The sequence below is a fragment of the Lathyrus oleraceus genome, chromosome 6 (assembly GCF_024323335.1).
Source record: "Lathyrus oleraceus cultivar Zhongwan6 chromosome 6, CAAS_Psat_ZW6_1.0, whole genome shotgun sequence".
NCBI lineage: Eukaryota > Viridiplantae > Streptophyta > Magnoliopsida > Fabales > Fabaceae > Lathyrus > Lathyrus oleraceus.
In genome coordinates, this window is record NC_066584.1 from 33,433,920 (window position 1) to 33,506,008 (window position 72,089).

Sequence of the window (72,089 nt, forward strand, 5' to 3'; positions counted from 1 at the left end):
TTTTCGAGGTGGCGATTGAGGTCTCATTCATCTCAACTCTAAACTTTAATTCGTTCAAAATATTTTACTCTTTGTTCTCCCAATCTATTTAAACACCTTATCCACCACTCACTCCCCATAACCTCTATTTTCTTTTCAAACCTTCTCTGAAAATTCTTATTTTCTCTTCCAAACTTAACTAACCCTAAACCATAAAAATGGCTTCCAGAACTTTCATTGGTGATGAAAACTTGTTGTTCACCCTAAATGAAAAGTTTGTTGTCTTTGAAGAACTGAAGAAATTAGGGTTTGATCTTCAAACAACTATCTCTTTTCAACGATGGGACAACTAAATTGACATGTTCTATGGACTTATTTACCTGCTCTCGTCAAAGAACTATGGGTGAATGCATCCATTAAGAAAAACGGCCCGAATGCTTTTGAAATACAGTTTGATGTCTTTGGGTTCCCAATCATCATTACTCCACCACGTATTGTTAAAGAAATAAAGTGTGAAGATAATGGTTTTTGTGTTGAGCAGATCAAAAGCAACAACCCCTTCATCTCAAACATTCTTATGCGTATTTATGCTAACTATGAAAAGCTAACAAGTGCCTTTACTCTCACTCCCATGGCAAAAATATGACATCAATTGCTAGTGACAAATTTCCTGCCAAGAGAAGAGGATATGTAATTGCTTACTTTTGATGACAAACATCTAATGTACTTCCTACTAACAAGGGTTAAAGGTAGCATACCTCTCTCCATCTTCAACTTCATGAAGTCAAAGATCATGGCCTCTCGTGAGGAAATATCTTTCTTTATTCCTTATGGACGAGTTCTCTCAGGACTTTTCTCTCATGAAGGAATAGTTAAGAAGGTGCAAAAAGTTGGCTTGACTAATGCTCTTGTAACCTATCAGGGATTGAAGTTTGATGGAGTTAAAAGCGTTGATGGTCAAAGGTAGAAGTCCAAAAAGATTGCCTCTGGAGTTGGACCCTTTACTCATTAGTCTTTTTCCCTTCTTGTCACCACCAATTTCTCCTCTGAACTATCTTTTCTCATTTAGTTTTATCCTTTTCATTAAACATCTTGTAATTTTGACTGATTAGTTGAGTATTTCGTTTCCTTCTCAATCAATATTATTATTCTTATAGTCTTATCTATATTTTTTTATTGATGACAAATGGGGGAGAAGCTATATGATTTTGATCCATTTTGATCCTATGATAAATACCAAAAATTTAACAGTTTTGTTGGATAATTTATGAGTTTATAGTGCTTATTGAATTTTCTGCTAAATCAAATTTTTTCGTAAGTCTTAAACTCATGGGGAGATTGAAAACCTCACTTTGTGTACTTAAGTTAAAAAAAAATGAAAGTCTAAAATTCAGGGGGAGCTTACAAATCTAACTAAGATTTTTAGTTAATTTTTTATTAAGTCAAAATTGTTCATCAAAAGACTAGTATTTGTCATAATAAAAATGGGGAGATTGTTGAAACAAGTTTAGTTCTACATCTACAATCCATAAATTTTGATGATACAAAGTATAAAGAACAATTTTTTACACTATAAATTTCATATAGTATGTAGAATCTTAAAGATAAGGAAAGCAGATCGTGGACTCTAGATTTTGGACAAGAAATTTTGGACTCTGGACAAAGCAGACTCTGAATTTCGGACAGAAACCTATGAACTCTGGACAAAATAGACTTTGAATTCTAGATAAGATACTCTGGACACTGGACTTCAATAGATTCTAAAACAAGGTTGAAATATGAAGACGTGTTTAACTGATAGTCAACCATGTGGATAACCAAGTTAACGCTTCTGGAATAAACAATCCAGATTTACTCTGATAACCGAAGTCTCATTTTCACTATACTTTGAAGTTTAATTTTCAAGACTCTGAACTTTGATCAAGCTTCAAATTATCTCAAATATGAAGCCAATATTTTAGAGAATAATGTTGAAAGAATATTCTTGGGAATAGTGCATTCAAACGGCAAAATCAAATGTTTCCTTAAAAGGACAAATATGTTGGAATTATTAAGGAACGTACTACCAATGGATCTCCATAATTCACGACTCAATCTCGTACCATTATTAGAGATGTGAAATTGAAGAAGTTTTTAATTCTATCCTACAACGATACCATTCATAATCTATTTAAAAAGGGCAAAGAATTGTGAAGAACAAGAATAACAATGAAGTGAGTAGAAGAAGAATAACAATCGAGAGAAACAACAATTACAACACTCTCTACACTTAGAGCTTTTACTTGTATATTTTTGTAAGTATAAATTATGAAGTTCATTTTGTGTATATGCTTGTTTAGAAGCATTTTTGTAAGCACACATTCTTTATATTTTAACTTTGGTTAAATTCCTTGAGGGACTAGGTTTAGTATGTAGCCTTAAGAAGTCATTGACGGTTGGTTTTTGAGTTTTTCATTGAGGGACTAAGTTTACTCTGTAGCCTCGAGAAGTCATTGACAGTTGGTCTTTGAATTTGTAATCGGTTTGGTTAGTGGATTGAGATCATGTGAGAAGGCGAAATCACTATGACGAGTGGACTTGATTAGCTTAGATAACAGTGAACTAGTATAAAAAACCTGTGTATTTTCTATCATTATTGTTCTTGTTATTGGTTGGAAAAAAAGTTGTCATATCAGAAATCCAATTCAAACCACAATTTCTTTCTTGTGTTTCTTGAACCTTCAACCTTATGGTTTGACTTGTTGTAATCTGGTATATTTGGAAAGTCTGAAATATTGTTATCTTTAATGGAGTCACAAAATCAACAAAAGAAGTGGATGAGACGAGTATATTTATGTCTTGGAATTGTTTTTTGGATTTGGGAGAACTTTTGCATCTTCGGGGATTTCCTTCTGAACCCTATCCTCTACCTCCACCTATAGTGGATAAAGTGTTTGCCCTTATTCATTGTGTGATGGTTGATCTCTATCATGTTAGGATCTAATTTGTTGATGGTGGATATGGTTGTTTCGAGATTTAGTCTATGAGTAGATAAGTGGTTCTATAACAATTGCGATTTTGTTTCTGACTATTACACCTATTTGGGGCTTCATGTTTTTTTGTCTTTTTTTTTTGTATTCAAACACCTCCTGTGTTTTGTACTTATTTAGTAATTTAATTTTTTTATTAATATGTTTATTGCCATTAAAAAAATCATTCATATGTGATTTTGAAAAAATAATAATTATTAGTTGTAATTTGATATTTTTTTAATTGATATATTTATGACTTAAATAGTAATTTTCTTGATTTTAATCCTTAAAATCAAAATTCGTCCGCAAATTTTCTATGGATTTTCCTTTTGAATTTTTGTACTAAATTAAAATTTATAAATTTTCTGCGAACTTTCTTTCAAATTTTTCTACAAAGTTTTATTTTAGAAACTGAAAATCAAAATGATTTAAACATGAACTATTTCTTAAAAAATAAAAATTTAGGAACTAAAATCAAACACACTAATTTACATTGAAAAAAAAACTATTTAAATATATTTATTCTCAGTCATTCATTTGAAGAAAAAATAATTACGATTAAAGTCAAATCTTTAATTATTTAAAGATTGTAAATGATTGACGATTTACATTGACAATTATAAATTTTATATGTATTTTATTTAAACTATTCTGTTACAGTTTTATCATTGTTTATTCAATCAAATTACCAAAACTTTTTAAATGTTCACACAATAAAGTTATGCAACTTCTATTATTTTTTCTCATAAGATTTTTTAAAACGTTAATACAAATCAGATTGTTTGTTTAATAAAATATTTTACATCTCAAAAATAAAAAATAAAAATAATTATTAATTGTATAAAAACTAATCTATTTTTTAAAAGTTAAATATTCTAGTGATTTGAATTTTATTTATTTAAGTGAAATTGTATATTGAATCTGCAATACTGCAATCAGTTGTTCTTGTAGCTTCTGAGTTTTACTTACATGATTTATTTAGTCTTTATATATCAAAATATCATTTTCAAATTCACTTTAAGTTTTAATAAATGTTTAACTGGTCTAATTAACATTAATCACTTCTGATATAGTTGCTTGATTTGTGTTTTTTTATAATGCCTCTCCTAGAAAATTCGAAAATGCTGTTAATAATTGAATTTGACCATTATTATAGAGCAGAAAATAAGCACGGTCAGAAGAGTTTAGATTATCCTAATTACTATATTTGGCAATCGCACGAGGTTTTAGCATTATTCAATTATAAAAAAAGGGTTGAATTTTCTATCTTGAGGAGTATTATACTTTTGAATAGGGAGAATGCAAAACTAAAATACTCAATTAAAAATACAGCACAAAAGGTCAGCATTGGAATACCGTTTCAGGCCTGCAAAGTTTTTTTTATGCATACATTTGGCATGGTGTATTACATATTGCATCATAATAACTTGTTAAGTTGAAATTACTACATTTTATAAATATGAAGTTTGAATTGTTTAAATTATATATATATATATATATATATATATATATATATATATATATATATATATATATATATATATATATATATATATATATATATATATATATATATATATATATATATATATATATATATATAGATATATAGAGAGAGAGAGAGAGAGAGAGAGAGAGAGAGAGAGAGAGAGAGAGAGAGAGAGAGAGAGAGAGAGAGAGAGAGAGAGAGAGAGAGAGAGAGAGAGAGAGAGAGAGAGAGAGAGAGAGAGAGAGAGAGAGAGAGAGAGAGAGAGAGAGAGAGAGAGAGAGAGAGAGAGAGAGAGAGAGAGAGAGAGAGAGAGAGAGAGAGAGAGAGAGAGAGAGAGAGAGAGAGAGAGAGAGAGAGAGAGAGAGAGAGAGAGAGAGAGAGTCTTCAGATGAATCTTCTGTGAGATTTTCAACTTCATTCCTGCAAGCACATAGGTCCATAATTCATATCAATCTCTTAGAGCTAGTTTTAACCCATATAGGGTCTTCTTAAGCTTATAGACATGAAAATCGCATACATGGACACAAAAAACACATTTTAATGGGTTGATCTTAGGTCCATGTTTCTTCATCCTCTCAATGGACTGTTGAAGGTGGTCCAAATTACCACTTTCTGATGAGGATTTCATGACTATGGCGCGTATGTAAACTTGCATAAATGTTTCAATAAAGTCATGAAACATAGAGTTCGTGACCCTCTGATAGGTTTCCCCTATATTTTTTAGGCTAAAGGGCATTACCACCCATTCATACATGCTTAAGACCCAGGGCATCAAAACTCCATTTTGGACACATCTTCATATGTAGAAAAAAATCTAATTATAACTAGAATAACTGTCTAAAAGACTTAAATACTCAAAATCAGCTGCTGAATTGACTAACATTTCTGCTACAGGCATTGGGTATTCGTCTTTTGGAGTGACAACATTTAAATCTCTAAAGTCGATACAACCTTTGAGATTGCCATTATTTTTAATCATTGGGACAATATTTGCTAGCCATTCAACATACCTGACAGGTCTTATGAACCCGTTTTTGTGCAATCTTTCAACCTCTGCCTTGATCTTCGACATGACTTATGGCGCAAATCTCCTTGGGGTTTTCTTTACAAGACTCTTGTCAGGCTTAATTGGTAGTTTCAACTCCACCAAATCCCGACTAAGTCTAGGCATCTCGTCTGCAGTAAATGACAAATAAAATAAAGTGTTTCAATTAAGGAAACATAAACACAATAAAGGAAAAGGATGCAGACTCATACATGATTCTAACAAGCGGTTTTGCTATTTGACTTGGGTACTCCGGTTTTATAGAGAAATACATGAATTTTTGTGACCTTAATTACAATGTATGAGCCCATGATTTATACTACCCAACAGATAACCGTCTCCAAAAGTTTATTCCTTTAAAAAGGGACACGTATCAATAACATGCGCTTCAGTCTTCTGAAACATCTCCACGTTATCAAAACTTGTAAACCGCTGGAAACCATCATCCCACGTTCTTAACTTCTCAAATAATAATTGCCTGATTGTCAATGGTAGTTGATGAAAACCCTTAGTGCTGAGACAACTCTCTCAAGTCTTTTAGTTTCCAAAATCTTCTATGTCTTTGGCGTTTGTCAAACGCTTCGACCTCAACATGGTGTCAATTGATCAATTAGATTTGTTCCTGATATTCTTCCAAACCATGTTCAAGATCTTCTCTTGAGATTCTTCCAAACCATGTTTCAGCGTGCTAGTCGAAATGCTCCAGTTGACATATGTGTTCATGTTGACTTGTGTCAATAAATTCTAACACATAGCATTTTCCCAACACAACATTTAATTTACTTTTCTTCAACTAGAAGTTACATGATAATAGTTTGATAACGAGCACAAACTTCCACTGAAAAGGTGATATCAAGGCGACTTACTGTGAGGTGAAAAGGCTGCCAATCATGCTTTTATAGATACTTTGATCCACATTAATCCCTTGATCATCTTTTGTTATCTTGATGTGAGTTGCAACTAGTGTGTGTTTGTGTCGTTCACTTTCTAACCTAAACTTATTTACTATGTTCTTGGCATTTTTACTCTGAGATATAAATATTCCTTCTTTCATTTGCCTTACTTGGAATCCAAGGAAATAAGTTCACAAACTAAGCTTATATGGAATTCAAATTGCATCACTTGAACAAAATGTTCCACCATCTTGTTTGACATTACTCCAAATATGATATCATCCACATTGATTTGGGAAATCATCAGTTTTCCTCCTTATTTCTTAACAAAGTGGTGAGGAAATCAATGAGTCTTTAATACTAAGCTCTTGGAACTTGTTTTAAGCCATATAAAGCTTTCTTCATCTCGTAGACATGACTTGAAGCACTAGGATTTAGTAATCCTTTGGGTTGTTCAACATAAACTTCTTCATTCAAGAACCCATTCAGAAAAATAACTTTTGACATCCATTTGATACAACTTATTTTTTAGAAAACAAGAGATTCTTTGCATAAGTCTAATAGAATCAAGATGGACAACTAGAGAAAAGGTCTCACTAAAGTCAATACCCTCTATTTGAGTGTATCATTGAGCTACCAGGCGAGCTTTGTTTCTAGTTACATTCCCATTTTCATCTGACTTATTTTTGTAGATCTATTTGGTTCCCATGATGTTGAGTGAGTCAGGCCTGGGAACCAACTCCTACTCTTTGTTTCTTTCAAGATGAACAAGCTCCTCCTACATGGCATTTATCCAATATTCGTCTGTTAGTGCTTCTTTGACATTTTTGGCTTAACTTTAGAGATAAAGAACATGTTGGTAATCACATATTTTGATATGGTAATAATCTCATCATTTATATTTCCCATCACATTTTTAATAGGATGGTCCTTTTGGATTATGATAGAGGGACCTTTGTTTGTTTACCCTTCATCTTCATCTTCATCTTAAACTTTAGTCTCATAATTCTGCAAGATGTCATAATGTTTCTTTGATACTTTAGTCGTTCCATTTTGTTCATTTTTGTGTATGTAGTCTTCTTCTTTTTCACTCATCAAAGTTTGAGGAACGACATCTTTCACCATATTGATTGATTCCATGATGGTCTTTGACTGACTATTATACACACGATATGCCCTGTTGTTAATAGAATAACCCAAGATAATCCCTTGATCACTCTTATGATCCATCTTACACCTTTGCTCATAATCATTAAAATATAGCATACGCTGCTAAACACATGGAAGTATTTGACATTAGGTTTTCTCCCTTTCCATAATTGATAGTGAGTAACATTGGTGCCAGGACAGATGGTTACTTGATTATGGATATGACAAGTTGTGTTTAGTGATTCACCCCAAAAGAAATAAGGTAAATTCCTTGCTTGAAGCATGACTTTGGCCAACTTTTGTAGGGTTCTATTATTGCGTTCAACCACTCATTTTGTTGAGTAGTAATTGGTGCAGATAATTCATGAGTAATTCTTTCTGAAGAGAAATATTTAGAGAAGTTGTAAATTTAAAATTCTCTTTCATGATCACTTCGTATTCTTACAATCTTGCCAATCTCCTTTCCTTTTTCACACTGCAGTTGTTGAAACAATCTTTTAACTATCGCAAAAGTGTTTAATTTTTATCTAAGGAAACCAACCCAGGTGATTCTTGAGTAATCATCAACACAGACAAAGACATATCATCTTCCACCCAAGCTTTCAAATTCTAGGGGTCCCATGAGATCCATGTGAAGTAACTCCAGGACTTTTTATGTGGTAAGATGTTAGAGATTTTTGTGAGGCTTCTTGGTTTGTTTGTCTATATGAAACGAGTAAAATTGACATATAGATCCTGGTCACATAACTGAATGATACTAATAAGACTAGCAGTTAGTTTTTCAACTAAAAGAACATCTTCAAAATTTGGAAGGCCTGGATACACTAGTTTTCATTTTCCCACAATCTTTCCTTTAGCCCAATCACAAAATCTAGCATAGTTGTTAGTGTAGGGATTTACCTCCTTTAGGTAGTTCTTATCTCCCGTCATATGCCTAGAACATCCATTGTCAAAATACTAGTCTTCACGAGAGTATGCTCTTAGATGAGTGTGTGTAATATGACTTATAGCTACTTCCTTAACCTTTTAGACTTGTTGAGCATGATATTTTCTTGGTGTTAGTTGGTTGTTGTCTATGGGAATATAAGGGTCTACCATGCAATTTGTAGTAGTAAGGTTAAATGTTCCCAAAATTTCCACAGTAGTGACATCTTCAAAACGGTTTTTTGAAGGGACTTATGCATTGGTAATAAACTCGAGCAGGCTGCTTTGACATGTTATCTGACATTTGGAACTCATTTTTCTGTTCAGGGGGAAAATTTTATTATCTTCTTCATTTATATAACTATAGTCAAAGCCAACACCCTCATATCTCTAGCTATTTTCCCTACACCAAGTATTTCATCAAGAATATCATATACACAGTTAAGCATGTGGACTCACTTGGTTATGCCTTCCAGATTTGAGTTTAGAAGGGTGGCTTCTTCTTATAGGTCAGTAATGATATTTCTGAGATTAGATTTATCTTGAAGTTATATAGCTATATGAGACTTTCGTTCCTCACCAGACATGCATTCTTCTTCCCGTTTGACATATAGCAATCTATATGCTTTAGTAAAATCTTCATCTAACAGTTCTACATCGTTAGACTCATAATCATTTTGATATTTTGTTTTGTGACATAGGAAAACAGAGAAGGTAGTTACACTGTTAGCTTTTTCTTCATCATTTTCCTCTTCAGGATATTCATCAGAGAGTGTTGCATTATATCCCTTCTTTTTCTTCCTGAGATAGTTGGTACAATCTGCTTGAATGTGTCCAAACCCTTCACATTCATGGCAATGTATCCCCTTACCTTTATTAAGATTTTCTCATTCTTTGTTGTTGTACTAGGAGTTAAAGCCTCTCAAATTTTCAAGAACTTTGTCTTTGACATTTGTCATGACATTGTTTCTTGATCATCTGTCAAGTCTCCTCTTTACTTTTCCAAACCTTTTTGCAAATAATACAATAGAGTTGACAGATTCTCATTAGTATCTTTTGTATCTTGCTTCTTGTCATCTTATACATCAACTTTGAAAGCAATATATTTGCTTTTATTTTCAATTTTGTCATTGATAGACATTTAAAAGTTAACAATGAACCAATAAGTTCACCCACTTTGCTTTTATTTTCAATTTTGTCATTGATAGACCTTTATTCTTTTATTTTTCTAACTCTACTTTTCCCTTTGGTTGCTATCTTCTTCCTCATCTAAACTTTTTTTTTGTGGATGCGAGGTCAAGCTTGGATAACCTAAGGCTTCAATGAGAAACCTTAAGCATCAAAAGGTTCAAAAATAGTAACCAAGGTCTAGACTAAGATCAAACTCCTAAGAGTGGATGAAAAGTCAAAATGGTCCTCCTTTGACTTTTCAGGCTATTGGGGTTGACCAGATGACTGATATTATTTGACAGATAGAAAGATGAGGTGGTCAAAATTTGAGGTACCACACTCATGATAAAATTATGAAACTCACCAGTTTGAAAGATCATTAAACCCTATTACTAACACAACTGACCACACCCCAAAAGGACTTACGAAACTAAAGTTATGAGTGAAACATGATGACTAACGCAAGGCTGAAATTGAATACGTCTCTGGTATCAAAACCAACAAATTGATATTGTTATAGTGCCCCTTGACCCGATTTATCTACTTCAAAAGAAATATTATTGTGTTGGATATCAATGCAACTTACGACACCTTAAATCAACTTACAAAAATCAAGTTACGCCAGAAATAAGGCGATCAATCCCCTTCTATGTCTACCTGCGGATTTTCTACATTTTTCCCCCTATTGAACAAAGTCGAAACTCGTCTATTTCGCCTATTTGATTTCTCACCACACTAAAAACATATCGAATTTTGATATTTTGTGAAAAAGTTATGTTTTTCAGACATTTAGAAAACTTTGAAAAACAGATCAAGGTTTTGGAAATTGGAGAATACACATCGTAAGGTTTTTTGAAAAAAATTGGGAAACACGACCAATAAGGTCGCTCAAAAATTAAACAGAACCTCTTAAGAACTCTAAGGTATGAACACAACATATATGCACGATTCAACAACCATGATATCATAATCAACAACAAATAATATTAAATCAACAAACAATAGCACTACATTGACCCTAGAGGATTTATCTCAAATCTCCTTTGATTTTCAGAGCAACTCATATAAAGCAAGTCATTCATCAATGTTGCCAATAAGTTTTTGCCCAAATTTTATTTGGCCAAACAAATTTTAGATCATAAGATAATAAGAGAAAACACCTACAATATCATGGCGTTGATGGGAGGGTAAGGAACCATCACCATCCTGACTGCCTAAAATCACTCATCAATAAGGAAATATCCCTCATTAACTCGAAATTAAAGCTTTCTATCCAAACTTTCATGTTCCAATGATCGCTCTTTAACTCTGTGTATTCCAAACCTTCAGATTGGTCGCTTCCCAATCTTCTAATTTTTTTTCACGTTACCCTAGTTTTGTGTGTCCCTTTTAGAATTTATATTAAACTAAATATCTCAATTGAGCTTGACACCCCCTCACTTACACTCTCCTCTAACTCTGAATTTCTAACATGAAATCTCAATTTCTATTTATTCCAAAAAAAATATTTTCTAACTAAATGTCACACTTTTATTTTATTTAAATAAAAATTAAACTTAAATAATTATTTAATAAAAATCCATAAAAATATGAATTATCTCTGATAATTCCAATTACTCCAATTACTATAAAATAATTAAAATTATCTAATCACCTCTAATAATTTAATAAAATTTTATTGTTTTCACTCTCAAACTTTATATTCACAATCATGATTAAATTACTAAAATACCTATAAACCCCTCAAAACACCAAAGTAATACAAATAACACACATAAACACTCCAATAATTAAATAAAATATTTAATTAAAAGTTTGGGTGTTACACTAAACACGACCTACTCCCACTTTAGTATGATGCATGATGAATCAAACATACGTGAATTTCTCCAGAACCTTCTTCCTCTTTTGAAACACATTTACCTTGATGACCACATTAGGGTTTTCATAACATTTTACCATACATTCAGTTTGATTGCCGCAGCAGGGTTTCATAGTTGTTTTTATAAAACCTTCAACTCAATTGACACGTTAGGGATTTGCGATGATTTTACCAAACGTTAGACTCATGTCCTAAGGTTTTACCTTAAAATTATTTACTATTAAAAGTATTACTTTTACATATATGTGTCATGAAACTTTACTACAAGATTTGTTTTTGCATTAACTTTCTAATGCATCTGACCGCACCTAAATCGAATTTTTTAAACTCAAGATATGAAATTTTCAATAACTCCAAAACATGTAATCGATTACACATTTAGTGTAATCGATTACACTGTCGTTTTGTTTGAGATTTTATAGTTGCTGAAGGGGTGGTAATCAATTATAATTTTAGTATGATCGATTACACTATTATTCTGCTTGACTTTTTAGAGTTGTTGAAGGGTGTTAATCGATTACACCTTGAGTGTAATCGGTTACATTGTTCGAAATTTGACTTTTCCGCAATAATAATCACATATAAACCAAATCCAAACCCAATAAATAGTCTTGTCACGAAATTACATAATACAACACACAAAGACATCATTTAAACATAACTTGAACAAAAAATCAATTCATATTAACATATCTTCATCAAGGTAAATATGATATTAACATTCACACAAGTAATTTAGGGGAAACACGTCAAATTATCCAAATAACCTAAACTATTGATGATTTAAGGTAGAGATTCATAAACTAGGATTTATGAATCAGCAACTTGTAGGGAAATTCCCATAAGAATTATGATGAATTTGGGGTTCAAGAGAAACCCCGTTACTCTAAATGCTAAAATATCAATATTATAGAATAATCTCCCTCCTCCTTACCTTGTTATTGCATAAATTCCCCTGTAAAGCACTCAACGATGGCGGTAACTCTTTTTTTCATAATCTATATTGCGGTCTCTTTGGTGAATTTAAGTTTTCTCTTAGGTTTTTGGAGAAGAAAAGTTTCTTTGGAGAAGAGGAGAGTGGCTATGGTTTTTCTCTTTTTCTCGGAAAAATACTTATTTTTCTTTTGCTTCCCTTTTTTTATCTCTTTCTATTACTTTTCTGATCTATTTCTATCTTCTCTCCTTAAAATTTGTTTTTTATTTCTTTATTTCACTTCTTTCTCTCGTTGAAATAATAATAAAAATAATATTTTAATTATTTTTTTGGTGTTACAACCCTCGCCCTCGAATGATTGCACACTGTTCAATATGATCAAATGATCCCTTGTGTAAGACATTGGGTCATAAATGAACGTTTTAACCGGCCACACTCTATAAAGTTCAATACACGTTATTTCAGGTATTCTCTCATTCGTACACTCATACTACTTTCTCATTTATTCACTGACTTGAGTGTTGTAGTGTCAACTTTGTAGGCCTGAGTTAGTCTACCTTACCAGAACCTAATTTCACCACATTAGAACTTCGTTCTATTCGATATCCATTTATTTCTTGTTCTAATCTGGAACATTAACATTATGAGATTTCAGATTTTTTACGAAGGTGATCCGAAGTCGAAAATCTTCAAAATATGCTCGATAATGTACCATATAAGAAGCAAAAATATATACCTTTCATTTAAATTTGAGTTGATTTAGATTAACTTAAGAATTATACTTTATTTCATTTGCATATTTAATTAGTATTAGTTCAAATATCATTTTATTCAAATTTAAATTCAAAATTAAATTAAATTATTTAATTTAAAATAATAATAGCATTATAAATTAAATCATTTAGAATTTTATAAAATTTTATAAAAAATTTAAAAGTTACACCAAACATGGTGTTTTCACTGTTACTTTTTTGGGTTACATACTACTAAATCTAAGTAGTTTGTCTTGTTGTAAATATAGTTTAATTTAAATAATTAATATAATAAATATTTTAAAAATAATTATTCTAATTAATATAATGAAATTATTGTAGTATTTGATTATTATTCAATTTAATATTTGTGTGAAGGTAATGAGGAAGATGATTGACATGTTTTTTGGGGGTGTCCGACGACCACTCAATGTTGGATAGATGCAGGTTTGAACCATATTATTGCTCATAGATTGGGTTCTTTTATTGATGGAAAATTCATCCTTCTTAACATATATAACAAGGAAGATAGACATGTAACGAGGAGAGTTGCTGTTATAATTGTGTTATGTGGAATAATATGAATAATTGAATTTGGAACAATGAAATGGAGGATGCAAATAAGTTGGGTATGCAAGCTTTTCATACATGGTAAGATTGGTTTCAAGCCAAAAAATTATATTCTTCTCATAATGAATCTATTGAACATCCGTTGGTTTGGCAACCACCTAGTGTAGGGTGGTTGAAATGTAATGTTGATGTAAAATTTAATAAGAATAAGAGAATAACTAATAGGGACTGATGTTTAAGAGATAGTACTGAGAGGTTTATCAACGTCGGAATAGCTTGAGATTTTGGCCTCTTATCCGTAATAGAGGGAGAAGCGTTGGTCCTAAAGGAAGCAGTGCATGCAACCATCCATTTACAGTTGGATCATGTTATTTTTGAGAGTGATTCTCAATTGGTGGTGCAAGCGGTAGACAATAACTATGATGGTAGGTTTGAGTTTAGTTTAATTATCTCTTGTATTAAGAATATCATAGTTTCTCATTCCAACTTTGAGGTGAAGTTTGTTAAACGTCAAGCAAATTCCGTTGCTCGCATATTAGCTAAGGCGACCAATTCTTGGACTAGGCGTAGTGTTTTCAATTTGATTCCTCTTTGTATTTAACAACTTTTGATTAATGATATGAATTGAATTTGTCTGTGTAAAAAAAAAGGGCTAAAACTCAAAACTGAATAAATAAATAAATAAATAATAAGTTAATAATTATATTGATTAATACCAACAAAATCGGCACCCAAGTGCCCAAGGACATTTGAATTTGAATAAGATAAGTAATTTCTTCTATCTTAACCAGAGGTCTAGGGTTCGAGTCCAACCCTGAAGATCAACAATATTAGATTCTCCTGCAGAAGAATTTTAACACCAATTACAGTCCTAAAAAAAACCCAACAAAATCGACTAAGAATATAGATCTCACATCTCTTGAGGATAGTATTCATGAAGTCGAATTTCTTTGACCAAGTTCACTCCTAAATGTTATACATTTTTTACTAAACAAAAATCTATAATTAATCAGCAATGTTATCTTGACACCCCAATTTGACATCATTACCTATATCGTATACACTGTTCACCGTATTTATACGGTGAACAATGTTTTTCTTAAATGAAAAATATATTTATGAACAATGACGTGAATAGTGACATGAACACTGTCCGTGAACAATAACTTTTAGTTGTGAAACAAAATTGGTTAATAAAACGTAAAAAGTTGATTAATGAAATGATGAAGTTGATTAATAAACGCACAAACATTAAATATAATTTTTAGCAGGAAAACAAAGTTGGTTAAAAAGTAAAAAATTGACTAATGAAGTTATAAAGTTGGTTAATATACGCTTAAATATTAAAAATAATTTTTAGTAGTAAAACAAAGTTGGTTAGTAAGATATAAAATGTTGGTTAATGAAGTTATGAAGTTGGTTAATTCCCACACTTTTATATCGATAACATTTAATCCAAAAATAAATAAATAAAATTTTAATTTTTTTTAATATTATAATATTTCAAAGTTCACCGTATTAATGAACAATGAAATACTGTGTAGTGTAAATATTTGGTGTAAGAATATCATTTTTTGTAATTAATATAACAATTGTAATATTTGAAAAAAAATTCTTATAATTAATTTAAATAATAAATTTTTTGACAAAATATATTAGGGTTAAATATGTCCGGGATTCTCATAATTATGTCAACATTCAATTTTAATTTAATCCCTTTAAAATTTTCCTTCAAACAATAGTCATCTCAAACTTGTATGTCTCTAAAATTGGTATTTCCCGTTAATTTCCACTAACATAGGCTTACTTGACATTGTCAAATGTGTTTTTTTACACGTAAAACTTTTATTAAATTAATTATTTTTGTTTTATACTAGTTAAATCGTGGGACTTATAAACCTCCACTAAATGCCTTAATTTTTTTAGACATTTCATCAAACCGAAATCTTTCAAAATTTCATTTTGATCCTTCCACTTTGCTTTTCATAATCTCAAAGTTTCATTTTGATTCCATTAGCATGTGTTCAGTCGAAGCATCAAACTCCAACTGAAGGAGAACATATTGTTATTCTTGATGCTCGGAGAAACATGTTCTTGTGGACGGAATGATGAAGAATTGGTTACATTTATCTTTCAGCACTAGTAGGACCGTGCAATATTCAAACTCTTTAATTTTCTACACTTGCTGCATGCAATATTTTTGTTGTTGATATCATATTTCTTAGTAACTTGTTTGCTAATTATCTGCATGCAATACTTTTGTTGTAGATATTATATTTCTTTGTTAGTAATTTGTTTGCTAATTATCTGCATGCAATACATGAAATTATATTTGTCTTTTATTTATTGAAATTAAAAGGATTACTTTAGATTACTTTTATTCTTTTTATGGGAAGTTAATTAGACTTCTTCATTTTTAGTTAAATTTTTAAAGAGATCGATCATACACAGTTTTACACCATTATTGTGCACTTCATCTTCCATTTGATCTAGTAAAAACAATAATAAGAGCAGGTGCACTTCATCTTCCATTATTAGGGTTTCGTTTCCCATAGACATTAAAACATTATTACTTTGACATGTAGATAGACTCAAACCTTATACATTTCTCCCTTTCTTGCCGTTGCCAGTGAGATTTCATTCATAAGAAATACCTATGTTTCCGGCTTTAACCAAAGAAGAGAGGATCATTATAATAACTTTTGGTGTTTTTTTAATAATAATCTTGTAACTTTTGGTGTTTACAATTGAATTTTTTTTGAAAGATCGTTCAAAAACTATTTGATGAAATGTCTGAAATAATTTTAGCATTTAGAGGATAATCGGCATAATTTGACTAGTTTTTTAGAGTTAATTTTAAGTGACGAGATATGTCAACGTCCGATAAAGAAAATAGACGGCAGAGATTAATATTAAGAAAAAAAAACTAACGAGGACTATCTTTAAAGAAATCTGTTATAAGAATTAAAATTGAAGGTTCACTTATCATATTTAATTCAATATATTATACTTAATCCGAAATTGAACCAAATCATTGTTAATAATATTTATTAATTTTAATTTTGACTAATATTATTAAGAAAACAAAACTTTCATCTTTATTGAAATCTTGTATTTTGACCATATTTTTTTTGTCTATAAGACTAGAAACCAAAATCTCCTCAAAAGATACAAAGTATTATATTCTGAAATTCAACCAAATCATTGTTAATAATATTTCCTAATTTTTTTTTTTACTAATATTATTGAAAAAACAAAACTTTCCTCTTTATTGAAATTTTTTATTTTGACCATATTTTTTTGTCTACAAGACTAGAAACCAAAAATCTCCTCAAAAGATATAAAGTATTATGAAGAGACTTATTATCATATATGAAACTACCATCTAATAAACACATTGAAGATAAAAAAATTATTATTAAAATTAAGTTTTAGTTATACAAACTCTTTCCCCTGCTATTTTTACTGACTTAAAAATTTGTATTGAAAGGGATCACTAAAAACCCCTTTAAAATCCAATTAGAAAATTACCATCTTAGATGTTGTTAGACCTGTAGATTGATAAATACAAAAGATATTTATATAAACATTTTAAAGAAAAAGATTGGACCAAAATATTAATAAAAGAAGTAAATAAAAAAGTTATTTTGACTCAAACCCACTTAATGATTTATCATCTCTCTCTTCTCTCTCTTACCAAGTCACCTCATTTGGCATCTTGACTCCTTTATATATCTCCACTCTCCTCAACCTTTCACCCTTCCAATCTCTCTCTCTCTCTCTCTCATCAAATTCATTCTCTTCAACATGGCAGTGGAACTCATGGGGTTCCCAAAATTAGATGAACAAAAAGCTATCCAAGAGGCTGCATCAGAAGGTCTCAAAGGCATGGAACACCTGATCCTAACCCTTTCTCATCAACCAACTCAATTAAACACTCAACTCACCGACCTCACCGTTTCCAAGTTCAAAAAACTCATCTCTTTACTTAACCGAACCGGTCACGCCCGGTTCAGACGAGCCCCGGTTCAACCTCCACCGGTTCAACTTCAATCCACACTTTCTTCATCTTCTCTTCCTCCTCCTCCTCCTCAACCACAGACTTCTACGCCGAAGCAGTTTCCTTCTCCGCCACCGTCACTCTCACCGCCACTTGCACCGACACCAATTTCCATCCGTCACGCGCCCTCCACCTTCCCCCAACCGCAACATCACAGTCTCACGCTCGATTTCACCAAGCCGAACGACGTCGTTCTAAGCTCAAACGCGAAAAACTCCATCGTCGAACTTGAATTCTCCAAGGACACAGCAACTTTCAGCGTTTCCTCCACTTCCTCTTTCATGTCATCCGCCATCACCGGCGACGGTAGCGTCAACGGCAAACAAGGATCCTCGATCTTCCTCAATCCAGCGGCGACACCAGCTATCTCCGGAGGAAAACCGCCTCTCTCGTCAGCACCATCAAAAAAAAGATGCCACGATCACGGCGAACACTCCGACGATGTTTCCGGCTCAAACAAATGCCACTGTGTCAAACGAAGGTACTACACCACACCATACACCTTCGTAACCGCGTTTTACTCAATCATAACTTTTTTTTCTTGAACAAGCCGTTTTTTGTTTGACTAGTTTACTTTTTTAAAATATAAAAAAAGAAAGGAAGAAAAGGTTAGTACTAGTAGTAATTGTTTGTTAACGAATCACGTGACTTTGTCGTGTGAGTGGGGTAAGGCAGCATTTGGAGTCAACGATTTTGGTAGTGGTGTTGTTAACGCTTTAATGAGTAACAGTGTCCGTGAAAGTGACAAAACAACATAGGGTTCTGTTTTTGCTGTCTGAGAAAGAAAACACTAAGATAGAAATTCAAACTTTGTAGTAATAAAATATAAATATAAATATTAATAACAAAATTTTCAAATTTGATATTTTCAGGAAAAATAGGGTCAAGAGAACTGTGAGAGTACCGGCGATAAGTTCAAAGACAGCCGACATACCGCCGGACGAGTTCTCGTGGCGGAAATATGGGCAGAAACCGATTAAGGGTTCACCGTATCCAAGGTATGTACGCTTGATCTGATCTTGGCCGTTGATTATGATTCCTTTTATTCAACGCTTGTTTTCTAACGTTGATTTTTTTTCGTGTTGTTTTGATCAGAGGTTATTACAAGTGTAGTACAGTGAGAGGGTGTCCAGCGAGGAAACACGTGGAGCGTGCACCGGATGATCCAACGATGCTGATTGTAACGTACGAGGGGGAGCACAGACACGCGATTCAAGCCGCGATGCAGGAGAACGCAGCCGGGATTGTGGGTTTGGTATTCGAGTCAACGTAAAATGGGAGAGTGGAGGACTTTTATTTTTGTTTAGAAAATTATGAGTGGAAATTAAGGTGGGGGCTGCGTTGTAAATTTGGTTTATTATTTTATATTTAATTTAATATAGAGATGCACAATTGGAATATCAAGTTATTTATTTATTTATATTTTATATTGTATTATATATCTGCTCACCAAAGTCTTGCCAACCATGATTAATTATTTTCTATATTATTAAAAAAACTATGATTATTTATTATGACTTCGTGTTGGGGAGAGGTGGTATCCGAGGGAGGGTTATAGAAGTATATTTAATTCTTTATTTATATCTCATGGGGTAATACTTGAGGTAATTATTTATTAATTTAGTTGTCTGAGTTTAGTTGACAAAATGGGGCATATAATTATAAAGACTTGTATGTGTTTGAAACTGGTTTATTTTTTAAAATATTATTTTTAAAGGGTTTGATGTTTTCAAACACGTTGATAGAGTTTTTTTCTAATAATAAAATCAGTTAATATAACCTTTGAAGGCTACAACTCATCGTGGAAAATCAAACGATTGATAACATATTTTATGCGACAAATTGGTAGTTGGTGGAAGTGCCATACGATGCTTTCACATATTGGCACGCGAGATGGAAATGGGGGAAAATTATAAATCTAATTTATATTCGATCATATATTTACTTTTAAATTTCAATGAGATCATTTTAAAAGCACCATATGGTATTTTAAGCTGCCTAAGAATATATTTGATACAAAAAAAAGTGTACATGTTTAATGACTTAGATTTCACCTATTAAAGATAGAATATTTGACTTGTCGAGAATTCGAACACGCGTCTAAGAATAGAATTCGAACACGCATATAAGAAGAACATGTAATTTGTCACAAGTTCGAACACATATCTTGTTAGATGTAATTCATTTATAAGTTCATTTGGGTTTCATTTGAATTTGTATATGAGTTTAATTTCAGTTGCATTTAGTGCAGTATGACTTGGTTAGTATATAAATTAATAGTTAGTTACAGATTATAACAATTCTTCAATTTGAGAAAAGTTAGTTATAAAATCCTTCTCTCTCTTTCTCTCTCTCCTCATTCTTCATCTTCTTCAATTCTTATGCATTGTTAATGGAGGTTCAATGTTGAACTCCAACAATTAGTATCCAAAGCTCTGGTTCAATTCACAAGGAAACACGAGTGTGGTGAGGTGTGTGATTGATTTTGATTTTGAAATTCACGTTGAATTGAAGTTCAAAATCGAATAGAACCGCAAATCTTGATTCTCATGGTTTGAGAAACACGAGTGTTGGTGAGGACTGGGTGATTTGCACAAGAACGAAGATGGAGGATGGAAACGATAGCTTGAACACTAAGCTTCCAGTATTCGACAAATGCATGTGTTGTTTGGGGCTTAAGATGATCTTGATCTCGTCAATGACGTTTACACGTCGGTTGCAGAAAATGCAACAAAATTGCAAAGAATTGTGCAACGAGAAACGAGGAAGAAGGATCATAAAGTGTTGTTCTATATCCATTAGTGTGTGGAAACAAAGGTGTTTGAGAAAATTGTTGATTCGACGACGATGAAGGCGGCGTGTGATACATTAGTACGGTGTTATAATGGTGACAGATCAGTGAAAAAGGTCAGGCTACACTTCCTACGTAAGCAATATGTGAATATCAGCATGAAGAACAATGAGAAGGTACCTGATTACATTTCAAGAGTGATTGTGGTCACCAATGAGATGAAGTCTTATGGAGAAACACCATCTGAACAAGTAATCATTGAAAAGGTACTGAGATTGCTTACTCATCAGTTTGATTACATAGTTGTAGCCATATAACACTTTAAAGATACCAGCAACATGAAAATTGAAGAGCTTCATAGTAGTTTAGAGGAACAAGAGTTGCGTATGACTGAAAGAAACTATGAACAAGAGTTAGAACATACTCTAAAAGCTCATACTTTGAAAGCTTCTTCTGGCAAGAGGAACCTGAAGCAAGCATGGTTAGAGAACAAGAAGAAGTAATGCAGTGGTATTCAGAAGTCAGAACTTTCCAATTATGATAAGAAACATCAGAATGTTCATAAGAGACATGAGGAGTTTGGAAAGAGAAAGGTTTAGTGCTACAGTTGGAACAAGTTTGGCTATTTTGCTGTTGATTATTGGTCAAACAAGGTTAGTGATCAGTAAATTAACAAGTGTACTAATCTACCACTGTAGTAATAAGGGGAAATCCCAAGTATCGATCTCAAGGACTGGTTAATGATACAAAGTTCGGGTTTTAATTTAGTTAAACAAAAGACTTAGGGGTTTTGAATTGGTGTTTTTAGTAAATAAAAATAAATTGAAAAATAAAAGTAAACAAATCAGTTGAACGGATGAAAGTAATAAGAGTAGACATGCTAGGGAAAGTGTATGATAGGATTCGTTAACAATTCTAATCTAACTTTGTAATAACATAATTCATAATATTGATTATCGGTTCTTAAGCGTGTTTACTCCTAAGTCCTTAGTGAGTAAACCTTTAAACATTAAAATTAACTTTTATGTTCATAGTGAATTATAGATGAATTTAAGCATTACTTTATCAAGAACAATTTTGTTTCTATAGGGTATCCCTAGTCCTAGGTGATATCTACTACAGAATACTCTCAATTAAGCGTTAACAATGGCGGTCCAACCTAAATATTAACCATTCAAACTCAATTTGTCTGAAAGAGAAAGCATACAACACAAATTGCAACTAAATCAAATATCATCAAATCAAAGTCATTACAGGGTTAAAGATTAGAATTGTATCATAAATTCGAATCAGGGACACCCCCTAACATTAGGGGGTTTTGCTACTCATAACAGTAAAGAAAAACATCAAATAAAGTGTAGACATTATAGATCTATAGATGAAATAAGTCTTCAATCACGTAAAGCTCATGTAGATCTTGATCCATCCTTGAAAATCTGAGTTTTCCAGCCTGAAAATGTGTTCTCTGTACTAAAAATCTCCAACCCTTGGAAATTCGCGTTTTTCGACTAAACAGACAAATTTTGGGCTTTTTCAGATCTGGGTCGTGCCATAAGTGTATGGCCTCCACCTATACATGCATGGCTCAATTTTCCACTACACTATACGTGTATGACCTAGGGTAAGGCGTATGGCCCAGCTGGAGCCATACGTGTAAGGCTCTAATTGCGCGGAAGGGTTGTTGGCTGGCTGGCCTCATACACGTATGGGTAGAAGCATGAAAAATCCCCTTTCCCTGGTGATACATGTATCCTAGGAGGTCTGACTGAGTGACCATACGCATATGAGATCCCTCATATGCGTAAGGGCAAGAGATGTGCAAATTTCTCTCTTTTTTTCCTGCTCGTGCATTTTTGTCTGGTTTCTTCTCTTATCCAACTACTATCGATCTTTCAGAACTATAAACACATGAAACATTACCGCAAGCGCATAAAATATCTCACAATTATTAAAGCCTTAGCAGATCAAGATATGATAAAAACCTACTAAAATACGTTTAAACTACTGCCCAAACTCACAACAATTCACGTCATTTTGGCATTCAAATGACAATAAAACTAACACAAATGGTGTCGCTCAAGCAACTTTTAGAATAATAAAAATCATGTCACCACTCATCAATAAAATACAGATGTAAATACATACCTATGAGATCTTCCATGGTTCTCTTTCATTCCTACCTTTCGTTTGACCTGATCATCAATATCAAATTATATGTCACACCAACAATTGATGACATTGTTTCTCCTATCATTCATTTTCACACTCTCACCACTTCTCTCAGGTATGAATGAATATACACTCAAAATTCACAGTATGCATTACCATACCATAGGCTTGCATAAGCTCTCTTTCAATTACCAAATACATACTACACACAATTTTTGAGGTATTTTAAGGTTGCATTAGGGCTATGGATATGGTGGGATATTATATGGATAAGTAGCCTAATGGTTCAAAGTATTACAATAATTCTTTTCACCATGTTCATTCCAAAGTATCAATGTGGGAATCTCTTAAACATTGCTTTTTCTTTAGTTAGCTAACTTTGGAATTCTTAGTTTTTCTTGATTGTTGGTGTCCAACTGAGTTCTCCTTCCGGTGAGTGCTCATGTTTCTTTTTTTCTTTTTCTTTTTTCAGTTAAGCTGATTTTTTCAACTTTTCAACTTTTCTCTTCTTTTTTTTCTAGGTGCACTCACCTTTACAATGTTACACATCTACCCCAAACTTAAAGATTGTTATTCCAACAACAATCCCAAACTTAGAATGAAGCACAAATTCAACAATAATAAACAACAACTCTAAGCAAAGTAGGGAAGTGTTTGGGTCAGGGGCTCATGATATGGTGAAATTATAAACAATGAAGATACAGACTCAAAATGGGTTAACAAAGGATATAATCATAAATGGGATAGCTTGAAAGGCTCGGGGATAAAACAAATAATGTGCCTCAGTGTGTGTAATTATGCAATGGATATCAAAAAAGAGCAGACACAAGTTCTAGATGATAAAAACATACTTGAATACTCTCTCATGTGATGAAAATTGTGTTTGGCTTTTTTTGTTCTCGCCATGGTGGGAAGAGCTAACAGTGTCCATAATGTCTCTCATGTGATGTAACTTCACACTCTTTCACATTGATCTTGCACCCTTTATAGTATAACTTCTAGAAAACCATATAAAATCATTTTAGAGATATTATGATTGATTGATATGGACATGGATATGGTATCCAAACTTTATCTGGGTGATCTAAGTCAGTCACTCATGTTAATCAGCATTACTTAAATAACATAAACATAAAAATGAATTAACTGACATAAACCGTTATAATATTCAAATCGAAATTTTGGGCAATACATCATAACCAAAATAACTAAACATAAAAAGATACATCTCATTAGTGCCTCTATATTTGTCCATCATCTGTGTGTCATAGTTGATCATGGCATCGGGATCGCCATAATGCACAAAGGGTGAGATAGGGGACATATGTCCCTGCTGGTCCCTCTGTCCTGGATTCCTGAAGGGACTATGGGGCTACAGCGTAGTGGGCTGAGAGAAGGGAGACTGATGGTGGTGTTGTTGCTGTTGTACCAGTCCTCCAAGCTAGATTGGGGTCTCCATCCCAAGATACTGATATCATCCATAGAATGGTGTTGGAGGGTCTCCTGAAAATCTGTCTCTAAATCGCTGAGCAATAGCCCATGTATCCACCTGATCGGTGAAATAACGACCCAGAAGTCTAGTGTGCACATAGAAATCCTGTATATAGCAGAACATGGATATTTGGTCTCTGTGCACCAAAGAGTCCTCGCCAGCAAAAGGAATGTCAGATTCATATTGGGGTTGGGGTTTGTTGGGTACATTAGTCTCTATTGTATGCTCCCTTCTCTCTGGTGCCTCCTTAGCTGGTATTGTCCTCATGGGGTGTTCTGCAATCCACCCATCATCCAATGCTCATGTCGGGTTCACAATGCGACCATCTGTAAACTTTGGTACACCTAATTTCCTGCACAACAAAAGGATAGGAGTAGCATGTCCCAGAGACTTCTTAATCGCACTCTGGGTTCACAACACGTCGGGTCGACGTATAATACAAATCCAAAACTCTCATAGTAATGAGCTATGTACCACCCTGGTTAGTATTCATAGTGTGGTGCATAAAGTATGTCCACGCTTTTGAGACTGCATCCAGATCCACAACAACCAACTTCCTAGGAATAGGGTTAGAAGCAGGTTGCCAATCTCTTCCCTCAAGTGCCAAATGATCCAGCATCGCTCAGTATGGTCAGTCAGTCCTAAAGGACGTATTCATTAGTTTATACTCGTAATTCGGTTCCCCGAACTTCATCTTCAATAACTTGTTCATCATTTTCTAGTCATATTGGATCTGTTTCCCTCTGACCCAAGAAATCAACTCGGACTCTACAACAACATTCTCAGTGGGAGGTCTGCAGGCATTCACTTAAAATTTCAACACCAACTCCTTAGCCATTGGCTGGATCTGACTATTCAGATAAGTCAGTCAATGCTTCTTCAGGACAACATCTATGTCAAGGTGTTAGTCAGGGTGGAGGTTGAAAGCTCACTCCTCAATAATCTTCCTGCTCATCAAAGAAAAATACCTCTCTTTGTGCTTAGTAGAGATAAACCTGTTAGAATCATGAGATGAAGAAGAAGAGGTGGACATTTATTGTTGATTTGGGGAAGATCTAACATATAGCACAGATAAACTAGGGAGAAACAAGAAAAACTCAAAGAATTTGGTCAGAAAACATAGTGTAATGTATGGCTAAGGGTGGAAAATGTTAAGAATATATATATATATATATATATATATATATATATATATATATATATTACACACCATACGCGTGCAACCAAGGTCATACGCATATGACACAACTCATATGTGTATGGACGAGAGCACTTTCAGTGAAAATTTTGGACCATGTATCATACGCGTATGCTATCAAGTGACTGTTGCATACGTGTATCACCTGGCCATACGCGTATGGCCCAATTTTTTAAAATTATATGAGACCATTGGCATTCCTCATATGAGTATGGGGGCTTCCATACGCGTATAGGCAGAAACCCTGCAGAAAATGGCATGTGGGCATCCTTATATGCGTATGGGCTAGACCATACGCGTATGGGCAGAAGGCATATTTTTTCCTTTTTTTTCTTTTTAAATTCCCTTGTCTGTGAGAAAATTTTCCTTTCTGCTTTATTTTGCAACACACGGCTTTTTAACAGATAAAATCAACAAAACAAGAATGTAAATCACACAAATGGAATGAAAACTATTGTTACCTCATTTGGGTTGCCTCCCAAGCAACGCTTTTTAACGTCTATAGCTCGACGTATGACCAGTCTACGGTGCTCTAAGTTGAGCCCCTTCCACTAGGCCACTATCTTGCCCCTTGTGATAAGGCTTCAACCTTTGGCCATTGACCTTGAAGGTGTCTCCACTGGTGTTATTTTTCAACTCGACTTCCCCATGATGGAACACTTTGTGGACAATGAATGGACCAGACCATCTTGACTTAAGCTTTCCAAGGAATAACTTCAACCTATAATTGAAACAGAGAACCAATTATCCTTCTCAAAATTCATTTTTCTGAATCTTTCGATCATGCCATTTTTTTGTTTATTCTTTGTAAAGTTTGGCTTTCTAGTAAGCTTGGTTCCTAAACTCTTCCAACTCATGTAGCTGAAGGATTTTGGAATCACACGCTTTTGAGATATCATAGTTCAGGAATTTTGAGGCCCACAACATTTTGTGTTCCATCTCTAAAGGTAAATGCAAGCTTTTCCATAAACCAACTGAAAAGGAGATATACCTTAGGGTGTTTTGAACGCGTTTTTTCTTCCCATAATGCATCATCCAACTTTCTTGTCCAATCCTTCCAGGAGGCATTCACGGTCTTTTCCAGAATTTTCTTGATTTCCCTATTAGAGACTTCTACCTACCCATTTTTTTAGGATGGTATGGAGTGGCAATTTTATGCTTTATATTATATTTTCTCAGTAAGTTTTCCATAAGGTGATTCGGGAAATGTGTACCTTCATCACTTATCAGTGCCCATGGAACTCCAAACCTTGCAAAGATATTTGTTCTTAGAAACTTCACCATTACTTTAGCATCATTTGTGGGTAATGCCATAACTTCTACCCATTTAGACACATAGCCGACTGCCACCAAAATGTAATTCTTACTAAATAAGGATGGAAACCTTCCCATAAAATCTATTCCTCACACATCAAATTATTCCACCTCCAACATAGCATTATGGGGCATCTGATTCCTCTTTGAAATGTTACCTGTTCTCTGGCATTTGTCACATTTTGCACTATGAAGTGAGCATCTTTGAACAAAATGGGCCAATATAACCCTGATTGGAGAACTTTGGTTGTTGTCATATCTCCACTAAAGTGTCCTCCATATTCTAAATTGTGACAAGCCTTGATGATGTCCCTCTGCTCTATTTATGGGACACATCTTCAAATCAATCCATCTATCACATTCTTATAAAGGAATGGATCATCCTACAGATACAACCTACAATCACGTAAAAACTTTTTCTTTTTGTTATAGTCAAAATCATCATGTATAACTCCACCTACCAAATAGTTTGCATAATCTGCAAACCATGGAATAACGGTAATGGCCAAGATGCACTCATCAGCAAAGGAATCTTAAATATGGTGTGTCTCCTATATCTCCTCAACTGGGGACATGTTGGACAAGTGATCAGCAACAATGTTCTCACACCCCTTTTATCTCGGATTTCAAGATCAAACTTTTGAAGAAGTAGTATCCATCTCAAAAGTCTCGGTTTGATTCTTGTTTAGCAAACAAATGCTTTAAATTAGCATGGTCAGTATACACAATAACTTTTGATCTTAGTAAGTAAGACCTGAATTTGTCAAAAGCATAAAGAATAGCTAACAACTCCTTTTCAATAGTTGCATAATTCATCTGAGTAGGATTAAGAACATGACTAGCATAATATATCACATGCAAAAAAAAAAATCTCTTCTTTGTCCTAACACACCCCGACTGCAATATCACTTACTCACACTTGATCTCAAAAGGGAGAGACCAAATTGGGGCAATCACAATGAGTGCAGAAACCAACTTACTTTTTAAAGTCTCAAATGTCACCTTACACTCTTTGTCAAAAGTGAAAGGCTTGTATTTCACAAGAAAATTAGTTAATGGTTTAGAAATATTTGAAAAATATCTTATAAACCTGCGATAAAAACATGCATGTCCTAATAAACTCCTTATCCCATTTTCATTCACTATGGGGAAATTAGCAATTATCTCCACTTTTGCCTTTTAACTTCTATTCTCTTGTGGGAAATTTTATGACTTGACACTATACATTCTTGTACCATAAAATGGTATTTTCCCAATTCAAAATCAGGTTCATTTGCTGGCACCTTTCTAAGACAAGAGACAAGTTAGTTAAACAGTTATCAAAAGAAGAACCAAAAATAGAAAAATCATCAACGAACACTTCTATGTGCTTTTCAAGCATGTCAGCAAATATGGATGTCATATATCTCTAAAAAGTAGTAGGGGCACTACACAATCCAAACGGAATCCTTCTATAGGCAAAGATACCATAAAGGCGTATGAAAGTTGTGTTCTCTTGATCCTCGGGGGCTGCAACAATTTGATTGTACCCCGAGTATCCGCCTAGGAAACAATAGTACTAATGACCGTCGAGCCTCTCTAACATCTGATCAACAAAAGGGAAAGAAAAATGATCTTTCTTTGTTGAGGTGTTGAGCCTTCTGTAATCAATTCACATTATCCGGTCAATTACTATGAGAATGGGAATCAATTCATCTTTCTCATTCAGTATCACCGTTGTTCCTCCTTTCTTCGGCACCATATGTACTAGACTCACCTATGAATTGTCAGAAATAGGATAAATCAAACATGCATCCAATATTTTCACGACTTCCTTTCTCACTACCTATTTCATTGTTGGATTTATTCTTCTTTGGGGTTGTACCACTGGTTTGTGACCATCCTCCATCAGTATCCTATGCATGCATATTGTGGGGCTAATCCCTTTCAAGTCTCCAATGGTCAATCTCATAGCACTTTTTGCATTTATTCAGTACCTGTACCAATTTCTCTTTCTCTTTTTCTTGTAGCCTGGAACTTATTATTCCTGGATAATTCTTCTTAGAGTCTAAAAATACGTACTTCAGATTCTGAGGTAGTTGCTTCAACTCTCTACCTGTTTCAGATTCCTTTATGCTCTCAACCTTCAATGGGACTCTTAAATACTCCCACCGACGTGGTTTGGATCTTAGCGATTGAGGTTGTGCTTCCATCATGGCTAGAACTTCTTTCTCTTTTTCATCCTCGTTTTCCTTTATTTCGTGAGTTGACAAGATGAGAACTCTTTCCAAAGGCAATTTAGGGATTTGGCTCTAAACAGATTGAGCTACCACTGTGTCTAACACTTCAATTGTATTAGTTATTCCCGCACCATCTTTGTACTTCATAGAATTCCTAACATCAATTTTTAGCTCTTCATCGTAAAAACTTGAGGGTCATGGTCCTCTCCTCAATGTTTATCATGCATCTCCCTGTTTCTAAGAAAGGCCTTCCCAAAATTAGAGGGATCTCTTCATCTTCAGGTATCTCAAGAATAACAAAGTAAATAGGAAACACAAACTTTTCTATTTTCACTAGAACATCTTCCACTATGCAACATGGTCGCTTTATTGAGTGATCAGCAAACTGAAGTATCATTAGGGTATCGTAAACTTTACTTATTTCTATAGATGGACAAAAGCATAAAACTCACACTAGCCCCCAAATCAATAAGTGTCTTCTTGATTTTTCTATCCTCAATAGTCGTGGTATGGTGACAGAACCCCTATCTTTCTTTTTTACCGGAATTTTCATACCCTGCAAAGTAGCACTACAAGTTTCAGTTAATAGTATATGTTCAGTGTCAATTGTGCATTTCTTGGAGATGATATCTTTCATGAACTTGGCATATATTGGCATTTGCTCAAGTGCCTCAGAGAATGAGATATTGATTTCAATCATCTTAAAGATCTCTAAGAACTTCTAAAAAAATTCATGTTGATCCTTATTGTTTCTTGAAGGATATGAGAGTCTGATGGTTGGTTTTGACTCTTCTAGTTTTTCCTTATCAACCATTTTTTGTGTGAATTCTTCTTCCAAACTTTTCTAGTTATATTTAATTTCCATATCCACTTCCAGAAAATGGTATCCTTCCCCTGATTTATCCTCAGTGCTATCAGTTGACTTATCACTTCTAGTTATCACATCACTCATATTATTATGCTCTCTTGGATTTGTCATTATTGCACTAGGAATAAACCATTGTGCTTGAGTACCTGCTATTTGTTGTGTTATCTGACCCATCTAAACTTCCAGATTCTTAATAGAAGCTTTAGTGTTCCTTTGATTGTTTCTTGTCTCTTCTTGAAATTGGGAGTTTTGAGCGTTCGTCTTTTCAATGGCTAATTCCCAATCTGCTTTCTTAGGAACTTGTTGTTGATACTGCTGTTGGAACTGATTCTGGTAGTTTTATTAAGGTCGATATTGTTATTGGTTCTGATACTAAATAAGACCCTATTTTTGAACATTTCCTTGTTGATCCCTCCAGGAGAAGTTTGAGTGGTTCTTCCACCCTAGATTATAAGTATTAGAGTAGGGATTGTTCTGCTTTAGAAAATTCACTTCTTCAATTTGTTGCACAATTGCAACACAATGCATGGCATAATGAGGTCCACCACAAATTTCACAACTCACAACTTGAACTGGTTGAGCTTGAGCTACCTGTTGAGTACATATGTTCATTGCTTTGAGTCTTCTTTCAACTTATACGACTACTTGGTCTTCTATCTTTACACTCTGAGTAGCTAGTTTCAAATATATCCTTTCTTCTGGCTTACTTACACTCCTATCATACAACTCTAAATGGTCATTTGCAGCAATGGCTTCTATTATCTTCTTGATACCAATGGTTATTGTAAAGTTATATGATCCACCAACAGTTGTGCCAATCAAATGTTTGGTCTTCAACCTGAGGCCACTACAAACATTTGCATTTGTTCATTATGATCCAAGTTGTGAGTAGGACAAGCAACCAGTAATATCTTGAATATCTTGTATGCATCGCCCAATGATTCTCCCTCCTTCTGTTTAAAATTCATAATGTCATATCTTTTCATGAGAAAAAGAGAAAGAGGAAAATCCTCATTAAGAAAAATTGTTTCCATTTCTTCCCAAGTAGTGAAACTTCCAGCAGGAAGCGAATAAAACCATTATTCAGAATCTTCAGCTAAGGTGAACATAAACATTCTCAACTTTTTCACTTCTTTAGTGTGCCCATCTATATTCAAAGTAGTACGTAATAGTAAGAAACCTTTGTAGATGTTTATTTTCATATTCATTAATCTTTCCTGTAAAAGGTCTCTTCTTAAGTTATTGGATAGTGGTCGGGTGTAACTGAAAATTTGCCATATTTACCGGTTGGTTAATTATAGTCAGGCGACCACCTGGGGTATTTGCTCTCCCATAATCCCAAAGAAGTTTTTCTTTAGTATTATCAGCCACAGTTGATTCCTCTACTTCTCTGTATGAATTTGTATTTGATTGGACCAAGTTGTCTACCTTTTGCTTTACCAGCCTTGCTTGTCTAGCTTGTCTAATTTGAGCGTGGAATGTTATTTATGGTTCTGCGACAAAAGTAAAATCAGCTAAGGGCTTTCCTCGCATATAAATATTAGACATATATTAGTGGTAACAAAATAATAGTTATAAAAATAAAAATGGAAATTAAAAATTTTAGTTGCAAAGCAACATAGTTTTAACTAAAATAAAACTATTGTCATACCCCAAAATGTTCCCTCCCCTTTTCACCTTTATCTGACTTTTTCTCCATGGTTCATCTACATACTCATTGGCATAATAAGACATTAATTTACAATTGCATTTTTAAAAAAAAGTAAACACCATTGATGTAGCGGTAAATTCATGATCACTAAGCTATGGATAAGCTTAACATCAATAAAACCAGAGTCGTCACCGTGCGTTTATTATTTCCAAAGGAAAAGGGAAAAGTACGAACAAAACCCAAAGATAAGAAGTGTTCAAATCAAAACTAATAAAATGTCAGAGATTGCAGGTAAGGGGGTTGGTTACACAGAGGGAAGGTGTTAGCACCCAAAGTGTCCTAGGTACTCATAGGGGGCCCTTTTTTATGTGCGTATGTGTTTTTCGTATAAAAGATGTTTGAGAAAAATAGAGTGTGGGGGTGAGAAAAGAATTTATTGATTATATTTTGTGTTTGACAAGACCTTCGGACTTGTGCCTACGTACCAACATAAAAATGAGGGATCAAAACCTCGTAGTTCGTGGTAACAATTTCAAAGTTGGTGAACTTCTTTTAACAAACATTTAAATGAAAGGGCACAAAAGGGCTAAAAATTTGAGTGAAGTTGTTAATTCTTTTTGTCTTTTAAAATTTTAAGTCAATATGATTAAGTTTATTTACAAATTTGATTTAAGAAAAAGTTTGAAAATCCATTGGCATAAGGCCAAAGTTTGTATTTGAAATAAGGTCTAAGTTTGAAATCACAAGCAAAGAAATTTTTTGAAAAGGGGGAGAGATTTTGAAATTTAAGAAGTGGGAGAAGATGAAGAGGCTATCCTAAGAATAAAATTAAAAGTTAAGAGTTGAAAAGATCTGACCAGTGGGATGCAATCCAACAGACAAGAATGTCATATAGAAACTCATTTTCCCTTGGACTTTGAATCAAGCAATAATCAACAAGCAATTAGCAATATCAGACATCATGAAGATCAAGGCATCAAATAAAGATAGTCATATCCAAGCAAGCTACTCCATAGCTAGCAATCTTCTTTGTATTCCCATGTATCAGATGAATTATTCCTTGACCAACTTATAGCAAAGCATCAGACACAAGATCAAAATAACAATTAAGCACAAAGACAGAATAACAGATGAATTCAAACAAGATCCAAGGCTTGCATCAGATGAAAGCTTAGTTCACAATATCTTGATCTCAAAATGTTTGCATCGGCCAAATCCTTTTGCATAGGGAATGTTGCCTAATCCTAAGTCCAAAAGTTCAGATCAAGATCAACAGTCCACCAGATGTTTTTTAGGGTTTTTGTTGTTATTAGGTATTTTAAGGTCCTAAGACCACAACCAAGATCAAGACACACAAACAATATACAATCACAAGATATGGCTCAAATGAGCAAAGTGAAAATGACATAAACATAAACAAGTTAAATGAAATGTAAATGGCAAATGAATGATAAATGACTGAAATTTAAATTGCATAAAGTAAATGACTTGAGAGTAAAGCAATATTAACAAGAATTATTCAAATGTTAGTCAAGTGTTAGTGGTGTTTTTTAATTGTTTAAGTCATTCTTTGGAGAACACTCAACCCTTCATTCACAAGTGTAGATCCTTGAGCCAAGACATCTTCCATGAGAAGGGATCCAACTTGGATAATTCACAAGTATGCCACTAGCTCCCATGAAAGGAAAAAAGGTCAAGTTTCCAAACAATGCCATGAAAAAGGGGAGACTTACAATCTCACTTACTAGAATGCTATGTCTTGAGGGTCAAATTTAGCTCTATGTTAAGCAATCATAATTGAACTTATGTAGAAGTCACAACTATCTGAGGTCGGGCAACGAAAATTTAGGTGTTAATGCATGTTAGAGATTTGGTATGAACAACCAAACTCCTAAAACATACCATATACTAAAAGAAAAGATCAAAAGGGAGGGACCTATCTCACTCATACTTGTATTGGTTCATTTAACACAAGGTCATTGATGAACCAATTAGCCTTAAGACATTAGAGATTTCATTGGTCAATGAACGGAATGGGAACGAATAGGGATGAAGATGATGAGGGAGGGGAGTGAGAGAAACACAAATTGGTCACGGGAGGAATTTTATCAAATTAAAATCATTCATTCATTTTGGGAGATGAAATGTACATTTCATCAATCCCCTAAATCCAATGATTTTAATCCAACAAAAGTCAAATCAACCTTGACCAAGGCCCCAAATAAATAGCCAAACATCACAAGACCATAAAAATAGATCAACATAATTTTTACACATTTAATCAATTAAAAATCAAATTAAAAATGCATTAAAATACAATTTAATTTGGTCAAAACCTAAAACCTCTTCAAAACATCAAATAAATGGCCAAGAGATTTATCCTAGGTCAAACAAGGTCAAAGGACCTTAGACAAAAAAATTCATGATTTTTGAAAAGTTAGAAGTATTTTTAAATAATTAAAAATATGCACAAAAACATTTAATTTATAAAAAATATCAAAATTAATCCAAAAAATAATTTTAATTCAGAATATGAAAAAAAAAATATTTAAAGATTTTTGGTGAAAGTCTCATATTTTTTGGATTAAGAATGAAATTATTATGAATTAAACAAAATAAAAGGATTAAACATAAAATCAGAAATTAAAATAAAAATAGAAAAAACAAGGGTCATCAGATTTCCCTCATTAATTGAGGTGACAGATTTGATGGCCAAAACGCACGCTCTATCATGTACCACAGTCAATGTGTGTACACGCGTGGTAATCAGAAGCGAAGACAAGGATTATAACATGGGGAGAAGATCTGATGGTTCAGGACATTGGCAATATATCATCAGAGCTAGGGTTTCGGTCTTCTTCTACGGTGGACCTCACCGGATTGGTCAACCACCAACCACCATGGAAATGAAAAACAATGACATGGATTTAAAGAAAAAATGTTCAAGCGCTTGAATCTGACCTCAATTTTCTCCAATTTCAAGTATATCAAGCGATACATGGATTTGAATTTTGAGGATCATGAACTGAGTTGCTTCGATTTGACCTCAAAGCAACGCAATCTTGTTGCCTACATTGGTAGGACTTCAGCCAACCAAAATTCACAAAGAATAGTGAAGAATTGAGAGAGAATCGAAGAGATGAAAATTCTGAAAAATTACCTTTGAATGAGCTTCAACCTTGCTTGATCTTGCTTCCAATTGTCCTTGACTTGGCTTCAGAAGCTTGTAGGGGTGAATAGGATCAAAGAAAAGCTTGTACTCTTTGAGTTTCAATCTCAAAACAGAATAAGATTTGAAGCTCGATTTTCAAATGAAAACCTTCAAGATTATCCTTTAATGGTGAGAGTTTGGATTGCAGGTTCAAAGCTTGGACATGAGGTCCTCAATTTTGAGCCATGAGGGTTGTATTTATAGCCAATGCAATTCATTTCCACACACTTCCAAAATTTGCCAAATTTAACAATTTGACTTGCATGCTTGCATGGGCGTGTGATAGGTCCATCAAGTGATGTATTCAGGTCCAAAATTACTCGAGTTCAATGTTGAAATCATGCACGTGGCCATACATTTGATATTGGAAAGTGAAGGTGAAATTTATCCAAATGGACCTCTGAGAAGAACCCATGTGCAAGTCCTTTATTTTTTGGCCAAATAAGATGATCTCTGACTTTTTGAAAAGGCGAGATCAAGGGGAACAACCTTCATGTTGAACACTTTTCCATTTGAATCTTGGATCATGATGAATTTTGAGGTGGAAGTTTGAAAAATCAAACATATTTGGAAATTTTCTAAGTACCAAGTCAAATGTTCATTTCTTCCACCTTGAATAACTTTTGCTATGGACTTCAAATGGAAAATGTTCCTTCATAAAGGTTGTATATCTTTCAAACCTATTCAATTTTATCACAAATTTTACCTCATTTGGATTTGGCATGAAGGAGTTATGCATTTTAGAAGTTGAGGAAAATCACTTGTTCAATGGTAATGGTCCAAAATACATAAAAGTTTAAGAGGACATATTTAATTTAATTATGGAACTTGAATGGATTTCATATCATAAAAGTTGAGCAAGTTATGGTCCTTCGAAGTTAACCTTCTAACTAGGGTTCAGACAAAATGACCTATAATCTTTAATCATAAAAAATGATTTTCCAAGAAAAACTAGCTCTTGACTTAAACATGAAAGTTGTTTGGAATATAATAAGGAGTAACTTTTATCTTGGAATAATTTTCATATGATAAAAATTGTAGGAGATGGGGTCTAGGGAACCCCAATTTTGACTAGTTAACTTTCTCTGGTCAACCACCATGAACCATCTTGCAAACTTGACATTCTCTTGATATTTGGGACTCATTGAGGATAATATATGTATAAGATGATGTAATATGAAGTATAACTTGAAATGATTTGATCAACTTATGAAGAAACTTGCTAAGGAAGTCACACAAGATACCGAGATGAATTAGGGCTTCCAAGGCAAACAAGCTTCAAACTCTTGATGAATTCTTGATCAAAATGATATGTGAAGATCATGGGGATCCATATATAATGTCTAGAGTCAATGTGAACCATATCTTGATTGATCTCTTTGCACTGAGGGTCTTAAACCCTATATATGAGCTTGATAAGGTCTTGGTGAACACACACACTACCTACAAAAGAAGTAAAACCATACATTGACATAGTTTTGGCATTTTGGTTAGTAAATAATGAAAAACAAAGTATGCTACAATCTAATTTTCTTTGTGATCTCTCCCAATGAAAACCCAATGAATGAGGGGTAAGGAGGTTGCCAAGGTGTGATCCCAAAGTCAATGCATATGATGAGATAACATGAGGGATCTTAGAGTCAAAATTGGGATATTACAATTTATTCGAAGACCTTTGATATTTATGACTAACATGGAGCTAGGGTTTCCATGAGGGTCAAACTTATGGAATCTTGGTGGTACATTTAATTTGGGAAGCTTATCTCTTGGACTAAATCTCATGGAACCCTAGTTTTTGGACTATGGTTTTTTTGTTGTCTACTATGGATGGCATTATGGCATTGGATTTGATTTTTGATTGCAGGTTTGACTCGATCAAAGTCAACCATAAAAGGGTTGACTCTTGTTAACCTAATATCTTTTTGGGCTTGTTCAATACACTAATTCATTGAGTATTTGGTTTGGATTCAAATTAATTCAAGTTCCATTCAAGTTCATTCAAGTATAAGGTCAAATTTAAATGCAATTTTTTTAGAGGGAAACTATATTTCTTAAAGCATAAGTTATACAAGTTAATACAAAAGCCATTCCATTGCCAAAAGATATCCTTTTCATTACAACATCCAAAAAATTAAAGTCTAAACAAAATTACATCATTTTGACCTCTAGTTGATTTTCGATCAACTATTGACTTTTTGGTCAAACTGTTGATCAATGTCAACTATCTAATCCTAAACCCTAGTCCCTAATTTTTATTCATTTATAAGCCATTCCATCTTTATGCATCCAAGTCTTCAAAAATCCTCACAATACCATAACTTGCTCCATGCCTTGTTCCATACCAAGACCTTCACGAGCTTTGTTTCACATCAAGGCATTCTATACTAGCCTTGTAATTCATACACCATACATAGTTATAACTCATTCCTACATATCTACATTCACACACATATAAGCCATTGCATCCAAAGCATATAAAAACAAACATAACATGGCATGGACCTGCTTAATCCACATAACCTATGTGTAGTGCCATACAAGTCACAATATAGCTTCATGACTTATGTGCCATAACAGTTCATGGAAATGCATCCCAAGCATGATTCAGAGCCACATCAGAATTTCACATCAATACCAAGCATAACATGCACATCAATTCCACAACATCAATTCAATACATACACACATTGAGCAAACCAAACTAACTTATAACTAATTCATTAACTTTCAACACTAATTCCTAACATTTTAACTACCTTTAACTAATTCACCCCTCATTTACTAACTGTCACATAACCAATTAACTACATATGCATCAAAAATCCCCTTAATAGTTGAACATATTACTTCTAACTCATTAATCCTAAACCCATTCCCCAATTCACTACAGTACCTTAATAATCCAGTTCAACATGATTCACTAACATCACAATTGACTAATATTGAACCACTAAATGTCAGTAACTAACTAACAATTCTTAACTTCAGTTCATCTAAATCCATAACTGTTTCATTCTAACAGCCATAGCAGCCACATCAGCACAATAATAAACATTTCATCAACAAACTTACTAACACATGCCAACAATCTAACACCAATTTCACTAACATTTTCAGTTCAATTCCATGTAACAATCACTAACTGTAATAATAGTTCATTTTCATAGCAATATCAGTTTATAGCATCCAATATAGGTCAATTTGGCATGACATAACAATTCATTTAGCACAACCATTAACAAGATAACATAACTTGTTTCAATACATTCATTTTTTCTGAACTGTTTTTCATTAACCATAGCTTCCAATTGAACTAAACTAACATAATAGTTTACATAACCTCTAACAATCACATACAATTAGCATACATTCAATTACTCATTTCAGTTGTCATACATACAACTGCAAGTTGAATAGGAAAGTTATTCATTTTTACAACAACTAGTGACTTTTCAATTGATTTCAAGGTATCACAAACGTTAGCATATCATTCTAACATTCATCAAAACAACAATAATAACTAACACCTTCCAACAATTTGAATGTCAAATTCGAATTCTCCAACTGTCAGATAGATTAACTACTAATTTCCATCTAAAACTTCTAATGTTACTAATATTAACCGATTGAATTTCACTAACAGATCCAAGTAGCTAAACTAATTCAATAAATTTAATTCGATTCATCACCATTCATCATAAATAACCTAATTGGTTCCACTAACTAAATTCAAATTTAAATCCATTAACATGCCATAACAATCATATTTGATTTCAAAATAATTCAGTTAAAGTTCTACAATGTGCTTCACTAATTTCTTCATAACATAACTAACTCTAACTGTCACTTACTTAATTCAATAACTAACCTCCGATTCAGCCCAATTAACTAACTTTATTGCATAACTAACTCACTCATTCTAACATCAGTTTCACTATAACTAACTCATTAATATTAACTGCAACCTCCATAACTAACATTACAATTATCCTCTAACTGACTTTAACATAACTATTACAGAGTTAAGATTTAAACTAACTTCCTCTTCAACTAACTAACTCTCTAACTGTGCACTAACCTCTAAGTGCCCTGCCCTAAAACTCTGCTCGAGTTAGTTACATCATCATCCCCTATAAATCAGTTCATTCACTATTCAATTTAACAACAATCACGATCTTCAATCACATTCCGCTGAAAATGACATTCTCTTGATCCTCTCAACTGAATTCTCTCTGAGTCTCTCTGAATTATCTCAGCAACTCTACTTCATCACTCTCCTCTTACATATATTAAGTAAAAACGACACACAGAGCCACCAATTTCATCCTACAGAATAGGGACCTTCGAAGAAGAAGAAGAAAATCACGTCGTCATAGTTTGGGATTCTATTTGCTTACCTCATTGCAGAGCCTCTGGTGTTCTTGTTTCATCATCTTCTTCTTTAATTTATGTAACTCTGGGGCTAATCTCCGCCTTATAGGTGAGATTTCTTCTTTCTCTATTAATTTGCATTGACCTTGTTGCCACCATGTAGAATTAGGTACGAGGAATCAAAGCCCTGGAGTTTTAGGCTTTGATTCCTCCTTGGTATCGTTTAATTTTGGTTTTCACTACCTAGGGGTCATAGTTGTTTGGCTTCGATTTAGAGACTTAAGAGGTTTTTAGGAAAAACCAATGCTAGATTGAAGTAGAAGAGAGTGGGACGATATTTTTGGTGTTTGGTTTTCATGGAATGGTGGAGCCCTGTCGTCAGAAGTGATTTTCGGTGCGATGGGGTTTGTTCTCCGGTGAGGGATTTGAGAGGGACGTGAGCATGTGAAACAAGGAAATATGGGCATGGATTGAATCTGATGGCTTCCCCTCACTCTTGGAATTTCGCTTTGGGCTTCACAACTTTGGGCCCATGGCTTTGCTCATACACATCATGTTTACTTGTACACCTACCTCTAAACCATATACAACAACACAACTTTAGGCCTCCATGATTGGGCCCTTGCGCCAATTTCCAGGCCATACTCCCATTTAGGCCAATACACCACCCTGTCTTTAGTTTTTGTTCTCATTTTTAATCACTTGTTTCCTATTATTTTGGGCATTTTTTAAATACATTTTAACACATTTTAGTTCATTTTAATCCCTTTTCCACACATCTTAATTTTTTCTTGCAATACATTTTTAATACATCAAAATACATTTTATTTTGTTAATAAATCATTTTGAAAATACATTATACTACTTAAATTTTAATTAGAACTTAAGTAGATTTAGTCTTAGTGTTGATTCCATTTAATTCTCAATTAGTTTCTTTATTAGGGTTTTGCTTATCTTGATTCTTGATCAAATTAAAATCCATATGTTTGTGATTCAAGAGTCCAAAGCACCTAGTTGTGTGACTAGGTTAAATTGACATGAGTCCAAAGCAAAAAAAAAAATTGAAACCCTAAAAAACTAATCAAATCAAATCCTAAAAATCATAATACAATCAATCAATTAAAATTCCAAACCTAATTGTTAACCTACATAAACCTAAGGCTAAAACAGAAATGAGGGAGAGAAAAAAATCCTAAACCCTAAGTGATTGCAAACCGAACAAAACCCACCAAAGCTCTTGAATTTCGATACTTAGGGTTTTACACTGAAACACTAAGCATCTCAGCTTAGCCTCCATCTCCATTGGACCTGGCATACACAAAAGAAAAAGGAGAAAGAGTACGAAGAAGTGTTGACAAAATAAAAAGATTGAATTGAAAGAATTGTTACCTTACTAGAGAAAATTTCATCTCTGAAGGTTGGTAGCTTTGATCTTTTACCTTGATTATTGTTGAATGTTTGTGTTTGATGATTGATATCTACGTTTATTTCGTATTTTTGGATAGGCTTAAGGTTCAGTATAAGAGAATTTAGGGTTTTTTGGATATTTTTTTTGTTTAATATGATATTTGATGTTTGATTAAGGTTGGGAAGATCGTGATTTATAGTTAGGTTGTTGTTTGGGGTAATTCTATGTAATTTTAGGGTTAGTTTTGGGTAGGGTTAGGTTTGTCCAGAGGAAGAAGACGAAGATTTATCTTCTTTGGGATAAGGTTCTTCACGTTCGGGTTAGGGTTCTTCATTGTTAGGGTTAGGGTTCTACACAACCTAGTTAGGGTTCATCTGGGAAGCCTAAAGTTCCAAGGATTTGGGTTAGAGTTTATAGAGTATGAGGGTTATGGGGAAGGGTTGGTGAAGGTATGAAGTTTCCAGTTGAATGCCAATCTGAAACTAGAGAGGATGATGGTTGTAAGGGTAGTTTTAGGGTTTTGAGATGGTGGTCGAAGTTGGGGTTCAGATGGTAGTTTGAGAGAGAGTAGAGAGAGAAAGCATAAAGAGAGAAGGAGAATGCAAAAATGAAATGGATTGAAAGAAATTTGAATAAATACTCCCTCCGTGTTCCTTTCAGTATGCCCCAAGTGGTGCTCTATGGTGCCTTCAAATCAGTTGACTATCTCAGTCAACCGATGATCCTATGCACACAAGTACAACATGCTCCCTCTGTTGACTTACGTTTAAGGCCCTGTGATTATCTTACTTGGTTTAACTCACTGATCCAACGTCCCATATGGGGTTTGCATAAATCCATATGATCAATCCAATGCCCTAGATGAGAGTCAATTGTTAACTCTCTCCATGGACTCTCTGGCCAGTGAATGGGCTCAAAGGTCTATTGGGCTTGGTTCCCCTGCTTTCCATGCCCCATACTTTGCAAGCCTATTTCATTTTCAACTGAATTCATACCCCCAAATTGTTTTTACTTATTTTATGTATTTTATTTTTATTTTAATTTTCTTTAGGTTTAAATGGTTAATTAGGGTAATTATGATTAATTGTAAATTAGTTTAATTAGTCAATTAAATTAGTTTATAATTAAATAATTTATGATAAACATCTTTTTTATATATTTAATATAACAAAACCAAACAAATAAATAATTAACATTTCAGGTTTGATGATTAATTGGGATAATTCTAGGATATTTAGGAATTAATTTATTAGAATTAGCAAATAAATAAGTCTTAAATTAAAAAACAATGATATTAATAAATAACCTTTTTCTTTGATTTATTTTATATATCTTGTCGAGTGAAAAAGTTCAAAATAATAACTACGTCTATATAGCACAACAATTTGTTTTCTAAAGCAAGTTAAGAATACATTTTTTGTAATAAAAAAATCAAGTTGATTGGTTGGTGTCACACGTTACTAATCAACAAATCAATCTAAAATAAAACTCAACTCATTCAAATTTCATGTTCTCTGTCCTTATGCATTGAGATATTTTCAAAATAAACTTTTCTCTGCCCCGACGCGTTGAGAACTTTTCAAAATCTAAAGCCAGCAAACTCACAAGTATTTTCTAGACGAACTATGGTGCTCTGGTCCTTCATATTACGTAAGGGTACATAGGCACGAAGTTGTAACACTTTGGCAAGTACAAATAAAAAAAACTTTTCTTTGCTCTCCTTTCCTTGGTTAGTCCTTTTTTATTAAAACCATGAAAGTATTCTCTTAATAATAATTGAAATAATAAGTAATTAAGCAAAGAATAACTTAACTAAGCAAATGTCCCATAGTAACCCTAGAACTAGAGAAGACTCTCATTTATTATAATGGAACTGAGGGTGCCTAACACCTTCTCCTCGCTTAACTGACTCTCGAACCCTAGTGTTTCACCCTTAACTTTAGGTTTTATCATTATTTCTCTGTCCATTAGGAACAAATAAAGGATGGTGGTGACTCTGTAGTTTTCCAGTCGCGATAAAAAAACTTGGGGATTTCGAATTGGTGTTTTTGGTAAATAAAAATAAACTGACAAATAAAATTAAACAAAGTAGTTGAACGAATGAAAGTAATAAGTGTATACATGTTAGGGAATGTGTATGATAGGATTAACCATTCTAACTTGGCATTATAACAACATAATTCATAATATTGATTACCGATTCTTAAGTGTGTTTACTCATGAGTCCTTAGTGAGTAAACCTTTAAACATTCAAATTAACTCCTATGTCCATAGTGAATTATAGATGAATTTAAGCATTACATTATCAAGAACAATTCTGTTTCTATAGGGTACCCCTACTCTTAGGTGATATCTACTATAAAATACTATCAATTGAGCGTTAATAATGGCGGTCAAGCCTAAATATTAACCATACACCAAACTTAATTTTCCCGAAAAAGAAAGCTTAAAACACAAATTCCAAGTAAATCAAATATCATCAAATCAAAGTCCTTACAAGGTTAAAAATCATAATTGTATCATAAATCTGGATTAGGGACCCCCCTAGCATTAGGGGATTTAGTTACTCATAACAGTAAAGAAAAATATTAAATAAAATGTAGACATTACAAATATATAGATGAAATAAGTCTCCAATCATGTAATGCTCATGAAAATCTTGATCTACCCTTGAAAATATGAGTTTTCGAGTCTCAAAACGTGGTCTTTGTACTCAAAAATCATCCAACCCTTGGAAATTCGTGTTTTTCGAATAAATAGACAAATTCTTGGCCTTTTCATATTTGGGCTGTGTCATACATGTAAGGCATTCACCTATACGCGTATGGCTCACTTTTCCACTACACCATACGCGTATGGCCCAGGGTAGGGCGTATGGCCCAGCTGGAGCCATACACATAAGGCTCTGATTGCGCATGAGGGTTGCTGGCTGACTGGCCTCATACATGATGGAAAGAAGCATGAAAAATCCCATTTCCCTGGTGATACGTGTATCTTGGGAGGTCTGGTTTAGTGGTGATAGGCGTATGAGAGCCCTCACACACATATGGGCAAGAGATGTGCAAATTTCTCTCATACGCGTATGGCTCACTTTTCCATTACATCATACGCGTATGGTCCAGGGTAGGGCGTATGGCCCAGCTGGAGCCATACACATAAGGCTCTGACTGCGCATGAGGGTTGTTGGTTGACTGACCTCATACGTGATGGAAAGAAGCATGAAAAATCCCATTTCTCTGGTGACACGCGTATCTTGGGAGGTCTGGTTTAGTGGTGATAAGCGTATGAGAGCCCTCACACACGTATGGGCAAGAGATGTGCAAATTTCTCTCTTTTTCTCCTGCTCATGCATTTTTGTCCGGTTTCTTCTTTGATCCAACTCCTCTCGATCCTTCATACCTGTAAACACATGAAATATTACCTCAAGCATGTAAAATAACACATAATCATTAAATCCTTAGCATATCAAGATATGATTAAAAAACTACTAAAATGCGCTTAAACTACTGTCCAAACTCACAACAATTCACCTGCTTTTAGCATTCAAATGATAATAAAACTAACACAAATGGTGATTGATCAGTTAACAAGGGTGAAGAAGCTAATATAGCTAGAGCAGATTCTGATGATGAACATGTGTTATTGATGCCATTTTATCGTGCCGCAAAAAATACCTGAGTGCATCGCACGTTCGAAGATACAACAAAGTCACAATTGAACTTTGTTTATTCCCGAAGGAAAGGGAAAATATCGGGGGGATCCAAGGGGAAGAGAAAATGGGAACCATTTGATTATTCTTTGCATGGATGAGTTTATTAATTGGTGTGCTCGACAATGATTCAAACCCTCGTGCCTACTTATTCTCGTAGTAAAATAAGAAAATCATAGCTCTGTAGTTCGTGGTAGAAAATACAGATTTGTTGGTTGTTTTTATTGAACAATGTTAACTTTCGCGTTCTAGCAGTTAAACATTGTTTGTATACTCGTGCTTTGGAGGTTTAAGCATTTGTTTATATTGCGATAGAAGGGACGCGTTTGGGTCTCATTCTAGCAATTGAACATAACTTGTATGCTCACGCATAAGAGGTTTAAGTGTTGTTCGTATTGTAGTATAACGAAAATAACATGTCCTTTATGAAAAGATTTTGAGTGGCCTAAGGCGGAAAAATGAATTTGATGGGTTGTAATTTTTTTAAACTTTGAGAAAATAATTATCTTGATTTGAATTGCACAAAATTCTATGAATGGAGGTGAATACTTTGAATAACTAAGGCCTATGCCCCATACTCAAAGGTATTCAGAACAAGGATAGGAATAATCCCTCTCATTTTTCTCCATTGCTAAAGGCTCGTGGCACACAATTCTAATTGTATTTTTAAGTGTTTTTGAATTTGTTTGCCAAAAGGTTTTAGTCTTAAATGGAAAGAAAAAATAATGGATGTGAATGGGGTAAAACCCCATGTTATCATGCAATTGTTGATTACCTAATTTCCTATGGTTTTAAAAAGTTAGATGATGGATGATTGATCTAAAGGATCAAGTATGGAATTAAGTTAAAGATCTAATCCAACTTAAGTGATCAAGAGACTTGAGATCACTTAGGGAACATGCAATAGTTTATGAGAAGTCACATACATAGTTTAATTCAAATGTAATTAATTGATCAAGATTGAACTTGATCAACTAATCAAGGATATGCTGATTCTAAAAATTATACGTTAAGCACATGGAAGTTGAAGAATGATAATGGCATAAAAAGAAGGAATTAAATCATATTTTAAACCCTAATTTCTAACAAATCATCAATTGAAAAAAAAAAGTTCTAGCAATTAATCAATTAAGATCTAACCTAATTAAATCCTAATCTAATTAATTTTATTTATTAAAAAGTCTATTTTAATGTTAGAAAAAATTATTAAAAGAAAAATAAGCAATAATTAAAAATAATATTTAAAATTCCATGGGTGTGAAGTTGAAAGAAAAGGGTGTGTACAACATGTGGGGTGCGTGCCCAGTCAGCATAGGCCTGAGGTGTTGTTTTGTTTTTTATTTAATTGAGCTTAAACTAGGGGTGTGACCCATTTGAAGGGGAGTAAGGGGCTAAATAGGCCCAACAAGGGCGCCAAAAAACTTGCCCAATGGCCTGGTCAGCAAAAAAATAGAGTCAACAATCAACACACAAAGTCAATGAGGGGAAGATGTTGATGGTCGTTCAATTGAAACACATGTTGATTTGATGGTTATGAACACTAGCACGCGTTATACTGCACAACACATGATGCACTCGCTTTTGTCTTATTCTCCTTTCACATACCCAGTGGGAACACTCCACGTGGAGCAGAAAGGGAAAGGGAAAAAAGAAGAGAGAAATTCAGTATGACACGTGTCATAAGACTATAGGGTATGGATATTTTCTTCATTTGTTCACTATTTTTCATACATTCATGAATTTTATCTACTAAAATTATTTCAATCCAATAAACAATATGCAAATTATATATCACCGAACTCGGTTTTTTTGCAAGAAATCCAAATATATGATCAAACTTTATAAATGAGCCACGATTTTTAAAGAATCGAGCGAAAATGTGAAGAACAAAGGGTATAAAGAATACATCGATTCACATTCATTATAATGATTCGTGAAAAAGTAATCACATATTCAAAATTGTGACGAAAAATTGTTTCTAATGATATATTCACATGTTATTAATAGTTAAGAATTAAAAAATCCCTATTTTCAAGTTTATGTGTTATATGCCAAAGTAAGTAATTATTCAAATAAGCAATTCACAACAGTAGCGTAAATTAATCAACAAAAAAATCCAATAATTTATGGCAAGGGTGATGAATATGTGAAGGATTACCGAAGGAGCAGAGGTTTTTCCCCGGTTAGTTTTTATGGTTTTTCTAGTTAGGTTCGTTGATTCCAAAATTGTAAGAAATGACATGTTTATATAGACTTTATAAATGAATTAATAATATTGAATTGTGATCCAAGTAAGAGGTTTATTAATGGTGCGAAATTAATTTAGAATTTAGTTGCAGATCACCAATTTCAACCCTTGGATTAATTGTTAAGAATAGTTAGGATTGAATGAAAAAAATGGATGTTAGGATTTTGTGTTTGTTTGGTAGTTTTGTGTTAGTTTTGTAGTTAGGGTAGTTAATGATTAATTGGGTAATGCTCTTGTTAGGAATAAGGTAGTAAGAGATAGAAGTGTTTGGATTTTTAAAGAAGTACCAAGTTAGGATGTAAGGAAAAAGGTCACTAGTAATTAACTTAAATTTATATGCTTTTGCCTTTGGGTTTTCACCACTTTTGCCTTGAATTTTGAGTGACTTAACCCATGACTTTGAGTCCTTTTGAGAAGTGATTTTGTATTGAAAATGAGCACTTTTAAGTGGTGTAACTCATGGATCAAATTCTAAATTCGTGGGCATGAATCAATGTTGGAAAGTGTTTAAAAATAAGTCATGAAAGTGAAGTTTAATGGAAGATAAAATTTGTTGGAAATTAGCACTTGACATAATCATGACACAATTAATTGGTGATGAATGATGATGAATCCCTTGATCAAATGATTATATAATAGGTCTAGGAAAATTCAGGTCTCAAAGTCGATTCAATGGTCAACACTTGACCAAAAGTCAATTGTTTGACCAAAAAGTTAATTGTATCCAAAAGATGTAATTTTTTACCCCTTTTCTTTGTAATCCATTATTTTGACTTGTATCTCAAGAAATACGCATTGTACCATGAATTTCCAATAAATGAATGAAATCTCCTTTTTATTTCAACTTTGTCATTTTCTTTGAATCCAAGCAAACCTATGAATTAAATGACAATCATTTCAATCCCCCAGATAACCATGAATTTCAAATAAAGAGATAATTCACACCATAAGTAATAGACCAGAATAATTACCAAATAATATTCACCTCGAAAACCCACTTAAACCAATTAAATTCATTATTGCTGAAGCTTTGGCCTGAATTTATTACAATATGCAAATGCCAATGAATGACCTAAATGCATGATCAAATAGACAAATGTATGCAAATGATCAAAACCATAAGCCAATCAAAATAAATGATGAGGTAGGGAATATTTTGGGGTATGACACATTTGAGAATGTAGGTGGATCAATGGTAGACCGGTGGTATATAAATACTAACTACTCAAATCACCTAACTGGAAACAAGCAATGAATGGTTGATTTTGACTCTAGTAAGAGGACCGGGATCATATGTGTTAATGATGAGTATCTGAGTACTAAAGGAATGAGAAATGTCAGAGTTAAGTTAAATAGTTGCAAACTTGTACTGATAAAGGGTGTATGGTATGATCATAACATGAATAGAAATTTGATGAGTGTAGGTCAACTGATTGAAAAAGGTTTTATCATTACCATGAAGAAAAAGATCTTAAGTTGTATGAGTGTAATCAGAAGCTGATAATGCAATCTGAGTTAGGAAGAAATAGAACATTCGAAGTGAATGTTGCAACATCAGAAACTCAATGCCTTAGTGCAAGAAGTACTGAAGGGGAAAGTGAGTCATGGCACAAGATATTTGGGCATCTGAACTACTAAAGCTTATGCCATATGAGTTCAAAGAATATGGTACATGGAATTCCTAAGATTGTGGCACCAGAGAAATTATGTGATATATGCATGAGAGCCAAACAACCAATATTTCCATTCTCATCAAAAATGCCTTCAAGAGCAAACCTCTGAATTAATTGACAAACATTCCAATCCCCCAGATAACCATGAACCAGATAACCATGAATCTCAAATAAAGAGATAATTCACACCATAAGTAATAAACCCGAATAATTGCCAAATAATATTCGCCTCGAAAACCCACTTAAACCAAATAAATCCATTATTGTTGAACCTTTGGCCTAAATTTGTTACAATATGCAAATGCTAACGAATGACCTAAATGCATGATCAAATAGACAAATGTATGCAAATGATCAAAACCATAAGCCAAGCGAATTAAATCATGAGGTAGGGAAACTTCTGGGGTATAACACATTTGAGAATGTAGGTGGATCAATGGTAGACTGGTGGTATATGGGTACTGGCTGCTCAAATCACCTAACTAGAAACAGGAAATGGCTGCTTGATTTTGACTCTGGTAAGAGGACCAGGATCATATGTGCTAATGATGAGTATCTGAGTTCTAAAGGAATGGGAAATGTTAGAGTTAAGTTGAATAGAGGCAAACTTGTATTGATTAAGGGTGTATGGTATGTTCCTAACATGAATAGAAATTTGATGAGTGTGGGTCAGCTGATTGAAAAAAGTTTTCCAATTACCATGAAGGAAAATATCTTGAGTTGTATGAGTGTAATCAGAGGCTGATAATGTAATCTGAACTGGGAAGAAACAAAATATTTAAAGTGAATGTTGCAACATCAGAAACTCAATGCCTTAGTGCAAGAAGTACTAAAGAGGAAATTGAGTCGTGGCACAAGATATTTGGGCATCTGAACTACTGAAGCTTATGCCATGTGAGTTCAAAGAATATGGTACATGGAATTCTTAAGATTGTGGCACCAGAGAAATTATGTGATATCTGCATGAGAGAAAAACAACCAAGATTTCCATTCTCTACAAAAATGCCTCCAAGAGCAACTCATGCCTTGGGTGTAGTGCATTATGATGTATTTGGTCATGTTGAGGTCCCTTCACTTGGAAGGAACGCGTATTTTGTGTCATTTATGGATTATTTAACAAGAATGATACGGGTAACACTCATTAAGTTCAAACTTGAAGTGTTTGCTGAGTTCCAGAAGTTCAAGCTGGAGGCTTAAAATCAAAGTGGACAAATGTTGAAGATCCTTAAAACTGATGGTGGATGTGAGTTTAACTCAACATATTTCAAGAAGTTTTGTAAGGAATATGGTATTGAGCATGAGGCGATTTTTCCACAGACTCCATAACATAATGATCTTGCTGAAAGGAGAAATATAACTTTGTTTGACATTAAAGAAGCATGCTAGAGGAGAAGAATTTGCCCAAGCATTTGAGAGGTGAAACAATTGCTACTTTAATATATATGCTCAACAGATGTCCAACAAAGAACTTAAGGGAAGTAGTTCCTATTGAGATTTGGACAGGAAGAAAGCAAAATGTCAACCGTTTTAAGGTGTTTGGTTTTGTATGTTACAAACATATACCATATGTTAATATAAGGAAATTGAATGACATAAGAAAAGTCATGTTTCTTATAGGTTACCACAATACATGTGCTTATAAGCTATATTATCCAATCATCAAGAAAGTTAAAGTCAACAGACATGTCATAGTGAAGGAATAAAAAACATATGATTTTAGCAAGTCTCATTCCTACTTTAGTGTAGTGTCAACACTAAAGTATGATTCTGCCTCTAGAGGAGATTCTGCCTCTGAAGGTAATTCTGACTCTAAAGGAGAGTCTGAATCTAAAGATGACTCTGACTTTGAAAGTGAGTTTGGCTCTGAAGATGACTTTGACTCTTATGACTCTGATAGTGGATCATCCTTTGAAGAGGATCCAACCTCTGAAAGTGAAGCTTATAAAGGTGGTCCAGACTCCAAAGGTGGAGCTTTTGAAGGTGGTCCAGCCTTTGAAGGTGGAACTTCTGAAGGCAGTCCTTTCCCTTAATGTTTCTAGAGGCCATAAAGAGTTAGGCAAATACCAAGGAGACTTGAATGCTTTGAGTTGTTGTAAGACACAAAGATTAATTTTCAAGGGGAGGTCATACAAAGTGCCATGATGGTGGACTCTGAAGCTATCAATATCAATGAGGCTTTCAAGAAAAAGGTGTGAGTTAACGCCATAAAGAAAGAGCTTGAAGCTATTGAAAGAAATAAGACATGGTAATTGATTATTCTACGTCACAATAAGAAAGTTATCGGGGTGAGATGTGTTTTCAAGTAAAAGTTGAAGCTAGATGGTTCAGTTTTCAATAATAAAGAAAACTTAGTAGCTAGATGATTCCTACAGAAGTCTGGTTTAGACTATTTTAAAGTGTTTTCACCTTTAGCTATACATGAAACCATAAGGTTGGTTATTGTTATAACTGTAAATAGGAATTGACCCATTATACACTTAGATGTAAAGTCAATTTTTCTAAATGGACCAATGCAATAAGAAGTACATGTTTCACAACCTCATGTATTTATGAAAGAGAACAAAGAAGGGATAGTGTATAAGCTACATAAAGCCTTGTATGGGCTGGACAAGATCCAACGGATTGGAATATAAAGATTGATTCATTTTCAAGCATTTGAGATTCAAGAAGTATGAAGTGGAATATGGTGTGTGTGTGCACACACTTCTGATGGCAATGTGATTTTGGTGTGTCTCTATGTAGATGACATGCTTTTGACAGAAAGTTTTACTTCTGAGATAAATAAGTTCAAGAAGGTATTGATGAATGCATTTGATATGCCTGGCCTTAGAAATATGATATATTTTCTATGGATGAAGATTTTGCATTTTGAGAAGGAGATTATTGTGCACCAACCGAAGTATGAACTTGAGCTGCCGAAGAGATTTAAGTCGATAAATTGTAAGTCAACAGTCACACCTATTGAGACAAATCATAAGTTGGACTCTGATGATGATGGTGAGGATGTAGATGATACAATCTTCAAACAGTTAGTTGGATGTCTGAGATATTTGTGTAACACCGGACCTAACATTTGTTATACAGTTGGAATGATAAGTAGGTTTATGAGTAAACCAAAGTGGTCATATTACCAAGTTGCAGTTAGGATTCTAAGGAATGTAAAAGGAACTCCGAGACATGGAATTTTGTTTCCATCTGGAATGTCAGATGTTGTTGAGATGATATGCTACTCAGACTCTGACTGGTGTGGAGACAGAGTAGACATAAGAAGCAATGCATGGTACATATTCATATATTTGGGATCCCTCATTTCTTGGTGTTTCAAGAAGAAACCAGTGGTTGCATTATCAACCTGTGAAGCTGAGTATATAGCTAGTACATTGTCAGTTTGTCAGGTTGTTTGATTGATGAATTTGCTCCAGGAACTGAAGTTCAAGGTTAGCAAACCAGTCAAGTTGATTATAGACAACAACTCTGCTATAAGTATTGCTAAGAATCCATTATTGCATGGAAATATCAAGCACATTGATACCAAATACCATTTTCCACGCAATCAAGTTCAGAATAGAGAACATGGGGTTGTTTATGTCAACACTTAGAAGCAACTTGCAGGTGTGCTGACCAAGGCAATCAAAACTGAACACTTCATCAATTTGAGGAATGGAATTGGTGTTGTGGATTTTTTAAACTTGAATATGAATTAAGGGATAATGTTACATGTAATTCATTTCCAAGTTCATTTAGGTTTCATTTGAATTTGTTATGAGTTTAGTTTGAGTTTAATTTCAGTTACATTTAGTGCAGTAGGACTTAGTTAGTATATAAACCAATAGTTAGTTATAGATTGTAACAGTCCTTCCATTTGAGAAAAGTTAGTTGGAAAATCTCTCTCTCTCTCTCTCTCTCTCTCTCTCTCTCTCTCTCTCTCTCTCTCTCTCTCTCTCTCTCTCTCTCTCCTCTCTCTCTCTCTCTCTCTCTCTCTCTCTCTCTCTCTCTCTCTCTCTCTCTCTCTCTCTCTCTCTCTCTCTCTCTCTTCTCTCTCTCTCTCTCTCTCTCTCTCTCTCTCTCTCTCTCTCTCTCTCTCTCTCTCTCTCTCTCTCTCTCTCTCTCTCCATCTTCACCTTTTAAGATTCTTTTTGCATTGTTGATGGAGGTTCATTGTTGAACTCCAACACATCTATGCAATTTAATATATTTGTGCAACTATGAGTTGAATTAATTTAACTTTATTTTTAATTTGACTATATATGATTTAAAAATATACTAATAGGTTAATACACAATAAGAAAAAGTTTTATTTTAATATTTAACAAGATTATATATATATATATATATATATATATATATATATATATATATATATATATATAACTTTTAATTTTAATATATAATATTAATTATAAATATGTGTGAAATTTATACAGATTAATAAATTTAAATTAATAAAAAAAGTTAACAAATTTATTTACTAATTCAAAATACAAAATTTAATATATAAATGATAGTAATATTATTTTAATTTAACTAATAGACTAGTCTAATATATTTTAGACAATCGTGAATATATTAGACCTTTTGATTAACATATCACATTCGGGTTGTTCATGGTTCATGAATTACACTGAACCAAATCATATTTATATTTCAGTTCAATTTAAAATAAATATTTCAATAAAAATACAGTTAACTGCTAAAATTGTTTCAATTCAGTTTAAAATTATTTAGAACCGGTTTGTGTTTATAAACTAGTTTATAATCACTTTGCAATTATAAACCAAATATATAATTTGAAATCTTTTAAAACCAATTTTTTTAATTTTGTAAAAAAATTAATTTAAAATTCTTTTTTGTATAATATTTGAAAATATTTGTTTTTAAAAAAATCTTTTATTTATAGAAAAAATAATAATTTTTTTTTATTTTTTTGAAAGAAGAAAGAAAGAAAATAAATGGAATAATTTTTTTAAAAATTTCTGGCCAAAAATAATATATATTTTTAAAAATTATTTTAATTTTACTTTTTCAAGAAAAAAAATTCCTAATAAATTTTTTATCAGAAAAATAAAAATTTCACAATATAAAATTATATTTTATTTCAATATAAAAAGTTTCAGAATAATAAATTTTAAAACTTGAGGAAAAAAATTTCACTACAATTTTTTTTTATTCCAAATTTTTTATATTCCAAAAATAAAATATTTTATAATAATTATTTTATTTAAAAAACAATAATTTTTTATTTTGCTGAAAAATATTTTCTTTTATTTCAAATTAAATTAATTTTTTAATGAATAAACAAAATTTATTTTTAGAAAAAAAAGTATTTTTTATTTTATGGATTACAGTTTTTTTTCTCCATATTTTATTTCTAAAAAAAATATATATTTTTTCAAAATTTTCAATAAAATCTTTTTTTTATTACAAATATTTTTAATTTCTATTTTTTTTCACTCTCAATAATTCTTCTTCTTTTTATAAAAAAATTTATTTAAATAATTAAAACAGTTTATAAAAGAAAACTGATTATGAACCGATTTTAAACTGAATTAGAATTGTTTGATTTAAATGATTCAGTTCATTAATAATTCAAATAGTTCAGTTATTATGGTACAATGCAATTCTGTTTAGTAATATAGTTTGGTTAACCATATTTTTACACACCCTGTCACATGCATAGTTTATATTATTGCATTCACAACAACGACAATGGTGAAGGTGGAATGTTACGTGAAGAGCGAGAAAAGCAGGACTAAGATCAAAGTTAGAGATACAATGGAAATAAGAAAAAGTGGATAAACTTCTCTAGTTAACACATGAACAATTATCCATGGTCAATCAAATACCTAGGGACCTTTAAACCTCCCAAAAAGGTCTATGGAAAATTATAATGCATTAAATACTACGCGAGAGAAAATATAGAAAGATGAGTTTCTTGTTGACCAAATGACTCAAAACACAACAGAGGATGTATTATGTTGGTTTAAAAAGATGTCCAATTATTAACAACATGGTTTATAAAAATATTCAAATTAATTTAATTATTTAAATAGAGATTAATCAATGGAATAAATGAAAGAGAAAAATAAGTTTATATGAATAGAAGGATATACATTGTAAAGAAAATAACGCGATGGAAAATGAAGAGATAATGGAAAAATAATATGCATGAGAGATTTATATATGTTCGATCTAAACACTTGACCGACTCATGTCCCTAATATTTTTTTCTTGAGAGTTCCATTAGAGAGATGAGCTTTTTAGAGATTATGCTCGTGAACCTTATTACAACCAAATTGAGATTTTAACTAACTATTCTCACAAACTAATAAGTGCTAAATTATGATAATTTTGTGTGTGAATAACTTACACTTATTGACATGTTTAAATTTATTTTCATGCATAAACCTCAACTTTTACGTGTGTGTGTGTGTATATATATATATATATATATATATATATATATTTTATAGTTGCGTTATCATTTTAGTGCAAATTTATATGTTTCAAAGCTTATTGGAAGCATGAGAAACCTAAAGGCACCAAGCAAGACCCAAAGTAACATTTTTGAAGATTCCAAGTTTTTTAGAGCGGGCTAAGCGCGGTCCTAGCATGCTTGGATAAAGAGAGGCAGTGGGGAATCGGGAAATTCGTGCTAGGAGTGTGCTCAACGCGAATCAAGGTGGTTTAAGTTTATTTTTACTGACCGCTCTAAGCGAGCTCTGCTAGGACTTAGTGTGGTTCCATTTTTCCAGCTCCTATTTATTCATTTGTACATAAATTTTTAGGGTATGGTTTTGGGAACTTTTAACCCCATTTCCATCAACATAATTCTTTGTGTAGATTAGCTTAGAAATAACATTAAGGGTTGCATCTTGAAGATCTAGAGTTGAATTTGCATTAATCAATTGGACACAGCGAGAGATTCTTCTTCATCTTCCTTCTTCTATTTGTAGCTTTCTTGTTAGGGTTTTGTATGTAAGTTTACTTTAATAGTATGTATATTTGCTGGTTATGGCATTGTATACAATCTATTTTATGAATCTATACTGATGTCATCTTTGTTTACTTGTTTTATATTTGGATTTGAACCGCTATTGAGAAATACTTTTCAGATCTTGATCTAAGATGAACATCTGTTAGATTCTAAACTCTATACATAGATTTAGATCTAACATTCACTGTGGATATCAATTCTTAATGTTTTGTATTACTTAATAAGCTGAGAGATCGTCGATTAAACAATAGGGTAGAACTCGCATCAGCGCTTCAGATATGAACACTGGTGTGAGGGATACATTATGATATTGATGAGTATTTTAGGTTGTGTACAACTAATTGATAAATTTGCATGTTATATAGGTGGATGAAATTCATTTCTGGAGAGTTCTCTCTGTTACTTTAATTACTTGTGCATATGTTTTACTTTCTGCATCTGTACACTTTCAAACCCTTCAGCAAGCTTAGAAACATATAGACCGTTGAACGATATTTGATATCTCATTAATCCTTGTGGATACGATAAAACCCAGAATACTTCCAATTTAACTTTTGATTGCTCGCCGATATACCGCAGTTCGAACAAAATGGCGCCATTGTCGGGGATTGATGTTTAAATATTAAAAAACATCACAATAGTTTCTATCTTTTAAAGCTTTTTACATATTGTCTATATTGTATATATTTTTGTTTTCCTTCATGTTTGCTCAAGTGTTGGTTAGGGGTAGCCGTTGGTGAACAACTAGCCAAGCAAAGAAGTAATAAGAAGGAGTGTATACAAGATAAAGGCGTCGAGCTAACTACATAAAACAAGCGTTTGTTGGGAGGCACCCCGACTTTTTAAGTTTTGTTATAGCTTCTAATTTAGTAGTATAGGTATTAACGAGTGAGACTGGATGGAAAACTTTTAAAAAAAATCATTTTTGAAAAAACAATTGCAGCTTTGCTCGCTCAACGCAACTAGAGGGCGCTTAGCGTGCTCTGCTGCACTTGAAAAATATCTCATCCCACTTATCCATTTTCACCCAGGTATTTTGACTCATTTTGAACTTAATTTATTTTATGTTTAGTAGTTTAGTTTAATATTAAGTTATTAAGTTATTATAAATTTGTTTTGTGTTTGTCCAAGAAACTTGTCTTTGATTGACTTGAGGAAACACGGAGTAATTGTTTCAAGTTTAGTTGTATCAACAAGAAAATGCTTTGGTAATGATAAAAAGTTTGAAAGGTTGGTACATTGTTAAGGTACATATTTAATGCTTTCTACAACATAGCATGAATATGAAACTTATGCTTTGTACAAATATCATGTCATTTATTCTTTTGCAATACTTGTTCATGTTTGAATCGCTTTAGATCATAGCCAAATGTGAAAAAACTTTCCATTGTTCACTATATGCACAGGAGACCAACAATTCTTGTTTTAACTCGTTTGACTTATGTTTAACCTTGCATTTGTGTTGAATTGTATGAAAGCATATCAAGGGATTTTGTTTGATTTTGAGTGTCATATCTCAATTTTGTTCGGCCATTTGTGGTTTACCCATGAGATCTCTTTGTTTCAAAGACCCATTTGTATAAGTGTGTTCATAATCTAAAATGTGGTTTGAATCTTTTTTACATTACTAATCCAAAACCTATTTTCTTATTAGTAAGTATTAAGAGCCGTGTTATTATTTCTATGATCACTATTTATTAGTCCATTTACACACCCCAAATATTTATGCCAAGTTCTAAGTCTTTCATAGGTTCCTAAATTAAATTTGCATTTTTTGAGTTAGAATTGTGTTGTTTTTAAATTAAAGCATTATATTTAGATTTATGTGTTGAAGTTAGAACTGTGTTGTTTTTAAATTAAAGTACCATATTTAGATTTATGTGTTGAAGTTAGAATTGTATTGTTTTTAAATTAAAGCACCGTATTTAGAATTGTGTTGTTTTAAATTAAATCACTATATTTAGTTTCTTTGTACCTAAGTTAGAATTGTGTTGTTTTTTAAATTAAATCACTATATTTGATTTCTTTGTACCTAAGTTAGAATTGTGTTGTTTTTTAAATTAAATCACTATATTTGGTTTCTTTGTACCTAAGTTAGAATTGTGTTGTTTTTTAAAATTAAATCACTATATTTGGTTTCTTTGTATCTAGGATAGAATTGTGTTGTTTTAAAATTAAATCACTATATTTGGTTTCTTTGTACCTAAGTTGAAAGTGTGTTGTTTTTAAAAGTTGAAATTACATTGACATGCCTCATTTTAAATTTCTGATCATAGTTAGATTTTGATTAAATGATAACATGCTAGAAACATTTTTTGGTTGGATGTTCATGGTGGCCCAAGTAGGTTGCCAATTGAAATAAGAGGACAAAATTCAAAATACTTTAATTGATTAGCATAAATAAATATTGAGTTAAGTTTTGAAAGCTTAAAAGGTAATTACATAGTTAAAATTTAATCCAATAAGTTACAAACAGTCCAAATACACATTTGTCTTAAAAAAAACTAAGTAATTACATTTTAATTAAATGGAAAATTGTTACAGATGGAAACAAATCCTAAAGACCAAAACCAGGTAATCAGGTTGAAATCTCTTTGGACTTGGGGGCGCCTCCAAACTTGCTTTCTTACAGCCCGCTTTTCCATTCCATCAAAGTCATTTCAAAGTTGTAACCTGCAGAGAAAAAAAATAGCTTAATTAAAAAGCACTTTTCAAAAGCGCTTAAAGAACTGAAAAATAACTAAATAAATTACTCAGTTTGAAACTTTACCCAGAAGGCTAACATGAATATCCAAAAAGCATTTTAACAATGGTCTAAAACAAGAACAAATCAACAGAATTCAAATCCCACATAATCTAGGATGGGACAAATTGAAAAAACAGTTTTTTTTCAAGGCTTTAAAATTCGTCATTTAAGCATTTGATGAAAGAAATTAAGTTAACAGCAAAACACAACAGCAAGAACACACAACAAGATATTTTTTAAAAAACCTAAAGAAAAAACACGAGATAACAGAGCAATTTTTTCAAACCCAGAATACACAATAACAATATATTTCAAAAAGACCCTAAAAGCTAAACAGAAAGATTTTTTCTTGAAATCCCAGAGAAAATCTAAACAATTTTCGTAAGAACATCAAACATAATACTCAAACAAAACCAGCAAATCGTAAGAAGAAAAACTGAAACAGTTTTGTGATCCATATAATCCTCAGACGAAAACACACAAAGAAGAAAGGTTGAGGAAGAAAACTTATCTGAAACTGCAACGGGTTGCCGGCGACGGACTCAGATCAAAGCGTTCCTCCTTCGCTGTGGTAAGCATAACAAACCCCTTTATTTTGCCTTAAATCGCAACATGCAAATGCCTTGAGTTTGGTTTAGGGATTTTAGAGTCCGAATTCGAACTCGGAAGGTTGTAGGTAGTAGTTTAGGTCACGTTTTGGGTAGGGTTACCGGAGAAGGACGGAGGCTCCGCCGTGAGCCGCCGCCTCCGGTCGTCTTCTCCAAGAGAGAAGAGTTTTAGGGTTTTTTTTTTGCAAAGCTCCTTCTGAGTGTAAGGTTGAAGAGAGAGAAAGAATGAGTTGAAATATGATAATGCTTCCAATTTTTCTTTTTTTGAAACCGTGTTTGGTTTGGTGAGGTGGCGGTGACTGTAACACCCTTCTACCCCAAACGACATAGTTAAATAGATTATCAGAGTACAACATGTAGAAGAGTTTACATTTCTTACAACATAACACTTTTATCATATCACAACATAAAACATATTATTGATTAAAATAAAAACTTCGCAGCGGACAACAACACAATTATAATCTTTCAACATATAACAATTCATAATAATGTTTCATTATCGTCTCAACAAACATCTCAACATAATAGTCATCATAAACAACGTAATAATAATCAATTCTCTATCGAATCCCATAACCCCGGTGTCACATGACCAGAGCATTTGACTCGACTCTGTAGAATAACTCTACACTTATTCTTCAAACCTCAACAATAGCTACTCCTCTTTATCTGCACATTGCTCATCATAGATGAACATAAACACATGCAGAAGGGGTGAGAATTACATTATTAAATAATAATATAACGACAGAAATATAAACATAAATATATTTCACATATGCCAACACAGCTCATCATAATCATCATAATCAACATACTCATGAACATCAACAAAACAACATATCAAATGCAATGCACACACCCATGCATGACTCAACACGACTCGGTATACCCATTTTGTGACCACTACAGGATCACCACTCCCAGATTCACCACCATAGAATCCGAGTTCCCCGCAAGGAACCAAGCCTCTCAACAAGCCCAGAGTCAACATCATCATTGGAACTCAGTCCGTTCATCACTAGGCATCGGCCTTTCATGAATGCATGCACACCAAACATGCATCATCATCAACATAGCAACAACAGCATCATATAGTCATGTTATCATCATCATTAATAGCATGACATACAACTCAAAACAACAACAACATTACAACAATATCATATCGTTACATAACACATTTATAACTAAACACGTAAATTCAACATCCCATCATCATGAACACCTCATACACCATCCTATAATCACTATTAATTGTTATAATACAATTACAGCGACTTACTAAGAGTCTCGCAACTCAACGCACTCAAAAACTCACCAACATCCACTTCTGCACAGCACAGTTCGCGCCGCGCAGCAGGGTTCGCGCCGCGAACGGTGCGTTACAGAACTCCTCTGGATTCTGCCCAGTTCGCGCCGCGAACTGGGCTTCGCGCCGCGAATCGCGCGCGAACAGAAGCCCTCTGCTACAGAACCCAACGCAGCTTTGCTTCTCTACTCGCTATAATTCATACCCCACGGCTAACAACCCAATATCAACATTTAACAGTCATATATACACAACATACTTCGATTATAATGCCTATAACTCAACCAGACTCACAGATCGGAGAATTTCCATCAAAACCCCAACTTTCCCAATCTCCCTAAAATCCCCAAATTCATCAACAATCCAACATATATCATGAATTTGCTCGCATATGATCATTTAATAAGGTTCAGACCCCTTACCTCTTTGGATTGAAGGAAGCTCTGAGCAATCTTTGGCCTTTTCCTCTTCCTTCTCTTTCTCTTCAGCGGTTCCTCTCTTTCTCTGACTCTGAGGCAAAATACGTGACAAAACTTCTGAGTTCTCACTTTGGCCTCTTATATCCAATTCCACTTTTACCCTTCCACTCTTCATATTCCATTTATTTTATTTATTTAATTAATATTAAAATAAATAACATCAATAATAATATTTCCCAATATTATTTAATAATTTCTTTTTCCTTCCAATAATCTTATTAAAATAATATTTAAATTAATCCAAAATATTCGGGGTGTTACAACTCTCCCCCACTTTAGAAGTTTTCGTCCTCGAAAACATACCTCAAGCAAATAGAGCCGGATACGACTCCTTCATCTGATCTTCACGCTCCCAAGTCAAGCTCTCACCAGCTGGACCTTCCCAAACAACTTTCACTAGAGCAATCTTCTTACCTCTCAGGGTCTTCTCTTCTCGGTCATCTATCCGAATTGGCAACACCTCAACGGTCAAATTATCTCTCACCTGGATATCATCCAACTGAACAACATGCGAAGGATCCGCAATATATTTTCTCAACTGAGATACATGAAACACATCATGCAGATTAGAAAGCGACGGCGGTAAAGCTATCCGATACGCCACTTCCCCAACCCTCTTCAAAATCTGATACGGACCCACGAACCTCGGAGTAAGCTTTCTAGACTTTAAAGCTCTACCCACACCTGTCGTCGGAGTAACTCTCAAGAACACATGATCTCCCTCTTGGAACTCAAGTGCCTTTCTCCTCTTATCATGATAACTCTTCTAACGACTCTGAGAAATCTTCATCTTCTCCTGAATCATCTTAACCCTTTCAGTCGTCTGCTGCACAATCTCAGGTCTGAGTACAACACTCTCACCTGACTCATACCAACACAATGGAGTTCTACACCTCCTACCATACAATGCTTCATATGGAGCCATACCGATACTAGCATGAAAACTATTATTATAAGTAAACTCCACCAACGGCAAATAACTATCCCAAGAACCACTCTGCTCCAACACACAAGCTCTCAACAAATCCTCCAAGGATTGGATAGTTCTTTCAGTCTGACCGTCAGTCTGAGGATGATAAGCTGAACTCAACCTCAACTTAGTCCCCAACGCTTTCTGCAAACTTTCCCAAAATCTAGAAGTAAATCTGGGATCTCTATCAGACACAATACTGGATGGAATACCATGCAGCCTCACTATCTCCTCAATATACAACTCTGCCAACTTCTCTAAAGAGTGATTAATCTTCATCGGCAAGAAATGCGCCGACTTAGTCAATCGATCCACAATCACCCAAATAGAATCATTACCTTTCACCGTCCTCGGCAGTCCCGTCACAAAATCCATGGAAATGCTATCCCACTTCCATTCAGGAATCTTCAAAGGTTGCATCATACCTGTCGGTTTCTGATGTTCAATCTTTGACTTCTGACAAGTCAAACAGGCATACACAAACTTAGCAACATCCCTTTTCATACCAGCCCACCAAAACAATTTCTTCAAATCTTGATACATTTTAGTTGCACCTGGATGGATACTCAATCCACTCCTATGGCCCTCTTCAAGAATACTCTTTTTCAATTCCGACACCTCAGGAACACAAACTCTACCTTTACATCGTAGGATGCCATTCTCATCAATCTCAAAATTACCACCATTACCCTGGTTAACCATAGTAATATGATCCACTAGAGCGACATCAACTTGCTGACCATTCCGAATATCTTCCAGAATTCCACTAGTCAACTTCAGCATACCCAACTTTACGCTATCAGCGGAAACTTCACAACCCAAACTCATATCACGGAACTGTTCAATTAACTCAAGCTCCCGAACCATCATCATAGACATATGTAGAGACTTTCTACTCAGTGCATCTGCAACTACATTAGCCTTACCGGGATGATAACTCAATTCAAAGTCAAAATCCTTCAGTAATTCTAACCACCTTCTCTGCCTCATATTCAACTCTTTCTGATCAAACAGATACTTCAGACTCTTGTGATCACTGAACACTTCGAATCTGGAACCATACAAATAATGCCTCCACATTTTCAACACAAATACAACAGCTGCAAGTTCTAGGTCATGCGTAGGATAATTCCTCTCATGAACTTTCAACTGTCTAGAAGCATAAGCTACAACTTTACCATTCTGCATCAAAACACCACCAAGACCCATCAAAGAAGCATCACAATAAACAACGAAGGACTCACCAGGATTAGGCAAGATCAACACTGGAGCACTGGTCAACCGCCTCTTCAACTCAACAAAACTCGCTTCACAAGCTGCATCCCACACATACACTTGACCCTTCTTAGTCAACTGCGTCAACGGCAATGCCAACTTAGAGAAGCCCTCAATAAATCTGCGATAATAACCAGCTAACCCCAGAAAACTACGTATCTCAGTAGCAGACTTCGGAGTCTCCCACTGTGATACAGCATCAACTTTAGCAGGATCAACAGAAATCCCACCACCCGAAATCACATGGCCAAGGAAACTCACTTCCTTCAACCAGAACTCACATTTAGATAACTTTGCATATAATTTCTTTTCTCTTAACACCTGCAGAACAATTCTCAGATGTCCTGCATGCTCTTCTTCCGTCTTAGAATATATCAATATATCATCTATGAACACCACAACAAAATTATCAAGGTACGGATGAAATATACGATTCATATATTCCATAAACACACCTGGAGCATTAGACACACCGAACGGCATCACAGTGTATTCATAATAACCATACCTCGTACGGAAAGCAGTCTTCGCAATATCCCCTGACTTCACTCGGATCTGATGATAACCCGACCGCAAATCAATCTTACTGAAAACATGAGCTCCAACCAACTGGTCCATCAAATCATCAATCCTCGGCAATGGATACCGATTCTTGATAGTCACCTTATTCAACTGCCGATAATCGACACACAACCTCATCGTACCTTCTTTCTTCTTCACTAACAATACTGGTGCACCCCAAGGAGAAACACTTGGACGCACAAACTTCTTCTCCAGCAATTCCTCAAGTTGCTTCTTCAGTTCAACTAATTCAGTTGCCGACATTCTATAAGGAGACATCGACACTGGACTCGTACCTGGTACTAAGTCAATGGCAAATTCGACTTCACGTTCTGGAGGTAAATCACTTACATCCTCCGGAAACACATCCTGAAATTCACAGACAACAGGCAAATCTACACTCACTACTTTCTTATCCGCTTGCAGAGACGCAAATAAAGCGAATACCTGAGCTTCATCTTTCACAAAATCCCCCACCTGCCTAGCAGATAGAAATCTTGCCTCATCATTCTCACCAACTTCAGGAAACCGCACCGTCTTCCTATAGCAGTTGATAAACACGCCATAGAATTCTAGCCAATTCATTCCCAGAATAATGTCAATTTGGTGCAAGGGTAAGCACACCAAATCAACCACGAACTCTCTCTCAAAGATCGTCAAATGACAACCTCGACAGACAACAGAAGTCTTCACAGAACCATTAGCAGGAGTATCTATCACCATACTTCCGCCTAGGGACGACATAATCACACCAATCCTGGTCGCACACTCATACGAAATGAACGAATGAGTAGCACCAGTGTCAACAATAGCAAGCAATTCAACATTATTAATCAAGCAAGTACCTTTAATCAGATTATCTTCTTTAGGAGCTTCAGCCCCACTCAGAGCAAACACCCTACCAGTAGTATGAGCTGCAGTAGCCGCCTTCTTCGGTTTCGAGCACTGCGAACTGATATGGCCTTTCTCGCCACAATTAAAACACGTCGGACCAGCATCCTTACATTCAGTAACTCTATGACCAGCCTGACCGCATCGGAAACATCTCAGCACTCTCTTGGTACAGCTATCAGCACGGTGGCCTGGCTCGCCACACTTGAAACATTTACCAGCTATGGAAGATCCTCCCCCACTTGGCTTCTTCTCATCTACCACTTTCTGCTTACCTTTACCATTCGGAGATGCATAAGGACTACCACGATCCTTATTCTTCTTCTCACTAAGACTCTTGTAATGAGCAGTCCTAGCCTTGCTATCTTCATCAAATATCCTGCACTTATTAACCAGTGTAGGAAACCTACGAATCTCCTGGTAACCAATGCCTTGTTTGATCTCGGGACGCAACCCGTTCTCAAACTTGACACACTTGGATCCCTCAGCACCAGCATCATTATAATGAGGACAATACTGCACCAGCTCCTCAAACTTCGAAGCGTAATCAGCAACAGACATGTTACCCTGTTTCAGTTCTAGAAATTCCATCTCCTTCTTACATCGCACATCAGCAGGAAAATATTTCTCCAGAAAGACCGTCTTGAACCTCTCCCAAGTCATCTCAGCACCTGGTACTGAAATTCTCTGGCGAGTGTTATCCCACCAGTTTTCAGCCTCTTCAGATAACATATGTGTACCAACTGCACTTTCTGTGCTTCAGTACACGTCATCACCCGGAAGATCTTCTCAATTTCCCTCAGCCAAATCTGAGCACCATCTGGATCATAGCGCCCTTTGAATGTAGGAGGGTTATTCTTCAGAAACCTTCCCAAATTCTTAAACTCGTCGACCGGCGGATTCTGCTGCGCCTGCATAGCCTGCGCTATAGCAGCCAAAGCCTCAGCAATCGCACAGTCATTTTCTCCAGCCATACTCTACACAACACAACCACAACCGTTAAATATCGACAGTGTCATTTACACTAATCGACCAACAGGGAAAACATCACATTATGACTCGACTGGACTGACCATGCTCTGATACCACTTATGTAACACCCTTCTACCCCAAACGACATAGTTAAATAGATTATCAGAGTACAACATGTAGAAGAGTTTACATTTCTTACAACATAACACTTTTATCATATCACAACATAAAACATATTATTGATTAAAATAAAAACTTCGCAGCGGACAACAACACAATTATAATCTTTCAACATATAACAATTCATAATAATGTTTCATTATCGTCTCAACAAACATCTCAACATAATAGTCATCATAAACAACGTAATAATAATCAATTCTCTATCGAATCCCATAACCCCGGTGTCACATGACCAGAGCATTTGACTCGACTCTGTAGAATAACTCTACACTTATTCTTCAAACCTCAACAATAGCTACTCCTCTTTATCTGCACATTGCTCATCATAGATGAACATAAACACATGCAGAAGGGGTGAGAATTACATTATTAAATAATAATATAACGACAGAAATATAAACATAAATATATTTCACATATGCCAACACAGCTCATCATAATCATCATAATCAACATACTCATGAACATCAACAAAACAACATATCAAATGCAATGCACACACCCATGCATGACTCAACACGACTCGGTATACCCATTTTGTGACCACTACAGGATCACCACTCCCAGATTCACCACCATAGAATCCGAGTTCCCCGCAAGGAACCAAGCCTCTCAACAAGCCCAGAGTCAACATCATCATTGGAACTCAGTCCGTTCATCACTAGGCATCGGCCTTTCATGAATGCATGCACACCAAACATGCATCATCATCAACATAGCAACAACAGCATCATATAGTCATGTTATCATCATCATTAATAGCATGACATACAACTCAAAACAACAACAACATTACAACAATATCATATCGTTACATAACACATTTATAACTAAACACGTAAATTCAACATCCCATCATCATGAACACCTCATACACCATCCTATAATCACTATTAATTGTTATAATACAATTACAGCGACTTACTAAGAGTCTCGCAACTCAATGCACTCAAAAACTCACCAACATCCACTTCTGCACAGCACAGTTCGCGCCGCGCAGCAGGGTTCGCGCCGCGAACGGTGCGTTACAGAACTCCTCTGGATTCTGCCCAGTTCGCGCCGCGAACTGGGCTTCGCGCCGCGAATCGCGCGCGAACAGAAGCCCTCTGCTACAGAACCCAACGCAGCTTTGCTTCTCTACTCGCTATAATTCATACCCCACGGCTAACAACCCAATATCAACATTTAACAGTCATATATACACAACATACTTCGATTATAATGCCTATAACTCAACCAGACTCACAGATCGGAGAATTTCCATCAAAACCCCAACTTTCCCAATCTCCCTAAAATCCCCAAATTCATCAACAATCCAACATATATCATGAATTTGCTCGCATATGATCATTTAATAAGGTTCAGACCCCTTACCTCTTTGGATTGAAGGAAGCTCTGAGCAATCTTTGGCCTTTTCCTCTTCCTTCTCTTTCTCTTCAGCGGTTCCTCTCTTTCTCTGACTCTGAGGCAAAATACGTGACAAAACTTCTGAGTTCTCACTTTGGCCTCTTATATCCAATTCCACTTTTACCCTTCCACTCTTCATATTCCATTTATTTTATTTATTTAATTAATATTAAAATAAATAACATCAATAATAATATTTCCCAATATTATTTAATAATTTCTTTTTCCTTCCAATAATCTTATTAAAATAATATTTAAATTAATCCAAAATATTCGGGGTGTTACAGTGACAAGTGTCACCAACCCTGGACACTTGTCACCGTTTAGAAGATGAAGCCTCCTAGGTCAACAAGTTTGACCAGACCCTTCATGGGTTTTCCTTTGCTCTTAGGCCCATGTTCCTTGATTGTTCACACCCCCACAGTTTAGAATAGAACAAATGCTTTGATTGTTAATATTATTTTATTTTATTTTTGAAATTATAATTATACCACTGTTAATATTATTTTATTTTATTTTCGAAATTATAATTATACTATTGTTAATATTATTTTATTTTATTTTCGAAATTATAATTATACTATCATTAATATTATTTTATTTTATTTTCGAAATTATAATTATACTATTGTTAATATTATTTTATTTTATTTTTGAAATTATAATTATACCATTGTTAATATTTTTTTTATATATAGTAAATATGTAATTATATTACTATTATTATTATTAAAAAGTAAATACACAATTATATGGTTGTTATCATTATTAATATTTAATTATTTGGTTATATTCATTTTTTTATTACTACTTATTATTTAATTAAAATAAAATAATTCATCAAAAATCCAATTAATTAATTGATTATAGAATCACAAATGACCTTTATAATTTAGATGTTTATTTATCTTAAGGAGTGTATGTGCATGATTATTCTTTATCTATTTGTTTATATTGAACCTTGAGTATACACGAAATGATATGTTATAATTGTGACAAAATCACGTCGCTTTCATCGATTTTAAAATAATCTGAGTCGGTTTCAAAATAAATCACATACTTCTCGATTCAAACTCGAGCCCATTTTCAAAACACCTTTGTAAGTCGATCGTTTGTAAAAGCATCGCCATCAACCTCACATGGCTTACTCTTGGGCCTTCTTACAATGAGACCTATTCGGTTTTAATTAATCGATTAGATGGATTATTCACTAAATAAATTCAATTCATTCACAAGAATGCAATTTTTAAAACCTCGATCCGACATTGAAAGTTAAATTAAAATACTTAATCACATCTAAACAACACTTCATTTGAAAATGAAAAAGGGGATGGTTTTGAGTTTTCAACTCCTCTCCTCGATTATTTGAATACGAGTTTTCTTACTCGGTTAGTCAAATGCTCGTCATTTCTAATTCATTTAAGTATAAACAAATCAAATCCTTTTATAACAAGAAACCAAAAGGGAGATAACTTTGAGTCTTCAATTTTTCTCCTCGACTATTTGAATACAAGTTCTCTTACTTGGTTAGTCAAATAATTGTCGTTCCTATACCAACTTCCAAACTCCGATTAAATCAAAATATTTTCACAATAAACTAAATGAAAAGGGAGTTGACTTTGAGTTTTCAACTTCACTCCTCAATTGTTTGAATACGAGTTCTCTTACTCGATCAGTCGAACAATTGTCATTTTTCACCAATTCATACCGTAAGTCAAATCATTCTCAATCAAAACTATACGAAAAGAGAGATGGTCTTGAGTTTTCAATTCCTCTTCTCAAATGCTTGGATATGAGTTGTCTTACTCAGCCACTCAAGTACTTGTCGTTTATTCTAGAATACGTCAACCATCTACAACCTTATTTTCATAAATATTCAGATGAAACAGAAAGCGGTCTAGAGTCTTTTATTCCTCTTCCTGATTATTAAGATACGAGTTGTCTTACTCGATTATCCGAGTATTCATCATTCGTTCAAAACACTTTAACTATTATCAAATCCTTTCTATAATTAAGGATGAAAAAGAAAGTGGTCTAGAGTCTTCTATTCCTCTTCCCGATTATTAGGATACGAGTTGTCTTACTCGATTATCCGAGTATTCGTCATCCGTTCAAAATACCTTAACTATTATCAAATCCTTTCTATAATTAAGGATGAAACAGAAAGTGGTCTAGAGTCTTCTATTCCCTTTCCCGACTGTTAGGATACGAGTCGTCTTACTCGAATATCCGAGTAATCATCATCTAACCAAAATATCTCAACACAACCAGTCAAACAAAATATCCAACATATTAATCCAACTTGTCGCCCCCGTGTGACCAAAACTCTTTTCAGAAAGAACACTGTTAATCCTTTCTAATGCGCACAACAAACCAATGCTTAAGCCTCTGCCGAGAGTAGACAAGCCAACATTTAGCCTTTAGGATGCGATCTAAACAGTCGTTCATTAAAAGACACCAACCAACCGTAGTTCCCCAAACTACGAATGCTCTAATTTCCTTATTGCACTATAAGGATACGTAGGCAGGAGATTGTTGTATCTTCGCGAGCACACTAATAAAAAACCTTCCCTTTCCCTTTCTAAGGTTCTCATCCATTTCTATTTTTAATAATTTTATAACCCAAAGATAAACAAACAAACATAAATTAACACTCGAAACACACATTAGAACTAAAAGGTTCCCGTTGAGTACAACGAACATAAGGGGTGCTAATACCTTCCCCTTACGTAATCCACTCCCGAATATGGTTGCGATGACCACTATTCCATTTCCTAAAGGTTTTATCGATATTTTCCTATCCCTTCATTGGGATAAATAAAGTTCGGTGGCGACTCTGTTCGAACATTAATTTTTTCCGCGACCATTGCAAGGAATCGTATTTTTCGAGATGCGACATTGAGCACAACCATTTAACCAAAAAGTAGCATACCTTGTGTGTGTATGAAAATCCGTTTAATCCCTTTGAGCCTCAATATCTGGATCTATATCAATTTTTGAGTTGTGGGATTTTTCTTTTGGACGCGAAGAGTAGTTTATCATTGATTTTAGACTTGATTCTGAATTTTATCTTGAATCCTTAACCATAAATTGTAGTTTCAATTTGTACCCTTGCCTTAGAAAGTTTGGGAGCATTCACATTACAATGATTGGTTGTATTCAAGTTGGGGAGAAAAAGGTGGGTTTCTAAGATGGTGAGAAAGAAAAATAAAATTTTGAAATAAGAAAGAAAAGCAAAGAAAGGAAAGAAAACATTGAAAAAAAAGCAAACATTTTGTGATAATAAGTTGTGTTCAAGGATGTAACAACTGAGTAAAGAGAAAAAGGTGGATGAAATTATGAATGCTTGAGAATTTGAGAAGTGATCACTCTCATTTGTTTAGGCAAATTTTTGTTTCAATTACCTTGAGATAAGATTCTTCTTTGTTAACCAAGCCACATTACAACCCTTGGAAGTCCTTTGTGATTTGTGCTTTTATGCTTTCAATATGAGTTTTTTTTTTTTATGAATGCATAAGTTGATCAAGATGTTAGCAAGATTATTGGGTGTGAGTCAAGTCCCTCATATTTATTCTTCATCCATTGATGAAGTTGTGTGTTATGTGTGATTCATCTTTGAAAATGTATTGCTTTTGAATTTTTGACATGTGTTTTGTGCTTAGAATTTTATTTCATAGTAATGGTGTCGTTGTAGTATACTGGTACGCATTTCTTTGCTTGTACTTTTGAAATTTGAACCATGCATTTATTTTCGTTTGTTAAAACTTGTTGATTAGGATTGCTTGGTGATTGCTTTTGTTTTCTTTAGGGTAATTGATTGTTTAAAGACAAACAAGTTCTAAGTCAGGGAGAGTTTAATAAGTGCTAAATTGTGATAATTTTGTGTGTTAATAATTGACACTTATTGACTTGTTTCAATTGATTTTCATGCATAAACCTCAACTTTTGTGTATATATTATATAGTTACGTTATCATGTAAATAACTTTTGTTTGATCATTTTGGTTCATATTTGTAGGTTTCAAAGCCTATTGGAAGCATGAGAAACCTAAAGGTACCAAGCAAGACCCAAAGTAACATTTTTGAAGATTCTGAATTTTCCAGAGCGGGCTAAGCACGGTCCTAGCACGCTTAGAGAAATAGAGGCAGTGAGGAATTTGGAAATTTGCGCTATGAGTGTGCTAGGAGCGCACTTTGCGTGAATCAAGGTGGTTTAAGTTTATTTTTGTTGATCGCGCTAAGTGAGCTATGCTAGGGTTTAGCGCAATTCCACTTTTCCAGCTCCTATTTATTCATTTGTACATAGATTTTTAGGGTATGGTTTTTGGGACTTTTAATATCATTCCCATCAGCACAATTCTTTATGGAGAGTAGCTTAGAAACAAGATTAGGGGTTGCATCTTGAAGATACGGAATTGGATTTGCATCAATATGCTGGACACAACGAGAGATTCTTCTTCATCTTCCTTATTCTCTTTGTACCTTTCTTGTTGGGGTTTTGTATGCAAGTTTACTTTTATATTGATTATGGCATTATATATGATATATTTTGTGAATCTATATCAATGTCATATTTGTTTACTTGTTTTATATTTTGATCTGAACCGCTATTGAGAAATACTTTTTAGATCTTGATCTAAGATGAACATATGTTAGATTCTAAACTCTAGACATAGATTTAGATCTAACATTCACCGTGGGTATCAATTCTTAATGCTCCATAATAGGCTGAGAGATCGTCGATTAAACAATAGAGTGGAACTCTCGTCAGTGTTTCAGACATGAACGCTGATTTGAGGGATAACTGATGATATTGATGAGTGTTTTAGGTTGTGCATAATTGATTGGTAAATTTGCGTATTAGATAGGTGGATGAAATTCATTCCTGACGAGTTCTCTCTGTTACTTTAATTACTTATGTATATGTTTTACCTTCCGCATCTGTATGCTTTCAAACCCTTCAGCAAGCTTAGAAACGTAGAGACCGTTGAACAACATTTGATATTGCAATAATCCTTGTGGATACGATAAAACCTAAAATACTTCCAACTTAACTTTTTCTCGCTCACTGTTATACCATAGTTCGAACACAAACCAGACAAGAGATTTTAACGAGCTAATCTCGAAATCAAACAAGAGATTTTAACAAACTAATCTCCAAAACAAATAAAATATTTTATCATATGAGCTCAAGAACCAAACAACAACTTCTCTTAAGGATATTACATAATAGACAACACCCTTTTGCGTAAATTAAATGATAGTACAGAACTAGAATAACAAAGTTTCACATATATTTTTCACTCTCAAAGCACTAAGGCAACTTCAATGAAAAATAGAAAAAGATGAATTTGAAGTGAGTAGAATTTGAGAATGAATAGTTCTAAAATTGATTTCTAGTGTAAAACTGAATAAAAACAAGCCCTTTGTTTATAGAATAAGAAATGACTTAAAGAGGAAAGGTTTCATTGGCCCTTTTTATGACTTGGTCGATTTAATCGACTAAGAG

The 72,089-nt window shown here is 33.9% G+C and overlaps 1 protein-coding gene and 1 long non-coding RNA gene across 2 annotated transcripts; one reads left to right on the forward strand and one right to left on the reverse strand.

Moving 5' to 3' along the window:
* The first annotated feature begins 17,477 nt into the window (after nucleotides 1-17,477).
* On the forward strand, nucleotides 17,478-19,278 carry LOC127091514 (probable WRKY transcription factor 17). Its single transcript, XM_051030179.1, has 3 exons — nucleotides 17,478-18,339; nucleotides 18,731-18,856; nucleotides 18,954-19,278. The coding sequence occupies exons 1-3, from the start codon at nucleotides 17,606-17,608 to the stop codon at nucleotides 19,129-19,131; spliced, it is 1,038 nt and encodes a 345-aa protein (XP_050886136.1). The 5' UTR covers nucleotides 17,478-17,605; the 3' UTR covers nucleotides 19,132-19,278.
* A 17,565-nt stretch (nucleotides 19,279-36,843) lies between these two features.
* LOC127091515 (uncharacterized) lies at nucleotides 36,844-39,626 on the reverse strand. Its single transcript, XR_007791928.1, has 2 exons — nucleotides 39,169-39,626; nucleotides 36,844-37,206 (listed from the first exon to the last, which is right to left on the reverse strand). It is a non-coding gene; the product is annotated as an uncharacterized LOC127091515 (long non-coding RNA).
* Nucleotides 39,627-72,089: the final 32,463 nt, after the last annotated feature.

Excerpts from the sequence above, each read along its gene's own strand:
- LOC127091514 (XM_051030179.1), top strand. The coding sequence starts at position 17,606 with ATGGCAGTGGAACTCATGGGGTTCCCAAAATTAGATGAACAAAAAGCT. Across the intron at positions 18,340-18,730 it reads TGCCACTGTGTCAAACGAAG|GAAAAATAGGGTCAAGAGAA; the intron begins GTACTACACCAC and ends TGATATTTTCAG. Across the intron at positions 18,857-18,953 it reads AAGGGTTCACCGTATCCAAG|AGGTTATTACAAGTGTAGTA; the intron begins GTATGTACGCTT and ends TGTTTTGATCAG.